Source organism: Lepisosteus platostomus, chromosome 4, assembly GCF_059453375.1.
Source record: "Lepisosteus platostomus isolate fLepPlt1 chromosome 4, fLepPlt1.hap1, whole genome shotgun sequence".
Classification (NCBI taxonomy): domain Eukaryota; kingdom Metazoa; phylum Chordata; class Actinopteri; order Semionotiformes; family Lepisosteidae; genus Lepisosteus; species Lepisosteus platostomus.
Genome location: NC_142614.1, coordinates 74,595,461 through 74,667,549, shown reverse-complemented (window position 1 = coordinate 74,667,549; position 72,089 = coordinate 74,595,461). Strand labels below are relative to the sequence as shown.

At 39.1% G+C, this 72,089-nt stretch overlaps 1 long non-coding RNA gene across 1 annotated transcript; it reads right to left on the bottom strand.

The window, feature by feature from the left end:
• Nucleotides 1-29,663: 29,663 nt before the first annotated feature.
• On the bottom strand, nt 29,664-65,057 carry LOC148673819 (uncharacterized). Its single transcript, XR_015936222.1, has 3 exons — nt 64,887-65,057; nt 64,410-64,510; nt 29,664-30,649 (listed from the first exon to the last, which is right to left on the bottom strand). It is a non-coding gene; the product is annotated as an uncharacterized LOC148673819 (long non-coding RNA).
• Between the last annotated feature and the right edge of the window lie 7,032 nt (nt 65,058-72,089).

The following is a 72,089-nucleotide window of genomic DNA, read 5'->3' as shown; positions in this document are numbered from 1 at the left end:
TCCAAGAACCTCGTCCATTGAAAGTCTATGGAACATGAATTTGTTCATAGTTTCTGCATTGCTCATAACTGACCACAACAGAATGGCAGGCTAAGTGCGCCCTGATTTTCACAGAAAAACATGGTCTGAATTACTGCATACTTCGCATAAATGGTTGATAAATCTGACCCTTAATACTGATTGTCTTTATCCAATGATTTCTACATTCCATGTGGAAGGATGACCTGCCCTGACGGTTTGTTTCTGTCAGGATGACAGAAAATCGAGGCTGCGGTTCACAGAATCCTTTTGTGTATTGGGGCCTGTGTTTCTCAACTCTGGGTCAGACGTCACCCACCTGAAACATGCCAGAAGACTGTACTTAAACACTCTCAGAAGCTAAAACGTTATTTTCTATTCATGTCGATTTTATGATGTCACAGAAAAATTGTTAGAATGAGAGAAGAATGGGTTAAAAAAATTAAAGAAATCTGAGGGTGGTCCACACTTGGAAAAGGCTTGCTATTGATTTATTTGTAGACTTTTTTTTCTGAACATTGTTTGAAGCAATCAGGTCACCGTGCAGGTAATTTGAAATTTATAAAAGCATGACGGAAAATCTTAAAAAGTATTTCTTGCCATCGTGGGTTTTACAGCTTGACAAAAGGGGAATTGTCAAGTTTGTACAATAATTTTTGATTTTTGATTTTTCTCTCAGTCAATTTAACAAAATGTGATTTGTGATAAAAAAAACTATAGTATAAATAGTAGTTTGGAATGAAATCTCCACAATTAGCTAGAGATATAATAATTACAATAAAAAAGTGTAAAAATTGTTATAATACTTAATATTGGATTTTGTCTGAGGTACTGTAGGTACGTGCTTTAGATGTACTGGTGAAAAAGTGTGCAGGGAATGTAATTTAATTGGTTATAAGCAATGATGAGTGTGAAGTACATCTCCAGACTAGTACTCTATTTGGCTGCCCAATATTTATCTTTGCCATTTTTGCTTGCTCACTTATCAATATTTTGTTCTTATGATGAAGTGGAGCTTTCAAAAATCATCGCATGAAGCAAAATCATTGTCTGACAAATATTGTAACAAACCTTCTAATTTTGCATGACATTACGCAATACTGCTAATAAAATGTGTTCCTGCTGCCTAGATTTAGTTAATCTGCCATACTGTGAACAGGGCTCGGAATTGAAAGAGACACGTTCATCAATAGAGAAAATAAAATACCCCCTTGTACACAGAATCGCACACCTCAGGGATACATACAGTAAATGCTATTTGTGCATGCAAGTCACAGATAAAAAAAAAGTCTGGTTCACTTATATATAATAAGAGTAGAATTCTGTCAGATGACCTGATTTACAAAGCATACTTTGAAACCATTAGAACATTTAATAAGTAATATATTGGAGTGGCAGGCTGCAACGGTCTAGCGTCATAACTCTGAAGCAGAAAGTCAAAATGACTGCAGTACAGAGCTAACAGCAGTGCCTCAAAGAAACACAATGCACTGCATCATCCGCGTATTAATAAAGAGGATGAAGGGTTTTGAACATAAGGAAAGTTATGGAAAATATTTCTCACCCAAGGACATAGTACCAGATGTGCTAAGACTTATGGGAGCAATCATTGGTGGCCAAGGCTCTACTGCGGGCCTTATTAAGTTAGGCTGTGATCCAGCACCTTCAACTTATTAAGCTGTCAAGAGTTTCAATGATTAAAACCAAAGAAAGGTCAGCGGCGGACCTTCAGCATTCTGCTGGCCTGATATTTTCTTTTAGGCCTCAGACCTAATGAAGACGTTTTACTTGATACATGTAGGTGGGATTTTATGAAATAGGCCTTTAGAGATGGTTTTCTGAAGGGCTTGAGAAAATCTTTGCTATTTTTCCCCCTTCCTTCTTCTCCCTTTGCAGCATTCTAAGGAATACATTTATTTCAGGAGGAAAAAAAAAAATCAAACCGGCGTCCTGATACTAGGCCTCTTTTAGTTGGCTTTGCATATCATCAGCTGCAGAGATCAAAGGAAACAGGTTAATGGGAATATGTAGCAGTGTAATTATGGCTAGGTATGGATAGAGGAACAGTGGGCGAAGGCGTGGCGCTCCTGTAATAAGCATCCATTGTGCTGACAGCTAAATTTCAGCATTCATCAGAGCAATAACAATGTGGGCAATTGTGATAAAAAATAAATGACACGCTTATGTAGACCCGACGCAGTCAGGCCTCGAAAGTTCTGCGAGGCTCCACTGCGATATCGATGGATTAATTCACCTCTCATGTGAGATGATATCATACCCATAGAGGACAGAAATTAAAGGAGGTTAAAGTGCTGTCTACCTGGCAGGGTTCATGTTTTATTGCTTTGAGTCTTGCATCTATCACCACAGCATATAATATTTCACACACAATGTTTTTCTTAATTTATTCCTTAGGCATTAAAAGGCAGTGACAGTCTTTCAACAGAAACATCTGTGGATGTCTTCAAAGCCTACTGTATATTAATTTGCCCCTTGGTCCTGACAGATGTCCAGCCCACTGCATTGTATATGGTATACTGAAACAATTAAGAACTGTGACATGCATTTCCAGTCCAACGTCTGAGTAATTTAGCAATGCCATCAGATTGACATTGTGAGGGTGACAACACAGTCTTGGAAAAAAAATGTTTGGAATTGTGGTTAGGGCTCACAACCGGAAGTTTGTGGGTTCACATTCCTGAAGTTTACATGTAAAAACCACACAGATGAGCCTGGATTAATTACACTCAGTAAATAAAAGTGGGAATGAGCTCTGGGGCTTTTTCTGGATGGAATGTAAACACCTAAGCTACTATGGCATCTGTTGTCCAACAGAAGCACCCAGGATCAACACAGACATGCTTGTCAGCTGTATTTTGCAAGGCAATAACTGGACGAGTATCAGATTCAGAGAGACCATCTGTGTCCTCGTACCCACTCAGCAACAACTAGGGTTATTAAATACAACCTGGAAGAGACAAGATGATGAAAGGTCTTGTAACAGTTTAGGCTTGCTGATAGCTATTATAAAGTTTTCATGGGGAAAAAAAAATTTGCAGTATGCCAATCACAAGACATTAAGAACTAGTTTGCAGTAATAACCAATTTTACTTTCTAATAAGATTTGGTAGGAGTAACACATGAACCTTGTGCTGCTGTACTCCAGTTTGACAGCAGCCTTAATGCTTTGTGGCCTGATGCTTTCACATGTCAGATGCTGAGGTAGGCAGGGATGCCAGGTTGCTGCTGTAAGTGGTGTTGGTGGACCAGCGAGTGGCGCTCTTACTTGACCCCCCAGAGGTTTCAGTCCAGTGCTTCAGTGTGGAAGCCATGGACACTGCACTGTAGGAGGTGCCAATCCTCAGATCTGCATTTAAACTGAGGTTCTGACTTCTTAGTCATTACAAATCCCACAACAGTTTGGAAGAGTAGGGGTGTTAATCCTGGGTAAACTCCACTCTGGGTCTGTTCAATCAGGCCTCCATAAAGTTGTAATTGCTGCTGCTCGGTAGCCAGGCAAGCGCTCCCACATCAAAAGCAATATACAAATCTGAGGAATTATTAGCTTTATCATTATTATTCTTATCACAACCAAATTCCCTTTCTTCTCTTCTTATATATAGCCAAGCCAACACTTCTGATGCCTGTTCAGTAATTTCCAACTGATTGGCTTTGTTAAGCTAGCCTGCATCTAGTTTTTTGGGTCACAGGTGATTTGTAAGAAGACTGTAAATTACGATAACAGCATTTCTATAGGTTTTTTAAAGAAGGTCACATTAGTCCTATAGCTAAACCTAGAATTCTTAAACTGAAGGAAAGTAAAGGTGTACGAGCTCCCTGCATGCACCCTACAACAGGTGGAAATGTGTCTGCACAACTAAGTATTCACATCCTCGAAAGCTTAATGAGGCCACTTGTTGAGGTCATCTTTTTTATATTAATTTAAGGATACTAAGATTTCATATATTAAGTATATTAATATGCTCAATATACATTAGATATGTATTCCATGTATTAATATAGCTTTCATATATTAATGGCAGCAAGCTCCAGTTTCATTTAAGATCTTTCGATTTCAGTGTTTCTCATCATCGTTGTGGACTTCACATCCCCTACACACCATCATCCCCCATGACATTTGTAGTGCTGCAGGCCGAAAACCCACACCCTTTTACAACTAACTGAATTAAGTCTCAATCTAAAGGCATTTTCTTTCCAAAAATACTTCTACCACCAGGTTGGCACACTTGTAGAGTCTTAGACGGATACCAGGAGGGGACCAAGCAATGCTAACAGACTATGTGTGCTGGCTGGGTAGAACAGTTCTCCCCCTCCTGTACTGTCTGTCACGGACGTCCAAAGGGACTAACCGTGGGGAGCAGGAGAGCGGAAAAAGACCCATATGCGTAGCGGCGAGACGGAAAAAAGGCCCGGGCTCATTAGTGCAAAGAGTTCAGGAATGCCGTATAGAAACCAATGCCCTCAGGGAGCGGACGTGGGGCACCCTGGTGCTAGGCGGGTCTCAGGACATCTGAATGTCAATGCTGAGCGAGGACAGAGAGCAAGACCCAGAAATATATAGCCCAAGGGAAAGAGAGGGACCGGAAGGACAGCAGACTGGAAACTAGGGACAGGACAGAGAAGGAGCACCCTCTGGCTGCAGAGGGCGTGACACTGTCTTCTCCCCTTTTCTCTACAAGTGATACATCGACGACTGTGTTGTCGCCACCACCTATAGTACATTAACAAACAATGAAGTCACTAAAATAACAATTTCTATATCACTTCTCTCCTATCAAATCCCTACAGATAATGTTGATGACTTGCCCACACATCATCCATAAAGTGTCTTTTTGAACTAGAGTGCAAACCTCTATGTATCGCAAAACACAATAGCTGTGAGAGTGGCTTCTGAATACAGCCCCTAAAATGTGGTCTCAGTTCATTGACAGGAGATATCCTTCAGACTGCTCTCACAGGGCCCTCATCCAAGCCCAAAACAGCCCTTGGAACATCACCCCCCTCCTTCCATTCCTTCCTTGTCCTTCCATTCCACTCTAATGTCCTTTCTATTCCCAGCTTCATCAATCAAAATGTCTTCATCTTACAGTACGACCGTTCGGTATCTCCACCTGAACCCCACAGTATGGCCCTTCAACCGGTATGTCTTCTCCACCTCCACCAACACAACCCAACAAACACAGCTCAGTCCTTCAGCAGATCGTTCTGTTGCCCTGGGGATTTCTCAACAGCACCAGTACACCAGTGCTCTCCCAACCATGTGGTGCCCTCACTGAGGATCTGCTCTCTGGTGCCAGCAGCAGAGTCTGCCAAGAGGACATGCACTTCCTCTTTTCTCTGCTCACTGGAATTCCTTGTCTTCCACCTCATATCCCCTGTCAAGCTGGTAAAGGCTGCCCTGTGGTGTCTAGTAAATCCTGAATGGATGCACACAATTTGGTGAGCTGATGCACTTAAATGTCCGACGAGGAAGTCTGTATTGTAAATGTGTGTCCCAGTGCATTGTTATCAAATGGGAGAAACAACACTAAAATGCTACCCCTGAGAGCATATGACTTCAGTGACACCAAATGTTGATGTGGTCAATCTATACACAGGTTTGTTCACGCCTGTAGAGACTTGGCTGGAGACTTTAGGTGATTTTTCACTAAACTCTACAACTGGTAACTCAGTCAGTGAATGTCCAGAACAAGGGTCTCTCACTAATTTCCTTGGCTTTGATACGGAGCTCTTTTATGGCTGATATGATAAGATATTCACTTCATGAAAAGGACATATTACACATAAAACACCTCAGAGCCTGATTACACTTGTATCCAGTTACACTGCTGAGCAAACAATTGGACCAACAATGTAACCGACAGCCCAGGTGTAGTAGTAAGACTAAGACAGATTTTATGAAACTCAAAGCACAAAAAATGAACTGAGTTTAAGATCCCGGATCCCTAAAGCAGCTATGTGGAAGAGTGAAGAGAGCTCTTTTGGTTGTGGTCTCACACAAGGTGAAATGATGCTGTTGCTCCAGTAAAACAAACAGTTGTAGAAGTGGATGCCCATGAAGTTCCTATAATAAACTATGTCAGCCACACAATAATGAAAGCAGACGGACAGGCAGTGGGTGGTTGTGAGAGTAGAAAAGGCACTTCATATTACAAGAGAGTTTTCTTAAGTGAAATCCAGTAATATCCACTAACAACATTCACAAAACAAGTATCACAAATCTATCAACAGGGCAGCTCTATTTTGTGGAGAATATAGTGGCCTTGCCCTCCACTGCAACCTCATCGCTTTTCTGAGAAATGCTGACACCAGCTGCTGTGATCACATGGTAGATCCCACTGCTGGAGACCTTTAGATGAGAAGCTTGGAAACGACTGTTGTTAAAGAAAGTGTAAGAAAAGGAGCCTCAGAAAATATTTTCTTTTGCCAATAATGGAAACGGGATAACGGTAAAAAGTGTATCTCGATGATCTAGCTGTTGGCACTCTTGTGATACACTTGACAAAATACACTGTATACTGTATACCTAATTCTTAGCTTACTGATAGTTCCACAAAATAGATAAGACATGTTAAAAACTAAGGTATATGATATAAAGAGTAATCAAAAATGACTGTTTAGCACACTTATCTGGGATATTGATTTTTATCACAAAGTACTGTTACCTAACCCAGATCCTAAAAGACTCATGTGCTTCATTTATTAGTATAAGAGCTCTCTTAATAGGACAAGGATGTTACTGTGACTCCCCAGATGTTGAAATCTCCTTTGTTGTTTGGCTTTTGGAGTTTGATTTAGTGCACTCTTCTGCCTCTGGGTGTGTTGTCTGGGTACTGGGTGGTTGTCTGGGGTACCTTGGAGCTCATGATCGAAACTTGGATATGCCACATTGGAGAGGTGACTTGGAGCCACACGAGGAAGCTGCTAATGTTTTTCTCCACTGATTCGGTCTGGTGTGAGACAAGTTGGTAAATGGTTTCAAGACAAAAGAGGCAAGATGGTAGCCATGACCACTGTTTCAATGACAAAACTATGATCCAATGGAAAGAAAGTTCCTGTAAACAATGAAGATAGCAGGACACTTTTGTGATTGTTTTTAAAATCACTCAGAACATAAAGGTATACAGTAGTACTGAAAACTACTGGACAGGAATAATGCATTATTCCAACAGTATTCCTACTATTAAATAATAAGCAAATACATTCTACTTTTTCTAAATAGATTTACTGCACAATATAGAAGTGACAAATGCCTTTCTCACCTTGCACATTTTCCTTCTAAGCTGACTCTGTCCTGAACAGAGAATACTACAGGGGAACTTTAGTATTCCATCTCCCCAAAGATAATGACTAAACCAACCAAGTGGACTTCTTCAGAAACAGAGTTCTTCAGAGTTCAAACACCAGCCAGGGAACACAAGGAAAACGACCGTGAAGTGTGTTTAAAACTGAGAAAAGGAGGTTGCTCTGTGCACAAAATGTGGGAGTGTGGAACTGTGGAAACCACTATACTGGCTTCTTTCAAAGAAATGGCCTGATGAGATTCTCAGATCGCTCAGCTCCAAGCAACCTCACAAGAGAGGTAGGTCAAATTGCATCCTATCGTTTATGACCTTACCGTTCTTACAGTAAGTTTACAGATCAAAGCCTCTTTCTTTTGTAAAGACTAGCTCATAACTTTCAACAGATTATTCACTATTTCAAAATCTGGACGTTTTAAAGCGACTCCCCTGTGACCTTTCGGGTCACAACCTCTGTAAGGAATCTTGTCTTAGTACAGCTTAGCTGACGATGGCCATAAGAATATCTGCGTTCATTTCTCCACACCGCAGACACCTCTAGGAGCCTCGGCGGCTCGTGCTCGTATAGGACCTCCCAGCTCCCCCTGACATCAGAAGATACCCCCATGCCTCCGAGTAGACTAATTAGCAGCAGAGCAAAGTAATGTAGACCGAGGCCTACAAGACTTGTGGCAAAATTAAATGTTTTCAACTCATCAGTCACACTCCGTCTACATTTTCCCCTCTTCTGTGGCCCTCCATGGATTCCATGGCCTAAATACAAATGTTTTACCTGAGGCCCCTTTTTTTTCTTTATTCCTTCTTCTTTTCCCTACAGAAAAAAAAGTAGTAACACAGCCTGAGAAAACTGAGGCAAAACACAAGATGCGTTCTTACAAAATAAGGAGGAAAAGTTGTCAGCATCTTGACAATTAAAATCCCCAGCAGAATAAATACAGAAACAGAAGACGCATAGTACTTCAGTCAAGTCTTCCTATAAGACTCAAGGGACTAACAGGAAAATGGTCTTTACAGGCTGGTGATATTTTACATAAATGGTTCTTTAGACGTTATACAAGAATAAACCTCATTACATTTGCACTTAATAACATCACCTTGTAGAATCTGTCTTATTCTTTCTGTGAATTCTCAACAGGAGTGTAATAAAACAGAAATGAAAGGAAATTGCAGTAACTAAACAGCAGATCCTGGATAATATCCTGCTTTTCTTTCTTTTTGTTTTATTTTTCTTTTCTTCAGCTCTAGCCTCATCTCTGCATGATCAGTTACATCAACTTTTTGAAAAGCTCAAACACCATTTTTCTAATAGCTCCCAGGACACTTTCGTCTGGTGAAAAAAATCCTTTTACTTTTAAGCTCTAGTTACCTGAAACAAATTGCCTGAAGAAATTCGAACTGTGTCTTGTCTGGAAGTTTTTAAGAGACGCGCTGCTTCTCACATTAAAGCACAATGCTCTTGTGTTTCAGCTTTTAAATAAGTCTGCTTAAAAAAAGAAACTTTGTACTAGAGCATGTTCTGCTGTGGGCAAAACATGCCTCTTACCACATTGCCTTGAATAAAAGATTCTAAACTAAATGAGTAGATGTGGTGTCACAGCATGTTTAATTGAACATAAATTGCTAATTTAACATAAGATATTATCAATGTGGTTTTGTTACAAAAGAACTTCAGGTTCTACATTGAATGGTATAAGCAACAAAGAAAACTTAAATGCATTGTATTGCTTTTTAACATTAGTTTATATTCCTGTTATTTTTTTCGATTAAATGATTGTGGTTTGAATGTTGGCCAGTAGCCCTTTTTTTAAGGAATCTGATTCAGCTGGTTATAGAATAATGTTTTTAGTTTTAGAAAATAGTTTTTCCTTTTAGAACATTGCTTATTTTCAATCAGAATATACAGCAGCCAACATCAGGAAAACATATTTGTGAGGGTTTTGTTAATGTATAAATTGAAAGAAATATATTTTGATTATCACAGGAAGAGGAAATACAGCTTCCCATAATTTTTGCTTGCAGAACAAAAAGATCTATGAGACAACAAATGAAAATCTCCAAGAAGTATTTGATTTTGATATGCGACAAACTTCAGCTTCTCTGACTCCCAGCTTCATCAATCACTTCCTGCCCGTTGTTGTAGTGGGGGGTGTTGTTTTCTGATTTGGGAAACAGCTTTGCTCTGTGCTGGTGAGAGTCCTCACTTTCACAGAAGCCCGTTCCCCTCTTACCCTTTTCCGTCCACCTCATCAGAGAGCTCATCAGAATACCGCCTGCTTCTTGGAGGCTTCCCCTCCACTCTCTGGCAGCAGGTGTGCGAGAAGTTGACCGAGCGAAATCACAGATGTGGCCCAACAGGACGAGACAGACCTGGACCTGGTTAGATCATTTTAGCAGCGACTGAATTCATTAAACGATCACATGTAAACTGATCCATGCACTGGAAGATCACCTCCATAATAAAGGTTTTGCGGTGTAGCATGCATGCTGTACACTGCAGGAATTCCTCACACTGAAGTTTGTATGAACATAAGAAAGGTGACAGATGAGAAGAGACCATTTGACACGTCTAGCCTGTTGAGTAGTTGGTAGTTAATCGATACAAGGATCCCATCCACATATTTCCATTCCTCTGTCCTCTGCGTTTTTACTGTTAATCATTTTCAAAGCAACATACAGTACTCATAGAAATAGAAACTGAAATGCTAGGGTTTCCCTACAGCAGAATAATCCTCAATACCTTGGCGTATTGCAATAAAAATCCCACAGAAAGCATTCTGTCAATTTGTACTCAGGTCAGATGTTAAGTAATTCAATGTTTGTTAATTGGCAGTAACAGATTGTTCCTACAGTATGTTATATTTCTATGGCTTATGCGAACCTGATCCTTAGATTGTAAATAGTGGCTATATGATCCTTTGATTGAATTCAGTTAGGACATGGGAGACAATGATAACCTGCTGGTCAACGCTTTCTGCCACTCAGTTTGGTCACCACACAGTTACGCATCAGCAGTGTGTGGGGAAAAGAAACTGATATCAGAAGAAAAACAATGTGGAGATAAACAAAGGAATATTGTGACCCCTGGAAACACCAGACAACAAACATCATTTCATGCACTTTATGGCCTCCGTGTGTTCAATGGACAGGAGCAGCTAGCTGGGACCCTGACATGTTTCATTTCACTTTCACAGAAAACACTGACATTCTGAGTTGCCTGGTGTATTTTTAGAAGTGATGAATCTCTGTTTCCGAACAGTAGGATTTGATTATTTTTTTGTAGCTCCAGCATCTTCTACACACTATTACTAAAATGATTAAGTGTCAGCTCTCCCAGCAATTTGTCTCCTGCTAAACCTCCTCTGAAATGATCACACCTATCAAGGGAATTATGCAACCAATAATGCGGGTCTCACCTGACAGTGTAACCCATTACACTTCCCGGAGCTGGAAACCATGTGATAATACAGCTGGCCCGGACCAGTTCAAAGCTGATTTGTATGGGTTTGATTGCTGGTGGCTAATCGCTTTAGCAACACCTATAAGCATGGCAGTTCAATTTTTTCTCCTTTTTTTCCTGTGCTACCGTTGCGTTCAATGAACTTAAGGTGAACTCTGGATTTTCTTTCCTTGAAGTTGTGAAGGAATATCTAGTTTTCTTTCACATTGATGATGTCCCTGTTGGTTTTACAGCGACCTTCACAGAAAAGTCTGAGTCCTTGCAGTTTAGTCATTATACACATAATTTCAGGGTAGAGGAGGCTGTTACTTGTTCCCAGCAAACCTTTGCACTTATTTTTTGGGAAAGCTTAATTTCTGATGCAGCTCTTGTTAAAATTGGGCAGTTTTTGCATTTTTATTGTGCTTTTTAAATATAGTGACTGCACAACTTGTAAAAAAAGACATAATTGAAAAGCTTTTCAGCCTTGTGAATGAAACACTGCTTATATCTGAAAGGAAAAAAATTATCCTTTAAATATCAATCATTATTTTGGTGAATTGCATGTCTTTATATTCAGTGCTTGAAAGTTGCAGTACTTTAGGTCAGCTGCAAATTAAGCTGTCTAGTAAAAGGAACTGATCTCTAGAGCTGAACTGGAGAGAGGCTATGATTGTGGAGTTCAGTGAAGATAGTGAGCAGGGCTTCTCTCTGTACAATAACTAGAGTAAAGAAGCAGACAGGCTAGTGATAAAAAGCTCTACCTTTGTGCAAAACCTGTTTGCTTTAAAGATGTATAGAGCCGTTTTGCTTTGCATTCAAATGGCCTTTTGATATACTGAGTCTGATTATCACTATTATGATTTTCCCTTGAGCAGTTAGGATATCTATTTTTCTCTTAAAATACATAATACATCAAGGGAGAAATCTCTTTATTAACATTAAAAAAATGGTGGAAATGCATCCTAATCAATGTTAATTGGACACAAGGAGAAGCTACATACTGTACAAGCGCTTTTAAAACTGTGTACAGGAGCTCTTTCAAGAAACAGCTGGGTGATATCCTTGGGTGAATTAAATTTTAAATATCATCCAAGCTAGATGGATAGAAGGGTCTCCTATCATAAGAGACCTCTTCTCATCTCCTTGATACACTTAAAGTTGAGGTTACACCATGGTGGCTTCGGCTAAAGCATTTTTTTTTATTTGAAGATTTTCTTCTATGTGTCATTAATACACAGTTGTATTTTTTCTGTGGTGAAGTGAGCCTTCACAGGCATAAATTAAATAAAGTCAATTTTAAAGTTACTGTTCAATCATCATGACTGAACAATATTTTTAGCCCACCAGTTGTAAGAATGTAGATTATCACATTACAGTTCTTGAAAAAGTTAATTGTCACTGCTCACACCCCTGTACGTGTCATATGTATACTAAGAAAACCAGAAATGTAATTCTAATAAGTTCTCATTTGATCTGATTTTCATTTGCAATATATTTGTATTGTAATTAGGCATCAGGGACTCTGCACCACAATTGGGGATTTCTCTTTTATTTTTTTCAAATAATAAATGTCATATTTATTATTTATGACATATAATTTATATGTCATGAATAAATCATTTTTAGTTGTTCAATTGCAGTTAATACATATATTCACTTTTTTATACAGTATATTGATTAAAAAGAAAAATTGAACTGTATCTTTAAACATGCTGAAAAAAAGTCAATCAAAAATTTCATAAGTCTCAACAATTAGTAGCATGTGTGCAAAACCAGCCTTAACAACGATGTGCAAATGAAGTGCAAAGATTTCATGTTAAATGCAATTTGAGAGGTTTATATATTTCAGAAGGTGTAAGTAGGTTTTATGTGATGTCAGAGGGAATCACCTCGGTGCTGTGCAAATCTGTACTGGCAATCCCAATTGTGAAAGCCTTGGTCTGCAGAAGCCCCAGGGCTTGAAATGAGGAAGTCCTCTGCCTGGTGTATCACTGCAGTCTGGCATCATGTCAGCTGCAGAACAATCATTCTGTCACAGCAGCTCTCAGCAAGAGCGACACGAGAGACTGACAGCCGTCATAACTCAGTGGTGGTCTACAGTCCAAGGAGCTGCTCAAAACATTGAATAAGTGGATATTGAATAAGGGAGTAGAATAACATGGCCTTCCACACCAGGTTAGCTTGCATTCCAGGCCTCAGAGTTTAGTTCAGAGTTTCAGGTTTTTTAGATTTTCAACCTGTGTCGTGCGTGAATTTCCTCTTTCATGTCATTCAGAGATGCAGCTTCTAGTAACCATACTCTGCTATTCTGTAGTCACATTCTGTAGGGATTCTGGGAGCCAGCTGAAATGTGCTTGACTAAACAATATCCACACTTCATCACTTATGAGAAATACTGCCAAGGATTCAAATAATGTAAAATTCCTTTTATATAAAAGACTGAGATTTTTGCAGGCATAAAAAAAAATGGCATTTGAAATGTCCTTCAGAAGTGAAACTGGCACCATGTCTTTAATTATGGTGCAGAATAACTTAACTTGTTGAAAAAGAAACCATCCAGCTCTCAATATTATCGAGCATTATCTAATACGGCAATAAAAGAAACAGCACTTATCTCCCAAAATCCAATTCAGAAAAAGTTTAAACCAAAACTCAATTACAACTAAGGAAATAACGAAATATTGCAGAATATTGAAGAATATTAAAAATTCACAATAGAAAACAATCTTCTCTTCTTAAAAAAAACAAAAAAACGAACATTAAAACTGCATTCTGTCTAAAGTTGAACACGCATAAAAATGTAATTTTTATGATGTAACAAAATATAGTGAAGAGATGTTGTTCTTATGCTGTTCAATGAAGTACAGTATTTTAGTATGTTCCCAAAAATCTATGTAGTAGGCCAAAATATATTTTACTAAAAACTGTGAGAGCAGTGTCACATGTTTAATTTAAGATGATTTTTATAGGTGCATTAAACCTTCTAATTGTGTAGTATATCATTTATGTTTTCACATAAAATGTGATTTAATGTACAACATGGTGCTCATGGCTCAAAATTAAATTGTATGTCTTATTTTTAAAAAATTATCCAGTCCCATCAAAGGAACACCCCTGAATGGATGCTTAAAGGTTATGAAGATGAGACACACCCCCTTAAATAGTCGTGAAAACAAAGGAAAAAGCTGGGATATAATGAAAATGACATACTGTATTTAAATAAATTATTAGCCTGTGTATAAAAATAAAATGTTGCAGAATGTAAAGCATTTTATTTGCATCTTACAATGTGGAAGTGCAATTCAAACTGAGAACAGGAGGCACAGGAGTTGGAGTTTGGAGCAAACTTCAGCCCCGTAATGTTGTTGAATCCCTGGCTTCTGTCAAGAAACAGCTGGATGAGATTCTCAGATCAATCGACTACTAACTATCAAAAGGGATTGATGGGCTGACTGACCTCTCATTTCCGATCTTCCTTGAGCCCCTCGTTGTCATTGAAAAGCGCCACATCACTTCGAGGCCGAGTTAAGTATGAGCAATGTTACCAAGCGAGAGGCTTGCGTACACTATGTGGTGATCTCCTGTGGCAGGTCCTGGGAAGAACACCAGGAGTGAGATAAGTGAGATCCGAAATGACATTTTTAGCTAATAAAGCACAGCTTCATTCGCCACACCGCAGATGGACTTCACACTTTCACTCTCTGCTGACTCTAGGGGGGCTTGTGAAATCCATACAGCAGCTCGATAGAAAAGGAAAACCCAGACTCTCCGAAAGCGACATTGTCATCCTTGTAGCACTTTCTCTGCGTGACCCACAATGATCCAGGAGAGGCCTTGCTGCCAGTGACCCGGTGATAACGTGCCTTCGAGAGCGCTTAGACCCACAGCCGCACAGCGTGGCCTCAGTGGGCGTGGAGCTCCTCGGAGAGGCCGACGGAAACCCCTCGCGCAAAAGGCGCCCCCGGAATTATTTTCCGAGAATGCGGAAGGCCTCACTGACAGACCGCCGGACTGGCGGACCGTTCCGCAGCACATTCAAAAGCCTCCCGCGCATGCCTCAGGATTGGCGTAAGGCTCTCTCCAGTACGATTTAATGAAGCAAGAAAAAAAACGTTTTTTTTTTTTTTTTTTTTAGTGGAACTAAAAAAAGAATGAGCGAAAAAAACAGAAGCCACATCTCGTTACAGCCAGCCTCTTGGTATTTACACTCGTGCAGCCCGGCGCTGCGGTTTCCCCGCTGCCACCTTCCCTGCTGCAACACCTCCTTCCATTTGAGAAGCCCGTTCTGCAGTTTACAAGTGTTCCACCCCATTTAACATGCAATGCGGGCACAGTGCCATCGTGACTTTTAACCCTGGTGGGGAAAACACGCAAGTTGACTGTGAACCCCGGGGGAATGGAGAGCTCTAATGGCAATTTGAGTGTAAAATCTGGTCTCTGGAAGAAAGGTCACCATATCTGCATAAGCCCCTTGAGCCAGGCTTAGAGCCCTGTCTGCCTTCAACTAAAGAGGCATTTTCCCTTGTCTTAAGGCTGCTTTAGTGCGAGGTACAAGGAACTCATGACAGAATCAGGGGAGCTGAATGATGTTTGTGCATGTTTGACTGCATTCTGCATCCTAAGAGGGGGACTTGGGAGAAGGGCGATCGATACGGCAACCATGTCTCTTACACAGCAACAACGTTGTTTCATTCTGTTGAAATAATGAATTGCAGTTCTGCAGTGGCAGATGGAATAAGTGTTACTGAACCCTTAAATGTCATTCATCTGTAGCCCTAACTATTAGAGGGGAACCATAGTTTGAATCATATGTGTATAGCATATGTTGTTTTTTTTTTTTGTTTTAAATTCATTTATTTCCCTGAGATTCTTTAACTTGTGCCTTTCTTTCACCGACAAAAGGGTAAGTAACTGTGCTCAGCCAGCCGGCTTTCTGTAAAAGCCACCTACAGTACCATACAGCGTTAAATCTCTCTTTAAAATGAGATAATCCTAACACTCCCCCTCTGCAAAATAACTATTCATTTCCCTCAGATCACAGCATTACTCAATCATTCATACTTGAAGAGCAGTGCTGTATAACAAGAGCCTGGTTAATTACAGAGGAACATATGTGCTCCTATTTGGCAAGAGCCACTTAAAAAATTTCCTAGATACACATAGTTTGCGTTTAACAATGCCACAGATTTAAGGAGCTCTGGTAATCGGAGGGGCAGGGCAGATCTAAACTGTGTTTTTATAATAAAAATAGTGTCAGGCTTAATTTCCCCCTCCAAAGCCTTTTAACAATGAAATGTTTTGAAGTTGCACAGGGTTTCCATGAAATACGATCTCCTGAGTATTAGCAATATTTTTAAACATGTGGGAATGTTTTCGCTCAAACATAAAAGAGATCCTATCCCCAGTGGGAAACAGGGCTGCCTCAAAATAATGTTAATTTTGACAACTCTTCTTGCTTTTCTGTACAGCATTAACCTTGAGACCACTTGCTTTCCTCACTGCTTTCACTACACAGCTTTTTTTTCTGCAAAATTGTCCAGCAAAGGTCAACAGCACAGTTAATTACAGATTTACAAATGAAAAGAAGGCTGTGTGCTCTATTTTTTTCAGATATTTTATTTGGTTCTAAAAACTACTATCGTTAGCATTGATTTGTGACTTTCAAAGGCTGTTTCATGTGGATTTCCAGCACACCCAAGGTTTTGTAACTACACCATTGTTACAATGTGCTTTCTATTGTGGAATGTGATGAAATATTACAAGTTATTGTTGTTTTTTGCACACTCTGAATACTCCTAACCTATGGTATGCTTCACTTTCAGAATACAAAGCTGTGCATATATAAAATATTTATTCTTTTTTAAAGCTTTTTCAGGAATTTTGGCAGTCTGTAATGATATCGCTTAAAAATTGCGGGTGTCTCACAAATGCTCAGATATTCGAAACCTTTTTTTTTCTCTTAAAAAGGTATGGTGATATGGCAATGCAGGTATCAAACTGCGGACTGTAAAGAACTGCAGATTCTGCGACTGGTGCCATACCAGAAATGATCAATTCGAGCTAATAAAACAAAAAGGCAAACCAAACCAGCATTCACACTTGCATGACGCAAAGTATCACCTACACGTCACAGATTAAAAAACAAGACTGCACATTTTTATGTTCAGCATGACGTGATCTAAGTGCTGATCCGCTTAGATTTGCTACAGACATGGCACTGACCAGGCACCTGCAGAAGGAAGATTGGGATTGCTAACGCTGAGCCCAATCCCTGGTTTTCCAGCATCTTGCAATGATTAAGGTGAGTGGCAGGAAAGAGGATCTGAAGGGAAGGGGACTTTGCAGCACACCCAGCTAACTGCACTGGGCTTTGCTCAAATGTGGAATGCATTAGTGACATACAAATAGACTTGGGCACCCTGGATAAGGGAAATCTAATACGCTGAATGTAAGGCATCTTGAATAAGAACCTCTTTAGAAAACAGGGGTGAAGGTGGTAAAGAGCATGACTGTGATCTTGGAGGATCACAAAACAGGAACCAACAATCACTCTCCCACTTCAGTCTTCCACTCATGATCTTGTGCTGCTCATGTGGGGCCAAAAGCCAATAAGTTGTCCTTGTTATTCACCATCTAAATAACCACAGTATGTACTGTACTGAGAGCACTTTGACTACTAGGACATCTATCATCAAGACTATGATCAACCTAAGATAGTGAGAAGCAACTGCACGGATGCAGATCTGGTTTATCGAAGGCCTGGAATACAACCATTAAGGTGGAAAATCGGTTGAAAATGCACAAGTGGCTGAAATTACACTGAAATAGCACTTTCAGCTGTAGCACTCACTTGCTTATCTAGGTGTTTTTTTCCTTTCTTGCCTATTCTCTCTATTATCAGAATCTCAGTTTAATTATTTATTGTGCTCTTATTTTAAGTACACATGTGGCCGAGAGATTTTAATAGATAAAATGAATTGGAGCAAGAGTCCACATACTGTACCTTATGTCAGTATGAGGGCTCAATATTACATGTTTTGGAATAAATAATCTGAGCCCCGTCTTTGTATTTTGGTAAAAAGTGGTGAACTTAGTCTGTGTACAGACGTATAAATAATGGAGGGTGATTCTGTTTCACACTGTGATAGTAATGTCAAGCCAGTATGGCACAGTATTGAGAAAAATTGGAAAACCCAAATGTCTACTAATTTATGACCCTGTTAGATTAAACCATCGCTGGAAGAACATGACATTGCAAGCAGACGTAGGAAAAATAAATAAGTAGTGATACATTAAACCAAACAAGCCCAAGTGAAAAATTCCTCAGAACATCGATGTGCAGAAGATCAATACGACACTTTTAATGGATGGCAATGGATTGCTGGTTTAATATTATACCACTCGCCAGAGGATCACAATATCTACACTGAATAAATGTTAACCTATAATCCCTTTACTAAGAACACTGGCATTGTTTGTCCTCCCTTACAGGGGGCTGAATTGATTTTCTTTTATTGAATGCTCAAACGCTGCAGATCCAGATTGATCACCTCCAATTAAATGTGCATAGAATGTTTCCTGTTCTGCCCGAAATGGAGATCCTTAATATTTAATAGATCCGGCCCCAGTTCAAAAACATAGGCAATTCCAATTTAATTTGGGCTTCGGCTTGGTTTTCCCATTTCACTTCAGAGCTGCTGTTCAGGTGACCTCTGATCTGGCCCTCTGACCCTTGGCCCTGGGACATCTGACCAGTCGTGACTCTGGGGGCAGCAAATTAATAGAAGCGCTGCTTGTTAATTGCATAAGAGAACAGCTAAAGAATTCATCACCTCAGTCATGGCCATGGTTTCCCTTTGACCCTCTTCTCCCACAAGGCTCTTCCTGGTGGTCACATCTGTGGTTTTCCTATATCCAGCCATGTTTGCGATATAATTATTCAGCATCAAACCTTATTAATCAAGTCGATGCCACGTTTTAAATGGAAATTGCAGGATTAATACAAGCATTCATTTTGTCCTGGAAATCTTGATGGCTTTAGCACACTAATCGAATTGGGATGTAAAAGAAGGCGATGGGGGGACCTGATTGAATTAAGAGAGGCATGCTGCACATTAAATTACATCTGCCAGCAGGGTCCAGCTCTTTAATGCTAATATGCAGGTTTTTGTACATTGCCTATGATGGAGTTTTGATGATGAGTGTACCTGTAACAGAAGTATATAAGATTTTATATACTCTAAATATCAGTAAACATAGTGCTTCTTCAGATCCAGAAAGCATTGCTTGATCTTTATTCATTTATAACTGCAAAAAAAAAGGAAAAACTATATAATTTCCTGAAAGCCCGTCTTCCAGGCTTTCACTGGGCTCTTTTAATCCAGTTTTCATTTTCTCATTTTCCGGGAAATTTCTCTAAGGTCGCTGGCAACTGTATGTTTAAGACCTTTCAATTATTCACCAACATGACTTATGACTACATGACACCAGGCTGGAAAAGAGCTTGCACAAGTGCAAAGTGGCTTCGCCTATTCTTAAAACACCCAAGTCAGCACCTATTTTCACCTTATTGTGTTTTTATTTCCTTACCGCAATACTACTGTAAGAAGTTATAATAATAATAATCAAATATCGGGAGAAGAGAACTTGTGCAAAAATTCAAACATATCAGCTGAAAATTTACAGCCAGAAGACGCTGCACATTTAGATAGATGTGATTCACTGCCACGTGTGTAAAAAAGAGGCCAGAAAAAAGAATCCTAGATACTTTGCAATGCTTTTTATTTCAATAGCAGAAGATAGTCCCATGCAGATTGACAGACAGATTAAATTGGACACAGCTGACAGCAAGTGAAGGCAATTGTGTCTGCTATTCAGAGGTGTTGTTTGTTTTAAATGACAATGTACAAGTCTGCCTTTAAATAGTTGCCTCAAGTGCTCATATATACAAGGCTGCCACAGGCACAATCTCCCAAAGTGATTACAATCACTCAGGGCTAAGGTGTTCCTTCGCGATCCTGTCATCTCCTGTCATTTTGTTTGTCAAGTGACAACACGTCGAATCAGCGTGCGAGCATGCACAGGAGAATTTACCATCATTCCTGTTTTTAGAGGCTTCCTTGGGTAACACTGTTTCCTTAAATTTGATCTGACACTGATGCACGCAAACAAGTAAATAGGTATTCAATAGATCGGAAATCAAAACACATTTCATTTAAAAAAAAAAATTATATGAGTATGTGTTACTGAGTTTCCAAAACATGTCTACAAAGTTATTAACAGGAAAATGACTAAATTGTATTGTAGCAGGTGCCCTGACATTTTTTTCAAGCAAACATGACATTGAAAAATTCATTCTAATGACGAATAGGACTAACAGGACTGATCAAGCACTGATCTGCTGTGAGAGTCACATGCTTGTAGCTTGTGTTGCCACCCGTTCGAATGGGTACATGTGCAACACATTCTTTACAGCGGGTTCTGGATGCAGCCATTCTTCTCACACAGCCTGGACAAGCTTGTTCGTTGGTCTCTGGGTTCGAGATGCCATAGTTATCTACTGTAAGCTCATCCCACACTTGTGCAGTGGGGCCAGGTCTGGCGATGAGGCCACAAGACAGCGGCTGTGCCATAGGCTGCAGGAGGCTGTGTCCTGTCCTGCTGGAATGTTGCCCCATCAGGATGAGCCCACAAGAAGGGCAGCAGGTGAAGTTCCCAGGACTTCATGAATATTGTGCACTGCAGTCAGACTGCCATCAATCCTGACAGCTCCTGTCCAGACCTTCCCATTGACTGGTCTGTTATGCACAGCTATTAGCATATCATTCTGCAATACATCCCTTGAGTGATCTACACAAAATCAAGTCTTTGTTACTTTTGGTGTGTTTCTGTCTTGATTTTCAACAGCCTGGACTTCCAACAGTTTAAATCACCTCATCACCTGCGCTCAATACTTTCACTTAGGTAGTTTAGTGATTCTGCAACAGCCAAAGTCACTCGAGTGTTTAATCAACACCCTAAACTCATATAACTTTTAATTTCTCAAAAAACGGCACACTGAAACTCCATTTGTTTTGCTGTATTCGCATGATGTAGAACCATCCTAAGATTGTAGTGTATTATGTGTGCTCTTCTACCTGTTCAAATGCTCTCTTAAATAAAACTGTATTATCATCATCAACATCATTCTATACACTTATATTTTATGTATGAGATATATCAACTATGAACTACAGTGTATACAGGTATTACCTACGTGCAATTATGTATCCCATTCAATAACTGCTAAGATTACAAAATATAAATAAAAGGGAAGATCTTGGTTATCAAACTCCAAAAGCCAAGCACCCCCTGACCAAGATGTTCTTGTGTATGTGTGGACATCTTTATTCTAATTCATCTCATTCTCTTGGGCACAAGTTAAGCGATGTACATTTGGCCTAGATATTACATTTGGTAAACTAATGATTGCTATTTTCTTTATGTTCCACTCACTTTCCAAAGCATAATCAATGCTATAATCATTTACAAAGTGTGAATATGACATTAATCCATTGTTTACTGTTACTGTCTCTCTGACCTTCATCAGCGAGTGGAAATGGAGTCATGATTCAATAAACAGACAGCTCTATGTTACTCATTACGTGTAATGATTAAAAGAACAAAACAAAAAGAATTCTAATTCAATTCACATAACTAGCAGAGAATATTTTAAACAGCCGATGAGTCTGTGATATAATAAAGCTACAGTAGAACTGACATTCTGGAGACTTTCGCCATTAATTTTACTGGTGATCAAAAACATTAATATTATTAATTTACTTAGGTGTTTCAATATTCATTTACTTGGCTGAAGCTTTTATCAAAGACTTCTTAGATCTGTACTGCTGGGTATTTGACTCCTGCAATCTGAGTGAAGTGCTTTGCTCAAGGGTACAAGAGCAGGGACCCCCTGGGATCTGAACTTACCAGCTGTGAGTCCAGAGAGCTGACCACTGTTCCACACACTGTTGTCCCTTGCCCATCGTTTTGTATATCCCAGTGCTTCCACATTCTGCAAAGCCAAAACCTCATTTATTTCAGACAAATTTCTCTAATAAAAGTGCACGACAAATAGAGGACAATTTAGCTTTGTTCCAGAGACCACCAGGTTTGCAAACAAACGTGTCAAGAAAGATAAAGCCCCTTCTGCAAATGTGCATGTACTTCAATATTTTCTTAAATATATAATGATTATAATTTTATTTTGTGGTACAGGACAGACTCATTACTATGCACAGGCAGTATGTTACTCTTGTAATCATGTTGTGGATCATTTGCTGATTTTGCTTATATTTAATTTTAGTTTTCTTAGAAATGGTGCGATACCGTGTTTTTTTCACCAGTTTTGTTCGGAATGTGTGTTGAACTGATTGCTGCTTAAATCGCCCACTTGCAGATGAGTAAAGTATTTTGAATTGAATTATTATCATATATGCTTAGGAGTGACCCTTATCCAGGGAAAAGTTACAGTAGTGGAAAATCACTGTGAGACATGTGGACGCTGGATGCCTTATCTCTGTTTTGTCCATTCTGGATAAAAGTTTATCCACCACATGTGATCAAGCCAGAGACTAAACTCTAAGAAACAAACAAACCCCTCTCGTGTGAAACAGTGGAGCTGTACAAATGACATCGATCATCTTTTACAAATGAAGGAGCAAACAGCAGGCATGCTGATCTCGTCCTGGCATTTCCTAGTATTATAGTTTCTATATACAGTAGCTATGATCCCAGATATATCTGAAGCTACCTCTAGCAGCAATGGAGTAATTGCATACTGTAACATACCCCTGTGTGTCTTGCAACAGGGGTTCTCAACCTTTCCCAGCTGGGAGGACTCCAATATCACGAAATTGCAACTACTGCGATAGGAGGATCTCTTGTCTGAGAGCTGATGACTCTACACACAGCTAAAACATTGGGGGAAATATTTTCCTTTGTTTCTATAGAACCTCCCGACATTCCCTGGATCCCTGTTTGAGAAAAAACAACACCCGCTAAGAGCAGTCAGTCAACAGAGAGTAGTCCAGGTGTCATTTGCTGTCTTCTAAACCTCAAATACACGACCAGAGAACCTTAAGCCCAGAGTCTAAACCTCACATGCGCAGTCAGGCCCAGTGAACCCCAAAGTCTAGATCTCTGATTCGCAATCCAGCCCAGCACAAATCTTAGATATATTAGATAATATATCATATTAGATTCTGGCTTAACATTCGACCCACATGTGCAGCATATTGTCAAAACATCTTTTTTTCACCTCAGAAATATCGCTAGACTATGCCCTATGTTATCACTAACTGTGGCTGATAAACTGATCAACACATTTGTGTTCTCCTGAATTGACTTCTGTAATGCTCTACTCGTTGGTATCTAAATCTTCATTGAACAAACTGCATTATGTCCAAAATTCAGCAGCCAGAATCCTGTGCAAGTGAATGTGCAAGTGATCACATTACTCCTATCCTGGAGTCCTTGCACTGGCTTCCTGTCAAACTCCGTGTGGACTTTAAAATCCTCATGCTCACCTATAAGGTTCTGCATGGCTTGTCACCTCAGTATCTGCCTGAACTATTATCGCCCTACTCCCCACCTCGCAACCTTCGCTCTTCTAACTCTGGTCTCCTGTCTGTCCTTCAAGCCCATCTACACTCTAGGGGTGACAGGGCCTTCTCCTGTTCTGCTCCCAAGCTCAGGAACTCTCTCCCCAAGGACATCAGAGAGTCACCTTCTCTAGACTCCTTCAAATCCAGACTCAAAACCTTCTTCTTTAGAAGAGCCTTTACTTAACTGGTTCCATTCTTTACCCCTCAGCTCCTACTATACTTACTACCACCATCCATGGTCTCCTCTGTGTATTATAATTGAGTTTTATCTTGTGTATTTTTTTATTGTTGTTGTCATTCTATAAAGCACTTTGAGAAGCCACCTTTAAAGGCACTATATAAAATAAAGTTTATTATTTTTATAAAATATCAAATTAGAGGGTTAATTCAGCTGTGATATGTTCTGCATAAAAATGATAGACCAACAAAAATATTCACATTTTATATATTTGAATTAATTTCCTGTGCCTTTGGTGCTCAGTTTGTTAATGTTTAAAATCAATATAAGCTAGACTGCAGGTTTATTAGATGACTGATCTGACAATAAATATGACTCAAACACGTCAAAGAGATATCAGCAAATGTTTGGTCTAGGAAGTTTTTCAACATCACTAATTGCACTTTTCTTATGCATTTCATGACATTCCTTAATATTGGATAATTTATTGACCATTTGAGTTTGGTTACCTCAGAATGAATCCAGTTCACTGGATTTCTTATCCTGTAAAACTGATTACAGGATAAGAATTTCATTTCAGTGAGGCTAGTGTCACTTAATAGTGGGAATAATGTACGAGCTAAAACATTCATGAAGGGTTTCTGTGTCAAATCTATACATTTTAGCTGCATGCTTAGGGTAGGAACAATGGTTTTTGTACAAGCACCTGAGAAAAACAATACTCAGAATACAAAAATGCATTTTACTGGCATTCCAAGATGTTTTGTACCATGTTTTTCTTGCTTGTGATTTTGTGTTTTGCTGCATCCTGTTTCAGCAAGGCTGCTGTGATCTTGCATTCCCTTAAGCATCAGACATCTTAAACACTTGAAATGCTACCAAACCCAAACCAGCCACTTCACATGATTTATGATGTCATTAATGTCAAGCTATCAGTGGACAAGAGCAAAGAGACAACAGCAAAGCTGACTAAAAACAAATAGTTTTGATTAAACTCAAGGACGTTCAGTACAGCTTTCTGCAGAAGGACATTTATCATTTCAGAAGTTGACCCAATCTTTCTATCCCAAATGCAAAAAGCTGCCTGAGTTAATACAGATATATAGCGCTTACAGAGAACCAGCAGGTTCAAAGTTTTAAGGAATTAATTTCATTCCGGACAGATTAGACAATGACATCGCTCGATAAATGATGTTGACATACAGGAGATTAACACATACTGGTCCAACCTACACCTGACAAACTGCTAATAACCTACAAACAGAATACAGGACCATGTGCTTCTCTTTTTCCACTTTCATATTCCATAATAAGGCAGTTTTGTAATAATTATTATTAACAAGAGATCAAATGTTGTGTGGAATATCTTTTCTATGTATCAAACAGGACTACTGTATATCAAACTTTTTCAAGTCGGGTATTTCGTTTTATTTGTAAACATGACCTACAGCAATGGACTTGTTATTCTCTGTGGGGAAAAAAAAATAGTTCAGATGGGTGTCTCTGCTTTTCAGCCTTACAGAACATACCACAGAAAGCAGTTTTCCCTGAACAATAGGTTGAAATTATTACCAAAGCTGCTATTGTTCCATTAGCTATACACAGATAAGGGCAATTGTGAAGCCTTGCACACAGCCTGAATGCAATTGTTTTCTCTTCACAAAGGTCTACACTCTCCACATTTGTTTCGTCCCCTGAAAGTTTAGCCAAAAATGAAAAGTATGCTGCTCAGTGGAGTATCACTAGTGCTCTACAACAACAAGTGTAGTTTAACATCCTCTAATAATTAGTGTATATGCTCTGTACATACTCTCTGCTGCCATTATTTTATTTGGTAGCCTCACAGACAGTCAAGCAGTCACTTACTGTAGCACTTACAGACCTGTTTTGCCCTAATTTGGGGTTGCAAGCAAAGTAGAGTCAGGTCCTGACTATTCTCCTTACAGTTTTGTCCTTCTTATAAACTTGCAGGTCCAACTTGAATACAAAAGGCTTCACTCCATCTAAGCATCAGCAGGACCTTTTAAGCAGACATAAATTTGAAAATTAATCAGTTACAATTATTTCATCAGTTCTGATCACTTGTTGTCATATGCACATATATTTTTATAGGATGTCTAATTATTTTCTGGTGAAGGCTAGAGAGCAACTGAGTGTAGGATTTTTTTTGTCTCCTTTTCTCAATGCTCCCTTTGCCCAAGAAATCTATCAGTACAAGACTGAATAAATTAATAAATGCAAGAAAGACTGAGCTTGAAATCCTTTTGACAATACGGCTGAAATGAGCAAAGCAGCCCCTAAAAATACACAGTATTGGCCAGCAGAGGCACTGCAGAGCTGTGACAACTAAAATTAACTCCCTTAGAAGAATATGGATGTGACCAGCTTTCCCATTATACCGCTGAAACATTGATTGCTCCCATGGTGCTAAAATCAGGCTTCTGTACCTTTATGCATGATGCTCCGCACAATGCACATCCCCTCAGAATGTGTTTGAGTACACTCTGCTTGTTTTCCAGGAGTTTTGTCACTTTCCTTACCTCTGCGGGACCGCTGTTCATTTTAATTTGAGAGTGCTCTGTCCAGTGGCCCAGAGCAGCCGGGACTGAGAAGGGAAGAATCAGGTTTTGTGGGAGGCTTTGTGTAGTGTCACAGCATTGACTCCATCTGGTGGGTGAAAAACGCTGCTTGCTTGGCGGAGAGGTGGCCCAGTGGCTGAGGATCTGTGCCTGTGGCTGGAAGGTTGCTGGTTTGTATCCCGCGGCCAGCAGAGTAATCCTGCTCCATTGGTCCCCTGAGCAAGGCCCTTAACCCCAGCTGCTCCAGGGGTGCCGTATAAATGGCTGACCCTGCGCTCTGACCCCCAGCTTCTCTCCTTGTTTTTGTGTCTAATGGAGAGCAGGTTGGGGTATGAGAAAAGACAAATTCCTAATGCAAGAAATTGTATATGGCCAATAAAGTGATCTGATCTTGCTAGGAAGCTCTGTGCTCGTGCTGGCCCTAATGCCCCTCTGCTGCTGCCCCTGATCTCTGGGAGCTGGAGGGCTGTGAAAGTGCTGGAAGAAGGTGTGGCTTTTGCCTAGAGCATGAGTGGGTTAAACTGTAGCTGCTGTTGAAAACTGAAATACCTTACAACCTTTATATCTCATAGTCAAATAATACGTCAAGAACGTATCACACCTGAAGAAGGCTCCACGGCCGAAACGTTGTGTTCTCTTTCTTCTTTTTTTCAGCATGGAATAAACCTATTACTGTACTTGTTCCTTTGCAGCCTACGCATGCTGATGCAGCTCCCCACCTGAACTACTACCGTCAAGAACGTAGAAGCACAAGAGCTTAAGAAAGGTTGCAAACGAGAAGAGGCCATTCAGCCCAATCCAGTCTGTCTGGTAGGTAAAAAATACCTCTAAAAATTAAATAGTAGTCTTTTCTAGTGTCAAAACAGTTATTTAGCTAATGCACTTAATAAAATCAGAACAATCAAATATCCAGCTTTTGGAGTGAATTGTATGTGATGGTTTGTGTAACTGTTTTGGTGAAATTTTAAGACGTTCTACTTTTTCCTTCCTGAAAACATAGTGTATAGTCCCTTGGTTTGAAGTTTGGACACACTATAAACATCACTCCTGCTCTTACTGACAATGCAGTCCACAGGGACAGTGACATGTGGCGTACTGGGGGACAGACTGGAGACCTGAATAGAAGAGCGAAGGAGGCGAGGTGGGGAGCAGGATGATAGGAGCTCAGACAGGTACCGAGGTGCCCAGCCAAGCAGAGCCTTGTAGGTGAGCAGGAGGATTTTGAAGTCAACACCTACAGTACATTCCAGTTTGTAGGAGACTGCCTTCATTGAACACAGCTGCTTAGTGTACCATGGGGCAGAGCGAGAAAAGGAAATAGCTCAAGTTTTAAGAACAATTCTGTTTACTCTACACAACCAATTTGGAACAGTCAGTTGCATGTTTTTTTATATCATGACTCTACGTACCCTGCACCTGCACACAGGAAAAAAGACTTTGATCTTAAGATTCAAAGCAAACTTTTCAAACACTGCTGGAGACATGAACACTAACCGGGGAAAAAAAAGAGATGAAAAATTGTGAGCAATTCTTTTCAGTTAATGGGTGCTTAAACTTCTGTCTGTAATCCAGTCCTGAATCTACATAACTTGAAAGAACTGTGTGAAATATCACTGTAAAACTGTGGGCTCCCGACCAGAGTGTCAGAAGTTCAAAAGTTCTGGCAGGGGCATTACTGTTCTGTCCATCAGCAAGATACTTCACGACATACTTCAGTCTACCCAGGTTGTGGCTGTAAAAGAGAACTAGGTCCCCATTTGACTTTGACTCTGGTCAAGAAAGGAATATAAAAGTGTGAAAAACTATCAGGATCTTAATAATGAATGAAAGATTATGGGTGCTTGAAAGCAGCTTTTAAAAAGCAACTTCTGCCCACGAGAACACTTATTAGCATCAATTAACAGTATGTTCAGTTTAAATGTTCCTTCTTTTGGAAAACTTTACCTTATTCTTTACTATAATTATAATAAGTGCTTTTAAAAAACTGTATATTTCTACACACCTGTCTTAAAAATAAAGAGAAAAGCAGGTCTTTAAGTTTTAAGTGTCGACAGTGCAGAATCACAAATTTATTTGGGCAATTTGTTCCACCTGCCTGACGATGACAAAAAGGAAGCTGGGTCCATTCTAAATTCCTCAGGCAGCCAGCGCGATTTACAGAGGACAGGAGTCATGAGCTGATGTAGAGCAGTTTTAGTTAGCACACGTGACACAGAATAAAGGAATACTGTAGCCTATCTTTTATCTTGGTAAAGTACCCCAGTATGGAATGACAGTAGTGTAGAAATAAAGCAAGTATGAATATTTCAGCATCCAACAGCCTGATCAAGCAATGTTACCTTTAGAAAAGTCTTTGTGACTTTTCTATCATGCAATTCAAATTACAACACAGGGGCCAAAAAGTAACACTGAGTTTTGTAACTTATTTCAAGTGTTCGGTTTCAGTACCCTCAACAACAGCACTGAGATCAGCAGCTATGTGAAGCTGATATTGGGCGGCTTTGAACAAAACCTCAGTCTTGTCACAGATTATAAAGAAAGGTCCATTGCCTCCATACCTTATCAGCACCAGTAATCTACTGAACCTGCAGCTGTAGAATTTGATTTGGTCTGCAAGTAGATCTGACTGGCTTCAGCACTGCACCGAAACGCAGCTCCATGATGGTGAATGTTCCAACAAAGAGGCAATACCTACACTTTATGTTAAGTAGTAAAGGTCCCAATACAGAACCCTATGGAACGCCCCAATTTAGAACAGCCAATACTTACAGGTATGAATTGATCCCTATTAGTCAAAGGGGAAAGCAACCAATGAACTGAAGTGCCAGGGATCCCTAGATACATTGCCTCAAGCCCCCGTAAAATGCTGAGGTTGACATTATTAAGAGCTGCACTTGTATCCAGAAGGAGGAGAATATTAAATGGCCCAGAGTCAAAAGCCATCAGCAAATCTTTAACTACCTTAACAAGGGTTTAAAAGACAGCACAGTGCCTGTCTAAATCCCAGATGAAAAGGTTCAAAGGGCTCATTCGATGCAAGATGAGATAGTAATTGAGCTGCCACTGCCATTCCAGGGTTTTTGCAAGAAAAGACAAATTGGAAATAGAATGGTAGTGGTTAAGTACTTGTGGCCAGTTCAGCTGGCCAATTTTTTAACACAGGTGGGAGCAGCAAAACATTATATGCCTATAAGAACAAGAGGAGATTTTGAAGGGCTCAACAAATGGTCAAAGAGAAGAAAAGCTAGGTTTCATTAGGAATAAAGTCTTAGAATAGAGTTTTAAATAGGTAATAGGTCTTTTCTTACAAAAGAAGCATGAACAGTGGTAAAATAAAAGAAACTCAAATCGTGAGTGAGAGATGGTGTAGTTTCTATGACTGCCTAAGGTGAGGTCAGCAGCTGGTAGCTAACATTATTTGTTCGGTTTTGTAAGAATTGCATGAATGTGTTACATTGTTTAGTAAAGGGAGGAAAAGCAAACTTTTTATCTGGTTTAAGCACTTTATTGATGGAGGAAGAAAATTACCTGTAGAAATACTGTGACAACTTTCAGTAAGGCTGAGACCAGTTAAGGACTGGTCAGGGACTCATAGACTCACAGATCAAATGCTTTGTTAGAAACCCCAATCACAACACAACTGAATAGACCTAATATATGTCTACAGTCACGTGTTTAGACATTGAAATGCTGAGTATAGCCAAAGCAAAGGGAACTGAGCATTCAGTAGTAGCTGAGCAGCAGAATGAACACACATACTGCACAAGACAATGGCAGAAATAGGGTTGCTCATAATGTTTGTTTTAGAGGATCAATATTCTAATATAATTAATTAATTGCTTATACTTATATAGAGCTTTTCTGGACACTCCACTCAAAGCGCTTTACAGGTAATGGGGATCCCCTCCACCACCACCAGTGTGCAGCCCCACATGGATGATGTGACGGCAGCCATGGTGCACCAGAACGCTCACCACTCATCAGCTATTAGTGGGGAGGAGAGCAGAGTGATGAAGCCAATTCACAGATGGGGATTATTAGGAGGCCATGAAGGGCCAATGGGAAATTGGGCCAGGACGCCGGGGTTACACCCCTACTCTTTTCGAGAAACACCCTGGGATTTTTAATGACCACAGAGAGTCAGGACCTCAGTTTTACATCTCATCCGAAGGACGACATCTGTTTACAGTATAGTGTCCCCATCATTATTCTGGAGCATTAGGACCCACATAGACCGTAGGGTGAGCACCCCCTGCTGGTCCCACTAACGGCGCTTCCAGCAGCAGCCTTAGTTTTTCCCAGGAGGTCTGCCATCCAGGTACTGGCCAGGCTCACACCTGCTGAGCTTCAGTGGGCTGCCAGCTGTGAGCTGCAGGGTGATATGGCACTGAGATAGATGGACAGGCTCCCCGTCCAGGGTGTACCCCATCTGGCGTCTCTGGGTTACTCCAGGTCCTCCCACTACAGCCCTGTATTGGATAAACCAGTTAGGAAATGGATGGATGTTTTCATGTACGGTACCATAATAACAAGGGAGAACTTCAGAGTTCTCTTGCTTTATTAAAGGTCCAGTCCAAGTGCTTCTTGGACAAGCCAATACAATGACATTTACTCAGCAGACAAGTTGACTTATTGTAATGGTCATGTGTGAAGAGGGAGAGCACATGTGGTTCTCCCTGCTCTCACTGCTAACATCAACAATAATGTCACAATCTGTGATGAAACGCTTTACAGATAAGACTATTCTTTATTTCTAGTACTTAAAATGGTGGTGGTTGCTAAACTTGAGTAATATGGGAAACTACTGCATGTAAATATAAAAAAGCAATATCTTAACATGAAAACACTTGTAATGTCACCCTTGGAGAATAATAAACAGATAGCAGAGATTTAAATTCTGACATAGTTTACAGAACAGTAATCCAAACATCTGTTATAATGACAAGGGATTTGAAGAGGACAGAGAATATATGGGAAAACCAGGGACTTCAGTGCTGTTAGCAAATTCTATAAGAGAGCTAAGGCTTGCAGCTAATGTAAACAGTTTTGTGCTTTTTTCCATTCGATTCTTTCTCAGCATGGAGCCAGTTCATTCAAATCCATGGCAAGCACTGGGGTCACAGCGGAAACAAAGACATGAAATTATACGAATTGAAAGTGAAAACAAATAACCACAAAAGCAAAATAAATTACCATGAGGTCCCGCATACCTAAGCAGCTAAACAAGAATCTAAGCTTACATAAAACCTCAAAGCTGCTTTCGCGCAGCTCTGAAACTTATGTAATAAGAGATTGTAGTGCTGTTATTTTAATGTGCTTGTTATTTTAAGGCAAGCTATTTAAAAGCCATTTAGATGTGGATTGGGAAAAGGTGTGATTTTAATTGTTCAAGGATTTTTTTTCTACAGATTTGCACATCATGCTAACCAGATGTGGTTCTTTCCTTGGTCACTACGTTTTCCCTCTTTTTTCGTGCTGTCCCTAATATAGGGAGATATGTAGGTGGAGTTTTGAGCTTCTATATCAAACACTGTTACTAGTATGGAGAGAAGAAGTCCGGACATTGTTTAACTGATTGTGTCAGATGTAACACCAGTGGGAGTTTTACTAATGACACTGCAAAAGCAGGTCTACCCTAATCAGAACTGACTTGGATACACAGGTAGATGAACAGATAAGATACTGTAGATGAACAGACAGAGAACAGAGACGAAATGATGACATTCAGAGACACCAAACTTCTTCATCAACTTGTGTCTGAGTTCCTCTGAAGATGCATCTTATGCATCAGGGGTAGAAATCAAAGAATCAAAGAGTTTTCAGGGATTAATGTCAATTGTACAGATAAAGCAGAGAAGGGATATGCACATTTAAATCTTTATATGAGTGCTTTAAAGAAAATTCACCCCACATATGTACTGGTTTACATAAAAGAACCTCATTCTAAGAATCAAACTGTTAGAAGCCAAGTTTCATTTCCACAAGATGTATTAAATGTTATAAATATAATGAGATGTATCAGAATTTTGGGATATATATAATTTAGCAAAAATCACTTGTTATAGGACATTTTTGGATGCAGAAAAAAAGTAAATACTACATGAAACTTGTACAGTTCAGTTCAAACTCCTCTGAAAAGAATGATATACATGACAATTTGTTTGTCTCGCATACTTGAAATGGTTGAAAGACATACAGTACAATGTCATGCAACTTGACAAACACCACTGGAGGAAGGAATGTGGCCAGTGCAAGAGCAAAACAGTAACACATGTGTGTTGTTTAGACAGGAACACACAGCTTACGCCTGCCGGGAACGACATTTAAAAATGCGTTTGGGCATTGCATGTAGAAAATATGGAAGGGGGGAAAGAAAAATAAAGAAAACAATTGAAAAATGAAGGATCATTCAAAAATTCCGTTTTCCTTTAATAAATCATTCTGAGTGTCGGTGAAAAGACCAAAGTCTATGCAGAGACTGTGAAATCAGAACCCCTGTGGTTGGCAGCACCCGCTTGTGCTATTCCTACTATAATAAAAGACATTTACAAGAGCTACAAACTGGCGTCCCTGCGATTTGGAGGTAGAGGAGCTGGGGGGGATGATTAGAAGCACTTTGAAACGTCTTAGAAATCAAAATACGAATTCTCAGAAATGTTGCACTTCCTCCATTCACATGACAGAAGGCCCTTAATAATTGGAATATACAAACAAAGGCTACAGATTCTAGATGGTGCGAATTAGTTCTTTGGTCCTGAAAACAGCTCAGCTCTAGTAAAAATCTCTGAAACTGTGGACCTGATGAGTTCTACAGTTGCCTGACATTGATTGACATAGTATAAGTGCTGTATTTACGCTGCCTTAAGTTTTACAAGCACAATTTTGAACTAAAGAATGAGAAAATAGGGGCTTATAAACGGACAAGAGAGAGCCAGCTGCCCCATGACTATAACAAAAAAAGATTTATAAGAATCAACAAGATCCTTTTGGTAATTTTCATTATCCCGAATTTTAATTCTGCGGATTTAAAGCTTGTGTGAATGATCAGGAACAAGTGGGATAGGGAGGGAGAATGGGGTATGTTACTTCTTTCTTTTGTAAATGTAAAATGTCTAGAAAAGGAACACTCCAAAAAAGCAAGTTAAAGACTTTTTTCAAAACGTTTGAAACACTTTTTTTTTTGTGGGAAGTGCTTCTGGGATTTATATATTAATCTCATATTTGCATTTGTTTTCCAAGTAAACTACAGTACCAAGTAGTCTCATCCTTTTAGGTGTTCTTCAAAGTATTAAATATACCTATAAGAGAATAAAAATACTAACACAGCAGGAATGGAAAAGGTGTACGGAATTTGCAATGTCTAGTCTTTGCGCAACAAATCCTGCGTATAAGACCTGACAGAACTGTTAAGCAAAAAATAAAGCAATTGTTAATAAACACAGAATCCAGTGGGCTTCCACATGGGAGAAAAACAATAATTCTCTCATCTAACTGGTTAGTAGTCACCGCTTAGAGCAATACAGCCAGTGAAGACATTAAATTCATTATCAGATCTCAGAATATTGATATGGAGTTCGCCACAGATTTGGAAACGCGTGTGTGTATCCAGTCCTTTGACAAGGACTAATTGTGTCGGCTCCTGAAATAATAGAGTTGTCTTTAAATGCTCAGATACCATTTATTACAGAAAGAGAATACAATGGAAACTGGGTTATGTGGTGAAAGCAAACCATTCCATTTCTTTTATGTGAGAGGCTATTTCTGCGTTCAAGCATCTTAACTTCCTGCAAAATGCACATTAACATACAGTAGTTATATAGAGATACCTGAGAGAACACTAGCTAAAATTGTTTTTACATTACAAGTTTTGCCTCTAATTCCTATAAAATCTAAGTATCATTATAATTTCACAATAACAGTCCAGGGAGAAAGGAAATCAACCTTTTACAACAGTGACAGAAAGGACCTTCCCTTTAGTCGAGGTCGGTCAGTATTACGGAATTTTGGAAATAAACTATGAATTAATAAAAAAAATTCAATGCCTTTCCATGGAAAAACCCTTCATAAAGAATGGAAACAAAGAAACCTTAAAATACAAGAACAAAGTACAGAAAGTAAACCAAACACACTGTGCACTAAAAGCAGAATGCCATGTTGTGTATTTATTGAAACCATTCGGAAACATTTCCATACTATCATACTTTCATACATCATCAGCAATCACCACTGATCATTTAAAGCTGTTGTAGATTTTCATTGCCGCGTAATGTTATGTATGTTATTTCTTTCTAAAGAAATCAAATGGAACCAAAAGAAGAAAAAACTGGAGTCAAAGGGACTCACCAATTAATTTTGGTGTATGTGCTTTGCCCCATTTCTTGGCATGTTGTTAACATAGATTATAATTCACAAAAAAGTGAATGTGATGTCTATACAGTAGCTTACATTGCATTCTCTTGACTTAAGCCTGATGCACTTCATTAACCAAAATCAACTGAACTTCAAAATTAGTTTTTAAAATATTTACCTGCTAAGGTAAACACTAGGTGTCCATGACTTAATCTCAAACACATAAGAAATAAATTCGATAAAGCGGATTAAAACTTTTACACAAATATAAAAAATATTTACATTGCTCACACTGGACACGTGACTCCCAAGGAATTATTTTTTTAATATTGATTATACATCTATTTATATTATATTTAATATATGTATTTATATAGATAGTGCTTTTTTTAGATATATCTACAGTGCCTTGCGAAAGTATTCGGCCCCCTTGAACTTTTCAACCTTTTGCCACATTTCAGGCTTCAAACATAAAGATATAAATTTTTTATTTTATGTGAAGAATCACCAACAAGTGGGACACAATTGTGAAGTGGAACGAAATCTATTGGATTTTTGAAACTTTTTTAACTAATAAAAAAATGAAAAGTGGGGCGTGCAAAATTATTCGGCCCCCTTGCGTTAATACTTTGTAGAGCCACCTTTTGCTGCGATTACAGCTGCAAGTCGCTTGGGGTATGTCTCTATCAGTTTTGCACATCGAGAGACTGAAATTCTTGCCCATTCTTCCTTGCAAAACAGCTCGAGCTCAGTGAGGTTGGATGGAGAGCGTTTGTGAACAGCAGTTTTCAGCTCTTTCCACAGATTCTCGATTGGATTCAGGTCTGGACTTTGACTTGGCCATTCAAACACCTGGATACGTTTATTTGTGAACCATTCCTTTGTAGATTTTGCTGTATGTTTGGGATCATTGTCTTGTTGGAAGATAAATCTCCGTCCCAGTTTCAGGTCTTTTGCAGACTCCAACAGGTTTTCATCCAGAATGGTCCTGTATTTGGCTGCATCCATCTTCCCCTCAATTTTAACCATCTTCCCTGTCCCTGCTGAAGAAAAGCAGGCCCAAACCATGATGCTGCCACCACCATGTTTGACAGTGGGGATGGTGTGTTGAGGGTGATGAGCTGTGTTGCTTTTACGCCAAACATATCGTTTTGCATTGTGGCCAAAAAGTTCGATTTTGGTTTCATCTGACCAGAGCACCTTCTTCCACATGTTTGGGGTGTCTCCCAGGTGGCTTGTGGCAAACTTTAGACGAGACTTTTTATGGATATCTTTGAGAAATGGCTTTCTTCTTGCCACTCTTCCATAAAGGCCAGATTTGTGCAGTGTAAGACTGATTGTTGTCCTATGGACAGACTCTCCCACCTCAGCTGTAGTTCTCTGCAGTTCACCCAGAGTGATCATGGGCCTCTTGGCTGCATCTCTGATCAGTCTTCTCCTTGTCTGAGCTGAAAGTTTAGAGGGACGGCCAGGTCTTGGTAGATTTGCAGTGGTCTGATACTCCTTCCATTTCAAGATGATCGCTTGCACAGTGCTCCTTGGGATGTTTGAAGCTTGGGAAATCTTTTTGTATCCAAATCCGGCTTTAAACTTCTCCACAACAGTACTACGGACCTGCCTGGTGTGTTCCTTGGTCTTCATGATGCTCTCTGTGCTTTCAACAGAACCTTGAGACTATCACAGAGCAGGTGCATTTATACAGAGACTTGATTACACACAGGTGGATTCTATTTATCACCATCAGTCATTTAGGACAACATTGGATCATTCAGAGATCCTCGCTGAACTTCTGGAGTGAGTTTGCTGCACTGAAAGTAAAGGGGCCGAATAATTTTGCACGCCCCACTTTTCATTTTTTTATTAGTTAAAAAAGTTTCAAAAATCCAATAGATTTCGTTCCACTTCACAATTGTGTCCCACTTGTTGGTGATTCTTCACATAAAATAAAAAAATTATATCTTTATGTTTGAAGCCTGAAATGTGGCAAAAGGTTGAAAAGTTCAAGGGGGCCGAATACTTTCGCAAGGCACTGTATACAGTATGTATTTATATATTATACGTACACACAAGATGCATAATGTTCTTTCTAAGGCATTCCAGAATTATAAATATAGCATTTTCAGTTCTGTGGAACAATCTTATAAATCACCTCATACGTGGAACATGTGCTCATGGCAGGAGGATTTCATCACAATGAAATGTGGCTCTTTCTTCTGGTAAAAGGCACAGCCAGTAATAATGGAAACAATCAGCCCTAATAGATTGTGGACTGTATGCAGGCTTTGAAGGCGCTGAGCGTGAGTTATCAGTGCTCTGCGCTGGCCTTTGTGTCCTGCCCTTTTACAGTTGTTTCCACTCCACCAGTGAAATGTCTAGGATTTAAGACTTCATTAGTTCATTCAAGGGCTGTGATATGGTCTTGCTGCTTCTTTTTTTAATAGGAAAGAAATTTAATTTTGCACATTCGCTGTCACCATTTTTATTATTACTAATATCGATGGGCGTTGTCATGGTTGTTGTACTGTAGCTGTGTCTTAGTTGTCTCTTGTTTGTTCCACCGTCTTCTGTTGATTTGCAGATCCTGACTCATCTCTGGTTTAACTGGACTCGTATCTGTATATCAAGAGGCTCCGGAGTGGAGCTTTTGGAGTTTGACCTGGCACTCATGTTGCATGTTGCTGTCTCTCTCTTGGTTAGCGGCAACTTGGCTATTTTTTCAGAAGGCCATTGGTCCTGTTTAGTAGTTACTGTAGCATTCCAAGAATCTCATCCAGCTGTATTGGGTATTGGCTTTAATAACATAGCTGGGTGGTTTTATATGTCCATCCAGTAGTTCCTTCACTTGTGCCCACTGATTAGCGATGCTCTGCTCATTCTAAAAGAGCCCACTTGACTCTGTCAGGCTATAAAGATAGTTTCCACCATACAGTATATCGAGTTCACAGGTCTGAATTCTTATGAGGTCAACAAATTTAGTTGTTTTCTCTTTCTTTTTAGTTTTTGCTAAAAAAAAAAGAAAATTTTTACTGTAACCCGTCTTTCTGAAGTCGTCAGTATGAGCATTCGGGTTTTGAATAAAATAATTCATTAAAAAAATGTTTTTTCATCATTTTGAAATTTTGCCATGGGAAGAGTCTGAATATTTATTTGAAGCACTGTAAATGCAATTTTCAACTTAATTGCATATGCAATAAATTCAGTAAAAAGTCCTTCTACAAATACAAGCTCCATACTGTAAATAGCTATACTCTATTGTACTGTATTGTACTGTATATAACTGTAATACATATACAGACGTAATACATTACATATACATACAGTACATATACATACTGTAATACAGATTATGTATATATTTATCATTTAATAATAATAATTAGAATTAGATTTTATTTATAGGTACTTTACAAACTCAGAATACTAATTAGATGTTCTGTACTACTTAAAACACCAAAGACAAATTGGAATATTGTTTCTGTTTTCCATGGTAAAGAGATCAAGTCTGCCTCTAAGTGTAGTTTGAGTTATAATGTACACATAAGTGCTTCCTGTCACATCAGCTGGCCATGTTTTTAAAGGCACAGTGATTCGAAGAACAGTTTCGCTTTATCAAATGCTGTATAACTGTTGAATCCTCATTGAGTCGGGATACAAAAAGCTGTCATTGTTAAAGTTTTACAGTTCTATCCCTGATATGATCGAGTGTGCAAGACAAGGATATAATTATGATGTTATCTCATATTTGATCTTACCCTGCTTTTGAGTGCTACAGTGATTGAATTATTAAATCAAGCTGGGCTTTTTAATTCACTTCCTTTATCCAATATAATATCTTGTCAGGGTTTAACGGAACACTATTAATAATTTCACTGGCATCTAAAATGAATGTTTCATTTTTAATTTTATTACTTCACTAACAAAAATCTCAGTGCAGTTTGGAATAAGACAGAAGTCAAGTCAATACTGTTTAAGACCTTTACATTTGAGTCCTGTAAATCACTTGAGCTACTGTATTTTAGAGTTCAGATATAAGAATTTATAGAAATTATGAAGAGAGTGAAAATGAATAAAGTGAATAGCAGATTCAGATGTGAATTTTTCCGTTGCTTATTTATACTGTATATGCATACTGTATGCATTGTAGTCTAATAACATTTAAACAAGAAAGCATGATGTTCTCATAATAAAAAGCAAAACAATCTAAACCCAGTGGTAGTAAATTAATTACTAAATATGGCAGAACTTCTTTAAAATTAATCTTTCACACTTGCCAAAACTGAAAGAATTGTCAATGTTTAACATACAGTGGTATACAGTGTGATCTAGGTGGCTCCAAAGTGATCAGTGCAATTCAGTTTGTAGCTCAGGAATAGTCAAGACAAAGAGGAACTTACACACAAGCTAGAAACGTTTCGAGACATTGCTCAACAAGACCGAGATGTCTTTCTGTCTTTTTGAAGATGTATTTCTGTTTCTGTCTTCTTCTGCTTCTAAAGATGGCTGCTTTTCTTCCTTCTCCAGTATTTTTTTATGAAGGAAACTTATTTACAAAAAGGAACCTGAACAGAAGTAAAGAAACTGCATATCATAAAAAAAAAATCTCAAAAGCAACAAAACTCCTTCTACGAGCCATGGCTAAATCCCAGGTTTGTTTTATAAAAAAAAAATTCCCTCTTAATGTCAAGTCCACCTGCAACTTCAAGTGAGCCTTTTAACAAATAAAGCAGATCAAAACTGTTAATCCCCTTGATCTTGTAATCAACTATCAGCTACTATTTCTTCCTTCTGCCTCTGTTAGTGTGAGTTGATTCAGCCCTGCTGGGTTTCATGAGAGTTTTACTGCCCTTCTGCAGTTATGGTGTTCAAATAGGGAGCATTGAGAATGCTAATCCAGGTAAGTCTTTCATTTCATTTGATGTTCTTTGGTGTACTTACATTATCATGAGAAAAACTTGTGCATTTCTGACATCCTTTCCAGGTATTTAAATCAACACTTTACAGCCTATTAGCAAGAGCTTTAGAGGACAATAGCTTTCAAAGACAACCCTTGTATGTCATGCTCAGAGGTAAATTTTGATGTTTTATGAAGAAAAGAAAAAATAAACAGGAATTCTGACTTCTGACAGTTTATAATTCTTTTAGACTTACAGTACAGTGACATGGTGAGCTTTGAAAATGTACTAGTGGATTTGTATTTTTTGTAAATATGTGAATTTATAAGTATAGATTATATGCATTTAGACTATTTATAAATAAAAGTATTTTGCTTTTAAAATATAACAAATGTTGGTGACATCTGGAATAATGTTATTTCATTTTAACCAGAAACAAGAAAACGATATCAGCTGTGCTTTTTCTAGCTTTGCCCTAAGATATTTTCAAAACCAAATGTTTTTCAGCAGGCTATTAGTTTCAGCCAATTGCAAATTGAATTATTTGTTCAAATGCGTTTATCACTGGTTAATTTACTATCAGTGACCACATAGGCTGTAAAATGCAGACTATTAGGAAGCCTATCTGAAACACATTCATCCTGGTTACCAATACACAGAGTCCCACAACACACAGCCCCATAGCCTCAGTTAAAGTACATTTCAAGAAGTCAATGACTGAATAAGAATGATTGAGGAATGAACAACGCTTTCAAAACCCTATAGGAATAGTCTATCATGAAATGATTTCAGGAAATGGACTAAGGTGCTGCAAATGTTCTTCAGAGAACACTACCGGCATTAATAAAAAAACACCTGCTTCCTAGAGAAGTAGCTGGCCAATGTAATTTCATTAAGAAATGTTAAAATGCTGACTAACAACAAACAAGAACAAGGCATGCCATGTTTCTGTAAAGTAAGTTTCTTAATGTTGCTGTTACAAATACCTGGTTAACAACCTTGACTTTGGCTGTATTTATTATGCCTCACTAAGGCTGTCTCAAAAGTAAACAAGTAGAAACAAAAGAATAAACAAGAAAATTTGAAACAAAGAGTAACTAATTTCAGTTCAGGCAAAGAATTTAAAAGGGGCGTAAAAGAACATTTTACACAAGCAGTGTGCATTAAAAAAAACAAACAGAAACGATCATTTATAGAAAAGATGCTTTTCATGTTACACATAGTGGCTTGCCCATGCTGGTTATGAGAGAGCTCTGAAATGGACAGTGTTTGATGACAGAGAGGTGTCATCCTGAAGATAAAATAAATCCAACATAAAATAAAATTAGGGAATACAAGGTAAATAGTTTTATTCATTGCTCTTTAAAAAAACAAGAAATCAATAACAGGCAGTAATAGTCCTGAACGTATCTAAAGATAAGATCGCTTTATTGGCCATATACAATTTCTTGCATTAGGAATTCATCTTTTCGCATACCCCAACTTGCTCTCCATGAGACACACAGACAGGGGGAGAAGCTTGGGGTCAGAGCGCAGGGTCAGCCATTGTACAGCGCCTCTGGAGCAGTTGGGGTTAAGGGCCTTGCTCAGGGGCCCAACAGAGTAGGATTCCTCTGCAGGCTGCGGGAAATGAACCAGTAACCTTACAGCCACTGGCGCAGATCCTGAGCCACAGAGCCACCACCCTGCCCCCACTTTTTTATAAAGATTTTTTTAAGGAACTTCAGTTCTTTCCCATTATACGCCCAACTCAGTTAAGATCGACTCCAGTTTTCCTTTCTCGGGTGACTTGGGTTGTGATGACCATACCAACAGAAGTAAGGCAGGAGAAGAGCAAAAACGCGTTTGTAAATGGGGAAGAAGGAGAGGCAGGAATTGTAAATCAAGCTATGACTACGATCTGATCACCAGCACTCGACAGGTTCTGGTACGAGAGCAGTGTGCCTTAACAATATCTTTTTTCCATTCAATAGTAGATTAAAAAGAAAGGCCAGGGCAGAAGAGGTTTGCATCTGTTGTGTATTTTACCAGGCAAGCTGCATGTCGGGCGCTGTTTACTGCCATTAAAGCATCTTGTTTTATAAAGCCCAATCCTACAGAGAGCACCCCGGAGTCATGAAAGACAAAGACACTGTAAGAAGTGCGCAGAGGAACCAGTGTTTGAGTGGCCCTGGAGGGGAACGTGCAGTTTAAAAGGGAAAGGCCAGGCTCATCTGAAGAGGTTTACACATTTTGAGTGCATTGTCTTAAGTCTTCAAAAAGGCTCCAGAAACGATGGGAGGGAGTCACCGTAGTGAGGTTCCAGTATTCCTCACCGGCTTTCAACTCTCTCCTGATGTGTTCAATAACTGAAAAGCATTTGATATTCCTTTGCTACTTTGTACCGTTCAAGACAATGGCTTATTGAAACAAACGAGAAAACAACTTTCAAAAAAGACACCGCTGGCAGCCTCCTTTCCTTTTTATATTCTTGATGTATCACTGTGCTGCCAGTGATTCTGTATTACCTTCCAGACAGGACAGACCGCCTTCTGACAGCCTGCATTTTAATGCTCTGATGCTCTAATCCATGCCAACAAGAGGTGATGAAAAAGGGAAAAGGCTCTTCTTAATCGCCAGCTAATGATTATGACAAATACCTGTCTCTGTCACAAAACAGGAAGAAAACAGCATGCCAGCATGGAAATGGCTCCAATAAATTGTTAAAAAAATAAACACTGGCATGAGTAAATACAGTAAAAGTTTCATTTTCAAATTACGACCCGTTTAATCAAGAAAGGTGCAGCACAATGCAAAGCACCCCCCAAAAGCACAATAAGTTGTCAGAGAGCTGCTATCCAGAAAGAATCAAAGTTGATCAAAATCCAGCACACATGAACATATTGGATTGTTTAAGTCATTCATCGTTTATCTGTATTGGAACATGAGATTCATGCTTGAGGATGAAATATGAATGACTCAAGAGGCCTTTAATACTGATCAGCAATCACTACTTGACTTGAAAGACATGGGATCTCCTCCCCGGAGATAAACAACATCCACTCCAGTTCCAGGGGAGGTGGTAATGTACAATATTGACCAGACATTGCTGGGACTGTGTGTTGCACAGTGAGCTGAGGCATTGGATTGTGTCTGATGATGGGGTCAGCCATAGCAGCCAGATCACCCTGCAGCTCACAACTGGCAACCCACTGAAACTCAGCAGGTGTGAGCCTGGTCAGTACCTGGATGGGAGACTCCTGGGAAAGCTAAGGTTGCTGCTGGAAGAGGTGTTAGTGGGGCCAGTAGGGGGCGCTCACCCTGCGGTCTGTGTGGGTCCTAATGCCCCAGTGTAGTGACGGGGACACTATACTGTAAACAGGCTCCGTCCTTTGGATGAGATGTTAAACCGAGGTCCTGACTCTCTGTGGTCATTAAAAATCCCAGGGCGTTTCTTGAAAAGAGTAGGGGTGTAACCCCGGCCAAATTTCCCATTGGCCTTTACCAATCATGGCCTCCTAATAATCCCCAACTCTGAACTGACTTCATCACTCTGCTTTCCTCCCCACTGAGAGCTGGTGTGTGGGGAGCGTTCTGGTACTCTATGGCTGCCGTTGCATCATCCAGGTGGGGCTGCACACTGGTGGTGGTGGAGGGGATCCTCAAGCGCTTTGAGTGGAGTGTCCAGAAAAGTGCTATATAAGTGTAAGCAATTATTCTTATTCTCAGTTGGAGTGCAGAGCCATGTCTGAGTTTGCACTGTGGAGTAAAGAGGAAATCTACCGTACTTTACAAAAATAAATGAAAGCTAAATTGAAGGGGTGTGTGTGTAAAAAGTTGTAATTTCTTCACACATGCAGGTTACCATTGCATTATGAAATTTGCTGAGTTACCATAAATCATGCTCCATGCAAATCAGTCAAATATACTATAATGTTGGAAGACAAATAGGAAATGTCGAAAGAGAATACCATTACCATAACATTTTTTGTCATACAATAACTATGAGGAAGACAGCATCATATATTTCTCTGGTGGATACTGCAATGGATTTTAGACTATGAAAGTAGCAGAACAAGATCAATACTGCTGTCATGCCCTCCAAGATTAAGCCGAGCCAAACAAAGTGTTTGTAGTCTTTCAGAATACAAACTGTTGACTCATAATTTGACCTCATATCTCAAAGACTCAAAGCTTTTATAAGGGGTAGTTTTGGACAGTTTTGATTACAGGTGAACTATGCAAAACTGAATGATGATGTAGTGTAGCCATGTTCTGTTGCTTCTCGTTAGTAGCAAAATTCAGAAATGGGTGTGTAATAATTGGTAAATTAGTAAGCCCACAGTATCTTTCTCCTTCCCCTCTAAGCATTCAGCTACTGCATACTTTCCCAACATGTGTTTTGGACATCAAAAACACATAGACTGAAACAGTTGATTTCTGAGAAAATAAATGTCAGAGTACATTCTTCTCCTCTAATGTTATGCATGTGCTCTATGAGTCCACAAATGCAAGCTCCTATACAGCTCACATAAACATTCCTTTACAAGCATACTGGGCATCGGATTTTGAAATGTTCCCAAAACCAAAAGGTATGAGTAGGGAACAGTCAAGACCGTTGATCAAAGCTCTTGCCAATGAAATTCAATAATCCTTGGTGACAACCCTTGAATCGACCGACTCAGTTTCGGGATACAACTATCGAACGGTGCACCACGCCACACAGGTCCCAGATAGTTTCTGAAAAAAAAAAATTAAGATTGGTCTCCTAAACCACCCGTTCTAAACCTGACCTGGGCCCCAAAATCCAGCGCTGATCTTAAAAATTGTCTAAGCAGTGTGTGAATGCAAACCCTTACTCTACCTGGGGTGTCAAGTGAGAATATCGCTATCTATATCTGAGACTCTCTGGGCATCGGATTTTGACATTTCCCCCAAACCTAAAGTTATGAGTGGGAAAAAATCAAGACCATTGATCCAAGCTCTTGCAAATAAATGAGATTCATTAATGCTTGGTAACAGCTCTTGATCCGACTGACTCAGTTTCGGGATACAACTATCGAACGGTGCACCGCGCCACACAGGCCCCAGAGACTTTCTGAAAAAATCGGATGTTCCCCAAACCTAAAGGTATGAGTGGGAAAAAATCAAGACCGTTGATCAAAGCTCTTGCAATTAAATGAGATTATATAATGCTTGGTGACATCTACTGATCCAACCGACTCAGTTTGGGGATACAACTATCGCGCAATGCACCGCGCCACAGGTCCCAGAGAGTTTGTGAAAAAAGAATTTCAGATTGGACTCCAAAACAACCTGTCCTAAACGTGACTTGGGCCAGAAAATACAGCACTGAGCTAAGCACAGCAAGGAGCACAGAGAGCTTCTGAAAAGAATAATTTCAGATCGGAGTAAAAAATGAATGTAGTATAAATTTGGAAAACTCCAAGATAAAGTGAAAAACTTTTTTCCCGTTGATATTTTTTGTATATATTTTATGTTAACGCTAATTATTTATATGTGAATGGATTTTCACTTAACAATTACAAAATACTCTTGTTTATTGTAGGCTACAACACCTTGTGCAGCCTGAATAATAAAGCATGATTTATCCACAGCACTGTTTTTGTATGATGTCTAAAGTCTATTGCATTTAGACATGCAGGAGCCTGTATTTATAGGAAAATGTTTACACTTGCAAGATGAACATTTTTGCTCCCTCCCCTTTGTAAACAAGTGAGGTTAAGTTTAAATGTTTGTGTTTAAGTTCCTTGATTGCTTGTACTTTCCCCTTGACTCCTTATAAAAGTCTGAAATATTAGATTCCAACAAGCACAGTCATATCTGAAAGTGCTCGGGGAGTCATCTCATCTCAAGATCATGCCAGTCTTCTAAGAACACAATAAGCAATTCAAACCTGACCTTGGAACCAAAATACATCCTCAATAAATGGTCCTTTAAAGAATTAAACTCAGTACAAGAATGTGTTCTAAATCCTAAAGTCATTAATTAGACCAAGATAATGCTTCAGTAACTACTTTACGTTTTGGACAGATTTATTTTTTACATTAATGTACACATACAAACTCACTGGTTAACAAATACTTGTGTTTCTGAACTGCTTTTTTCAAATGGTACCTGTGACCACAACCTGAAACCAAATTCTTCTAGAACAATCTCTCAGTTCCATTATTTGATTAATAATAATTTAAAAAATATATATATTTGCAATGTACTGTATATTTGAAATATGTAAGTACATATTTGTTACATTTTGTAACTCAAAAGCCTTGTTTTGCATTTTTTTGCTGGATCCAAATTGGATGAATTGCAATAATGATCCATTTTGCATAATTTAACATGTTTATATTGAGTTTTATTCACAGGTATGGAGTCCTTTGTTTTAGTTACACTAAAGATTGCTTCCTAATGTAATGTTGCAATGTATGTAGAATAAAATGAATTGGAATTTGGTTGCTGTGAATGAATGTTTGCTTGTAAAAAAATAATTAACCTGCAGATTTGCTTTGTAATTGTTGTGATAAATTCATATTCTGGCCATGTTAATATGGAATATTTCAGCTGTGATTGGACCACATGGTGATAAAGGAAATAGAATTACAAATATTTACAATTCAAAAAAAGTATAAGGAAAATTTGAATTGTTTAAAGTTTCTTTTACCTTTCATGTCCGTGCAAAAAAAAGTGAACAGATGAATGACACTCAGGAGCTCAGAGGGTTATTTAGCAATGACACTGGAATAGGTGTGAATATGGAGAATAGCATATTCACCATAGAATTCTTTCTTGATTTTATACCATAAAGAATCAAAACAAGACCTACAAGTTCATATCTTTCACGCAGGCCTTTGTAGATCCGGGGAAACGTGTCTGACTAAATGAGTTAACACAACCAAGGTCAGTGTGGTATCTGCATGTAAAAAATGACCTTCTAATGAACCAGTGTGTCAATGGAGAGAAAGTTTCCTGTAAAAGTTCATTTGGAATTACAGAAGATTAATGAGTATGTTTTTATTGGACTCTGTTCCACATCCAACATTTTTAAGAGCGATAAGATCAGAATATTTATTGTGCTTTTTTCAGATAATTTGCTATGTTAATTCTTGAGCTTGATGCTGCTTTTGTCTGTTTCTTGCATGTTATTCTTATGAAAACCCAGGGGAAGAAAAGGGATTTATATACTTTGCATACACTTCCCTCAGATTAGGTATTCAGGCATAATTATATTTGGCGTGCAATAGTGCATTGGAACATCTAATTTAACTTGCAATCTGTGAAATTAAACCTATTATTTAACCATTAGATCAGCCGCTGTCTTATATACCTTAGCTCATTTGTTTTGTGATAATACATTTTTATATGTATCAAATTTCTTGTGTGTATCCACCTCAAGGCAGGAAAATGTTTTCTCTCCAGTGAGAAGCATGTAACACTCCAGTACTCAGATAAACTATTTCTACAGGATTTCTGTTTAGAAGCAGGCTGGTGGTGCTCAGATCTATGTATCTAACAGAAGGTGGAGCAGTTGTTTGTTGATCATTGTTTAAAACGTTTTAGTTTTGTGTTATTCTAAATTTCAATTACAAATAAATTGCTCCAGAAACGTGTTTCTTGAAATTCTAACCAGATTTCTTTTACTGTTCTTTTTCACATGCAAAAAAAAGATTTCTTCAATAACTTCTTTTTCGAATTCTTCACATAGATTATTATGCATTTTATCATTTTAAATTATGCACAAAACACTAAATTATCTCTTATTTTGTAACCTTGATATTTCACTTGTTAAAATATCTCTCTTGTATTAATAATAGTTTCTCTAGAACAGAGAAACAGGTTCCTTTCCATTTGGGGGGCATTATTTTAGAGAGGGAAATTAAGTTTTAGGTAAGCTGCATTGTGGTTTCTAAGAACACAGGTTCCATCTGTGTTTTGTAAGGTGTTCTGTATAAGAAGAATACAGGTACAGAATTCTGGGAATTTTTGTCTGTAGAAGGTAGAGCTCTGCAACTCACAGACCTGAAAATAACTCTTTGTGTGTTGTTTTGTTTTATATATTGTGAATGAATACATCTTATAGTTTTCCGCCTGGTCATTACTCTTATTAGGGTTTAGAATGAGAAAGAAGCAGACAATGAGGGAATGATGCAGAACTGACTCTGAATTCGAAACCGATGGGTTCAGAGTCAATAGAAGAAAGATGGTTCCTCTTTAAAAACATCATTTTAATTGCAGAAAAGGAACTCATTCCTACAGCAATTAAGTCCAAGGCAAACATGACCTGAGATGGTTAAATAAAAAAATTAAGGAAGAAAAATCAAAAGGAAGAGAGCTCACTACAGAGTCCTCAAGATGAAAGATAGAAAGAGTACACTAAGATACTTTATCTCTCACTGAGGATGGCAGGGGTACCCACAGAGTGCAGATTTGCAAATGCAGCACTGAATCATTAAATTCAGGACAAACATGAACCAGAAAACTATCGACCAATCTGTCTTACTTCTGCTTACTTGTAAAGTTATGGAAGCAGTAGTTAGAACTAAACCAGAAGCAGAAGTTTTAGAATAAGCAGCACAGAGAGTAGATATGCAGTATATATACATACTGTATATATATAAACATATATATAGCATAACATGTCATTTTTAAAATCTCATAAAAAACAAATTCTCATTATTAAAAGCTATAGGAACGTAAAAGTGTAAACTGTAAGTATGGAAAAAATATTTAACAAATAAGAGAGTGTGCATTATTTTGAGCGGTGCAACCTCTGATCAGGCAGATGTTAGCAGAGGTGAACCACATGGACCCATTTTAGTCTCTCCTTGATCTGCATCAATCATTTGTGAGGTAAATGTCCTCATGTTCTGAAAAAGACAGAGGATGCCTGGAAAGCCAAGTATTCTAGGCAGTTATCTAGAACGGTCTTTAAGATGACACAGATGAAATGTGGTTAAATCAGTGCTCTTTCATTTGCACTGGAACCCCAAGTTCTGTTGTTGAAAAGGCCTGTTGATCTGAATTATAAAAACATATGAAAGACTACAAACGAGATCAAAATGTTTGTTTGCCAGTAGCTACTGTAATTGATCTAAGAATCTCATTCAGCTGGTTCCCAATGGAAGCCTCCATGTCAATGACATGGAGGGGTAGCCTGTTCTATACTCCAACAGTACTTTTTCACGAACAGTTCCGTCCTGTTCTCAGTATTAAAAGTACTTCCACTTTAGTTTTCAGTTGTGTCCCCTAAAAGTTTCACTGTTAATTCCAAAGGATTTTGCTGTGTTGACCTTAACAATGACTTTAACAAGTTTGCAGTAATTCAATCAGGTCCTGTTGTAGTCTTGTACTCTGTACAATTATGATACTGTAGCTTCTTTCAAGAAACACAGAGATGAAGCCCTCAGATCAATTAACTTTTGATAACCACACCATCTAGGTGGGTTAAATGTCCTTATGTTCCAAGGAAAAGGCAGCCCAGCAAGTCATAATGACATTACAAGTCCTGGAAAGAAAGAAGAAAGATATTATTAAAATATGTGAGACACTGTGTGTCCCTTTGTTGCTCTAGTGTGGAAAAGAGAAAGGAAAATTACCTGTGAGGAGTTCATGATTGCGGAAAACAGGAGAAGAGGAATGTCATATCCCTTGGGATTTTGTGAATCTGTCTACTAAATGCCAGGTAGTAATTAAGCAAGTAATTATAGGACCAAAATACAATATACTGTGTCTAAGGGGAACATTGGTAAAAATTAAATCCTGAAGTCTACTTGGAGGGACCAGACTCCCCTTGCATGGATGTACAGGTCAGCATTAAATCAAACAGTCTGTGATTTCAGAAGAAAGACACAGAAATACAAGTCGAACATTGTGGTTTGATGATTAAGATGAAAACCAGTTGTCATATACTGTACAACATCCTGGATATCCATACACACAGCAAACTGAATGAAGTACTCTGCGCATGGGTACAACAGCAGCTACTGAACCAGGAATTGAACTTGCATCTCTCCAGGCTAGAATCAAGAGCCCCTGCCTCTATGCTGGAGCGTTTGGCAGCATTAGTCCGGTTGTATCTCACGCTACAAATTCAGAAACTCTAGCCCAGTATCCCAAGAAGGAAGAGGGAGGGATCATACAACCAAAGAAGTTTAAGCAAGTAAGGGCAGTCATTTTCACATGAGCTTGAAGAGAAGGGGCATACATTTGTTTAAATTGTGGAAAATATCATATAAGGTTTGCTAAATTTACATCCTGTCCATTTATTGTGGATTTATTCATTTATTTCTCAAAAAATGCCACAAGTTCCAGTTGTTTCTAAACTGCAAAGCCAATCGTGTTTAACTGTGCAGGGGTCTGCATTCATAAATCTGAATGGCTGTTGTGTATCTCCCAGGAATTTCTGTGGAATTATATATAATCCTTATTAGTGGATGTGGAGTATTATTATTATTATTCATCACACAGTTGATATAACTTCTTCAATTCTCCTTCAAGATACAGTACAACCTTCTTGATCAGGCAATATCAATTGACTGTCTTTTAAAGCACTAACGATCCAGTGTCTTCATAGATATCTCATGAAAATAATTCTCTATTTGTGACTGTTACTGTTGCCAAGACCATGCAATTGAGGTTTGCAGATTCCATTACACTTTCATTCCGGATCAAATTTTTAGGGGGAAATTGTGCTTGCCAAAATTGTTAATCCCTTGCGTCAGCACGCCCAAACCTACAGTATATCTAAACCCACATATTCTCCACTGGAGGGTTTTCAGAACTTTGCTGGACACATTAAGGACTGAAAGTCAATGTCGTTCTCTATTCTCAGTAATTTTGCCTTGAAAGGGTTACACTTGGGGGTTTCTCCTTTTTTTTCATCTTGAGTCAAGTTCATTAGGTGATTGAACCAGCAGTGGAGAAAGCGATAATCCACTCAATCTGATTTATTTATAAGGAAAAAGGAAACCTGGTATTGGCAACAGAAAACACAAAATGTCTGTAGGTTGTGCAACAGTTTCCCTTCAGTTTTCCTGACACTAGAAAATAAATAAATAAAGCAGGAGGCAAATGTCCTGGGAGTGCCTGTTCAGGCAAACCTGAGGCTGACTGCGAATGCTGTCATGCTGGAGAGCTCATGGATTATTCATGTGTAATTACAGAAGGTTTTTGAGCATGTTTAAATCACCCCCCGCCTCATTACAGCCCATAACAACTGAAACAGCAATTGTCATAGGAAGGTTTAAGTGCAGCTGTGATCAATAATGATAAATGTTAAAAAATCCAGTATCAAGGAGGAGGCCCATAAATCTGAATACTATACATAAAGAAGAGCAGCTGGAGGGTTTCTAAATCTAAGTCTCTCTTTTCTGTCCGCGCCCAGTGAAGAAAAGGAGAAGAGGACGATCATTTCTAATCAACCACCATGCGGACAAGATGGCTTGATTTACATCTTGATTTCCAGGAGCAACGGTTCCTTTCAAGGTCAACTCCAGGTGAACGCAGGGTCAGCCAGGGGTCAGGCGGGCTCCCAGGCGGGTCAATAACGCCTCCTGACTGGGAGCGAGGGGCAAGCGGGTCACTCCGAGTCAACGCACACGCCCGACCACACCGGCGCTGCTGGGCTCGGGATGCATCTGGGTTTGTGAGTTTTTAAAAGTACGTTGCCTTTCGTTTTTCCTTTAAAAGGCTCTGCCAGTCACTTCCTGCAATCCCACCACCTTCCCCTCTTTCTTTCTCTCTCTGTGTGCTGGTAGCAAACTGTGGTAAGAAAACAAGTCAGAAATCAAGCTCTCATTGGGGTTGACAAAAGGTCACAGTTGACAGGCACTGAGGTTAAACTGCCGACTTAAAATACTGTTCATTACCCTTCACAGCCTTTTACTAAATTCACTTCTTTGTGTTACAGTCAGAGCTGAGCATCAATATTCCAGACCTTCTAATTTATTAGCGATTGCTGAATTGTATGGGGAACCTTTTGTACAAAGGTATCATTGATCTTATGGTTATTTCAAATGTGCTGCCAGTACAACCGTGGGGACTCCAATTGCCTTCTTTGTAGGAAAAGGAAAAATAAAAGATTTTTTCCACCAATTTCCAGAGTTTGCTGTTTTTTTTTCGCAGTGGCATTTAAAGTATTATACTGTACAAGCGAAGACTTTTAAAAATTTAAATGTATGACGATTAATTTCAGTATGTCTACAACAGGAATAATATTATGACAAAGTTTTTAAATAATACATACGTATCCTAGAGATAAATAAGAAAAGGTCTGTTTCCATATTGCCTATTATTTCAACATTTTTGAGTAACAGTATAAGAAATCTTTGATTCTTTTATGCTTGTTTTTTACAACAAAATTAAAATAGTAACGAAACAGTACTGAGTTCCATTTCCTGTACAAGCTTTTTCGTTCTAGTTAATACAAATGGTTCAAATGATAGATCAGATCAGTCTGTGCAGAATAAAACACGATTACAGTATGTTAAAAACTGTATTATTAAAACAAATGTTGACAAAATTATTGTTAGTCTGTTGCTTTCTTTCTGTTAGTAAAAAATCACCTCTAGCTAATTTTCCTGACAATATTTGAAATGATTAACAATAAAGATTCCAGTAAATATTAAATATTAACCTGGAACACCTTTCATTTCCACCATTTGAACTGCTCATCCATTTTCATTTCAGCAAAGCTGAATCATAATTAAAGACTTGACACTTGACACAGATTTACATGTAAAACACTCAACTTCTGTTATTTAATAAAGGGAGTCAGAAATGCAGGTTTAAATGTAATATGTCAAAGAGAGGAGCAGAACATCATTCAGGCCAAAAGAAAGTTCAGAAAAACAAAGAAGCTTTGTGCACAAGCAAAACACAATAATGTTATTAATTATCTCGCTGGAAACAGCAAATGCTTGTAACTTTTACAAAACATATTATTTTCCTCCTTGGCCCTTCCTCCCTAAGGGGGACTGGAAATAAATGCTGTGACTTAAATAACAAGAGACTAACATCATTTTCGCAACAAGGTCTGCATAATTTCATGACCATGAGTGAGCAGCTGACTTAAACTAAAATGTTTCAGTTCTGTGCGCATATAGGGGCATAAATAATTCAGAATTAATCCCTGCAGTGGGGACAATGTGAATCGTAAATTATCCATGCACCATCCTTAACATTAGAAGCAAAGAACCCGTAGTAACAAACTATGAGTGTTGCTCATTACGTACATTTCATAGACACCTTAACCTTTGAATATTAATTTCTCAGCACTACTTGTAGATAGGTGGTGGAGCGCTTCAGAGTTTGCTTGCAGAGGCGTAATGCACAAGATATATTTGCAAGAAGTTGCCACGCAGCATGCACTTCATCTAAATGTGTCACTTGTACTGTATTTCTAAATACTATAATCCCAGCATGGGAACTTGTTTTCTACTAACATGTATTAAAGATGAATGGATGTGTTTGACTAAGTAAACCTTTTGATATGTAAAGCAACGGAGTATAAATCTTTATACAGTACCTGTGTAAGAAAAGTCAAATCCTACAGAAGAATGTATACATATTTATAAATATAGTATGTTCTTATTCTAGATAAAATGTATATGAACATATCTAAACCTATGTTGTATATATAAGTACTGCATGTACTGTATATTTCTTTCCTTAACACTTTTCCTTAAAAGTTGGCAAAAGAAAGGCGGTCATTTGGTTGTTTGGCTGTTTGGTTGCTAAAAGCTGAATGGCTCAAGGATGTCGCCCAGGGATTTCGTGAACGACGGCCGAGTATTGGCTCTGACACATATCTGGATAGCTTGTCCCAGGCTCCCACGACCCAGTTCCATACTGAAAATGACAGAAATTAAAGCATGCATCTGAAATGTAGTTCCGTTCTATACATCAGCAATTTCGTCCACGTGAATTTTCTTGAATCAATAACCGACGGAGAGTATCAATATTATTTTTATAGTGTGCTTTTAATAATGATAATAGCGCTGTGACTTTATCGACCTACTGTACTGGAGCTGGAGTCCCCAGCAGTGACACTGAATCAGATGGCATGCAATCACTGGGTGTTGCTTTTGTCAGAAAATGTGGTTCCTTTCAAGACTGGGAAACACAATCAACATGACACCTATAAGAGACAATGTGCAGGAGAATGACAGCTTTGGTGGGACACTTACTACAAGACAATTCCAAACTAGGAGCTAAAGTGGGATTGGGATGCCAAGCACACGTTCTGGAAGACATCACTCACTAATCAAGGGAAATTGTTGCATTATCAAAAACTGAAGTTAAAAATACTGATTTAATAGAACCTTAATTCTATTAATTCTGAACAAAATGCTGCAAATATCTTCGCGGCTGTGATGGACATTCTTACTCCCTTGAGATGTGGCACAAACGTGATCAAAAACAATTAAGCGTCAGTCAAAATTCTTCATCAGGTTAATTTTCTGCCTGTAAATCGGCATATTGATGTAATTGCTCCCCAAAATTCTCTAGCAATTTTATCTCCAGATTTTATCGATCCAAGGGCTACCCAAAATTCTCTCTTGAACTTTGATTTTCAGCTGCTCTCGTGTCCACGGCTCCCAGAGACTTGGTCTCACAGGAGGTTTTCTCAGTTGCCCTTTTACCTCTCTGCACAGATCAGTTTTACTTTGGTCCATCGATGATCCTTTAGGTATCCTGTCTATTACCAGTGTACTGTCTTTATTTTCAAAGTACTGTGCATTTCCCATTTAAACAACTGGTCAAACTCCAGTTGAGTGAAACTTATTTGTTTTCATAGATTTATTCCATCCATGTACACAGTGTAATGTGGACATCTGTACTGTATGTACTGTAAACGTTTTGCTCTTTAGTGTCTTGTGGTTGAGATGATGGAGACCAATATGGCTAACGTGAAGGTGCAAGTTGCTGCATTGTTAGCAAGCCAGGCTTTTGTGCAATGGGGCAGAAGCTGGTTCTTTGATTCTCCAGCTCAGACAGTGCAACTACTGTATCTAGCACAACACTAGTGTCAGCAAAATGAGAGTTTCCAGTCCGTTTCACTAATCAGTGGAGCTGAGAACAGGCTGAGGTGTCACGTGGACGTCAGGGCACATTATAAGGTACATTGTCTCAGATGGGGAGGATCCGCTTGTCGACAGACAAGTTCCTGTTTCATGGTGCAAGAAGTCCACATGAGACTGTGTCTATCAAACATGTGGGCGACATTGTGGACGGGATACAAATGTTGCTGACGTGAAACCCATGGGGTTTAAACAGTATTTCCATAAGGAGATGTACTTTTGTACTGATGGTGGAGAAATCAGAAGAACGGAGGCTGCCGTAACATCTGAAATGTGTATCGAAATTAAAGACTGGAATAAGTCTAAAAGCCGCTGTATAAAACAGATATGATTGAAAAGTCCTACAGTACAAAAGCTGGACATGAAAATACCATTGATTCCAGATAAAAGGAGTTGAGAGGGATAAAGCAAGCTCAGGATTTTATTTCAAACTGTACATGCTAAAAAATATCCGATTTAAGAAGAAATTTGAAATATACATATCAAAGGGAATACATGGAGATTTTCTTTCCGTGTGTTTGTAAGTTCATACTTTCGCTCCCCAAGCAGTGACAGAGCCGCGTTCAGCTTCTCGTAGAGGTGTTTTTAAAAATCCATCCATCCGCTTTGCCAGGGTAAATCAGAAAACCCATTTGTTAAATCCTGCAGTGTAAATGTATTTATCCGTTAGTTATTTCACAGAATCCAACAAATACCCCTCCTGGAAAAAGAATGGGCATAAGCATGCAAAATGAGCAGAGGGAAAGTGAGTGGTTACTGTAGGAGCCGGTGATCAGAAACCCCAAAAGATGAAGAAAAAGAAATGATTACTAAGTCTATATCCAGACTCAGAAAATGTGTGGAACTGAAATGGTATGTCACAGAGGTAAAATTGTTTTTCGGCAACATACAGTATGAGTTACTGGGTTGTTTATAAAGTCTTATCCTCGCTCAAAATGTTATTTTTGTCTTAAGTCATCAGTGCCATCGTGAATATATCATTTTGATTTTTTTTCTGTTGACCTTGTCATCTGTAGAAATATAGCTCACTGGTAGCTGTGCCGGCAAAATTCAACATTTCCTTTGCTGTCCTGAACTAAACTAAAACTAAACTAAAAAAAAAAAACATTAAATGAAAACGTGCTCTTCAAATCATGTAATAATGAGGCAATGGGAACAAGAGAAGATAATCAGAATATTCCAGAATTTGTTCATGTGCCTGTGTTTGCATTTTGTAACTGATTTTGTTTAATACCAGACCAGGAACCGTGTTTTTGGAACTGTTGTTTGAAAGCACTGGAGAGTTTCCTTCGTCAGAAGCGTCAGACATTTTTATTATATTATGTTTTTTAGGAGGCAATGAAGTTCAGTCTAACAGCATAAAAGGTAAGGTGACTGACAGTCTAACTACCAACCTGTAGAGATCCATGTGTAGATTATGCAGTACTTGCCTAGTTTATCCTTGTAATTTGTGAGCTGCTATCCTGAGAATATTATTTGTCATTTGTTTATTAATTAAGATCAGTCTTATTTTGGAACCTAGACCAAGTAAACCCAATTATATGCTCTGTAGGGTGAAAATACACATTTCTAAATAAATGCCAAATGCTCCCAGTCAATATGGAACAGTACTATGCAGTTTAATTTGTAATCTGTAATGCTAAAAATACTCCAAGTCACACTTGATTACCACTGGATGAAACTATTACAGACTGATAAATCCAGAAATAAACAAGGAGACGAGTAGGAAAATGGTTTTCAAATTCAACATACTGCAAATTACATTCATTATTGGCTCCTGCCTTATCTTAAAAGTACTGTCATTTGGTGAAGAGAAGTATTGTATTACATCTGGCGAACAGGTGAATGTGTAAAAAAGAAATAGAACAGATTGTGTGTTTAATCCTTCCTCTGTAATTATGTCAACATTTAATTTCTGATTTCAATTAAAGCAGAATCTGATTTCATGAGGCAGATCTGAACAATCAACAATAGATTCAACAAGGCTGGGTGTTTTGTTGTTTTCGTTGCATTTTATTTTAATAATATTTATTATAGTGTGTTGCAAAAATATCCATTTGTAAAGAATTACAAATTACACATTAAGCGATTTGTTTCATTTTTTATATTTTTATGATGGTACTTTACTTTTATGAAGTTAAACTGTCTGCTCTCCTGAGGGCTTCTCTCCCACCCCTCTTATACTGCCTGGACAGGCCTGTGCCTGATCACTGGTCTCTGAGTCCAAGATGCCACATGTCATCTCAGCTCAGCACACAGCTATTCCATCACACATCCGTGACGTAACGTTTACAGTCTCATCATGCAAGAAAAAGTATTGCTGATGGAGTAGCATGAGGTCAAGCTTTATCCTTTGTCCCACATTTTGTCCAACATTTGTTTGGAACGTTGCTGGCCCTTACTAATCATGGCCTCCTAATAATCCCCCTCTATGAATTGGCTACATTACTCTGCTCTCCTCCCCACTGATAGCTGATGTGTGGTGAGCGTTCTGGCGCACTATGGCTGCCGTCGCATCATCCAGGTGGATGCTGCACATTGGTGGTGGTGGAGGGGAGTCCCCATTACCTGTAAAGCGCTTTGAGTGGAGTGTCCAGAAAAGCGCTATATAAGTGTAAGCAATTATTATTATTATTATCAGGACGAGCCCCCTGATGAAAGAGCATCAAGTGAGGTAAGAACTTTATAACAACATTCGTAAAAAGGTTTACACACTGACACGCTACTAAAACCACTAAAAAGATGTACAGTATGGGTTTGTTTCAAATTTGTGAAAGGCTAACATCTGTTCTTATTAACAGATACTCTATCAACATTTTTTTTCTTTATGTCATTAAAAGGCTTGTAAATGCTCTGTTAGTATAAAAATGCAGACAGGCCATGCAGTCAGGTCACTATCGAACAATAGAAATGAAGCTCTGTAGTGGTGAGACACTCCTGGCTAGAGCATCACACTTAGACCTCCCCATTCATCTGGGTGAGGTATCATCACTGTGGCCCACACAATGACAGATTGCGTCTGTAAAACCTTAACATCTGTACCACATCAGTGGCATGAGGGCCCTATTCTCTTCATAGATGGAACATCATGTTTCCCTTCTGTATTTTTCTTTTGCAATTTTCACCAGACTTTCAACAGCTTAAATCACGTGACTAATGCTCGATTCATTAACAAATCATTCTGAAGTCAGCCTTGTCAAAACACCTTGTTTGCATTTAACAATAAAGGGTGCTTAGTACGCTTGGCTGAAATTAAAATAAAAGTGCACAAAAAGTAAACTGAAGTGTTCTGGGAATCTAAACAGAAACTACATAAAGTTGGAAATACTGAATGTGAAACTAACATGAAGAGATAAGCACACCTGTACAGAAATGTAAAGCAGACAGACATTAAATTACTCGAAACATTCCTGTACTTCATATAGTAGCAGTACCTCTTAAATTCAGACAAAGCCTTTCATTTACATTTCTTGACATAGATCAAGTTAACTGGAGTTTCACCGCAGCTTTTCCTGGAAAACCTTCCCTTTCTATTATTTCCCAAATTCCCCTTTACAATAATTGATGATAATAAGTATTGCTTTAAACAAACAGAAAGATATGAAAATCTGTTAAATTCTAAAAAGAAATATTAATTTTTCAATAAGATGTTTTTTTTTTAAATTGGCATTCAAAGCCATAAGTAACAATAAACCCTGTTAAGGCAATTTGAATGAAATCACATCTGTGTTTATTTTACTGATTTTCTCTGTGCAGTGCTAAACCAATTGCATATGACAGATTAGATATGTTTTACTACAGGCTTTAACTTACATTATCACATAGGCCTATTTTCATATACTGTATATGAATTTCATTTCTCTTTGTAAAGGGAATTTTGTAACCATTAGTATAGGAACCACTAAATGGACATAATATGTATTGCATATAACTGCTTTAATGTATATTGCTTTAGTATGCACAATTGATGATCAAATAAAATCTGGGAGACAACTACCACACATATGCAATAAAATAAATATTACATTCTGTGACTTTCCAGAAAAATTTGATAAAAGTGCACATTGATGCACTGATCAACCAGGCACTGACAGTCAGAGGATGAGACATACCGATAACCTCACAAGACAACCTCCATTCTTTAACAAGCATTCAATTCATTTGTTCCAACCACCTCTATTGGTAAGTGAAAGCCAATTTTAAATTTAATTCTACTTGATAGATTATAGTGTAATATTAATATCTCAGACTATGCGTTTCAGTTATTAAATTTAAAAACTACACAATGTATAAATCGATGTGTTAAGAATTTTGCAAATCCCTTCTAATTCTTGTTATTTTGTTAAAGACTGTTGCATTAATTGCATTATTTTAAAAAAAAGATGTTGAGCTCGTCAGCTGAAGATAAGGATATTCAATGGGGAGGATGTCAGATTTAAATCTTCTGCTCCTACCGTAGCTCTGTGTACATCTATAATATTTTAGCCCTCAGAGTTTCGGTCTTGTCTGAAACAAATGTTTCTCACACTTGGAGTTGCTAATACTGTACCTTTATCATTTTCACCAGGGCAGGAGTCTCTGTCTGATACGATTTTGATAGTGAAAATGGGTGTTATTGCTGCAGTATTTGCATGTTGCTCCTTTCATTAGGTTTTGCTTACCAGATTTTTGTCTGCGACTGGTGCTGTTGAAACAGTGTTTGTTGCTCTAACAATGTTGAAGAGCTGATTCTACATCACTGATACAAACCAGAAAGAGTGGTGATTCCAATACTGATCCTTGTGGTACTTCATTCCAGTCTAAGCTAAGTTTCCTCATCAATACCTGCTGTTGTCTGCACATTGACATATGTGCTTATATTGCCTTTGCTTTTTACTGCTTTATGTTTTATATTTATTCCCTGATGATGCAAAGAACACCTAATAGGCTAGACAAGATCAGGCAGCTCTAAATGTCCCATGTCAAGCATCACCTGCTACAGTATATTGTTTCCAGTTAATGGATTGTATATATTTTATTAGGTCCTTCATTTAAAATGACTATTTTCTACAATGATTAAATCTTCACAATCCCAAACTACATACAAACAAACTACAACCTTTGCAATATTTACTAAATGAGTGCCTCATTTCGCTCAAAGGAAATTTATTTGCATATTGTTTCTTTTTTTAATGAATAAGAATGTACAATATTCTGCAGTATTTTGGTATATTATCACTAACCTATGTGGAATCTATACAGCTAATATAGAAGATATAATGAAATATAAGAAGTTCAAATTAAATATACACACTGAAAGGAAAGTATATACATAGAACACATATATAGAACACAAAGCTGGACATTGTGTACATTAAAACTTGGATTATAATTAAATATTATGCAGAAAATCCTATTAAATGCCAAATTAAAAAAATCACTGTGAAGAAGTATTTTACTTTCTCTTCCTCGTGTTTGAAATCACCTTGTTCGGGCTACTGGATAAAACATGAAAAAACCTGAAGCAAACAATCACTGAAAGAAATGAGCTGAAATGCAGTTCAAGTCTCTCTGGCAGAAGGTTCCTGAAAGCATCTGCCTATCAAGGCCAACAGGAAGAGTGCGTTTGGATACAGCAGACAAGGAGGATGAAATTACTCCACTGGGCAGCACTCTGACAAGACTGGATACACAGAGGCTATCTGGGAAGAGGGCTTACATATCGAACATAGTGGTCAGTGGTCCTTGAATTTTATTTTGAGAAAGACGTGATTGAATTTTTTTTTTCTTTTATGCCAAACCACTTACATTACATAAGACAAGCAGGTACTTATATCTGCATTGGTTTAGAAATCTGCATACTGTATATTTTGTACAAATGGAAAAATCTATAAAATTACTGCTTAATAATGTGAAGTGCAGTGATGGCGTCAATAATTTAGAAATAAAAATCAGATTACTTTCAAATTACATTAACTAAAGGATTATTGTTGGCCATGTTCGCACTGTTTCTAAAGATGAAAAGGTTCACAGATTATTGTAGTTTACAGTTTTAAAGGGGGGAGTGTCCTACCTGCCTACTAAAAAAGTAAAGAAACAAAAAATGAAGCGATTTCCATAAAATGTGGAACAAATAAGCCCTTCTGAATACAGAGAGATGGATTTCCATATATTAAGCTGCTCTATGTCTTTGGGTTATTTAACATTCTTATGTATGTGAGGAACAGAATTAAAACTATAAATGTGACCCCTGCCCCTCCGACAGAACCATGCGCAGTTAAAAGCAGACATGCCTGTAAAACTTTCAAAGAAAGCTGAAGAAAAAACTGACATTAAAAGCTGGCTTGGAATTGATTGATGCACTCTAATATTTGAAGTTCACTTGCTGCCCTATGCTACAAAGCCCGGGGGTTAGTACGAGTGGCTCTCTAATGAGAGCCTGTGTGAACACTTACTGCTTTATAGGACTGACTTTCATCGCTGAGCGGGAACGCTCTCATGGCTGCTAGACTCCAAAATCAGATCTACACAGAAAGCAACACGCTCCATTTGGCCTCTGAAAGGTGGGTTGAACAAATCTTTGTGAAGTACTGAAGCGTTGGCAGAGCGGTGCGGGCGCTGGGTGTGCGGCCCTCTCTTCTGTCGGCAAAACCCGATTTGTTTTCACTCAGCCGGCGCGCAATCAGCGTCCGCCGGCGGAATAAACAAAATCCCGGAATCTCGGCGGCCCGTAGCGGCTCAGTGTGTCGGGAGCCTAACGATTTGGACCTCTCCTGCTTCGTCTCTGTCGGGGAGATCGACTCGGAGAGCACTAAGGCTTTTCACTCAAACAAACAACATCTAAAATTCCAAAACAGATTGCACTACCATGAATCATTGCCTTTCCTATTACAACAGGGCTGAGAGAAAGTCAGGCCACAGGACCCTTCAACCTTTCATTCCGCCTCGTATCCTGGCATTTGCTGGGAAATGCAGAAAATGCAGGTGTGATTAATTTCCTCTTTTTCAAGGGAAAAGAGTGAAAAGAGAGAATCGTCGGCGTGCACCGCAAGGAACAACTTCAGCAGAAGGGGAATAATCAGATGTGGTGAGTGTGGTAACATTGCACTCTGCAGGATCCGTTGCTATTTTCTGTCCTTTTTCGAAGCAAAGTCCGCAAAAAGTTTTCTTTTTAGCTGTGGCTGTTCTAATATAGTTATGCAAAGCATGGCCAAAATTTACAGATTGCCTCTTTGTACGATGTTTCCCTCAGAAATGCCCTCTAGTTAACACTAAAAGATACGATGTTCAGGGATCACAAAAGAAGAAAAAAATAAGCTTCTATAATTCAATTTAAATATCTTCCGCCCACACTAAAGGAGTACTGCAAATGTGAAAACTGGCCAATATCTTTATAGTTTAACATACAAATTGCACCAGTGATGTCTAAATGAGATGCAGTTCTGTGTTCTTTCTTTTCTGGGGTTGTCCATTATATTGAATTACAAATGATGTATACATATGTTTTTAAATGAATGTTTTCAATCAAAATTGAATGTTCCAAACATTTTTAAAAATGTGTAACAGCCAGAAATAAGTTTAGTGTCAGCAACAACTACAAGCAGAAATCAAAAACTAAAATATGTTTATTGCGTAAGTATTCATACCCTTTACTGTGCCAAACCTAAATTAATTCAAGTGGATAGAATTACCTTGATGAGCCACACAGTTAGTTGAGTTGCTTCTTTCTGTGTGCAGTAATAGTGGTGCACATAATTTCAGATCAATATGGCTGCTCCCTCAAGGTCCCTCAGAATAAAATATATTCTGGAGAATATATCTGAAGAAAGGGTTTGAATAATTATTAAAGATTTCAAGCATATATCCCTTTAAGCACAGTGAAGTCAATCAATGAGAGGTGGAATGTGTGTCATACCACCCAAAAATGGCCTAAACAGAACAGCCGGGCAAGAAGGACCCAAGAAGTCAGGAATGCCATAGCGATCCCACCAGGCACCATGACAGGAAAAACCTACAGAGGATAATGAGCTGAGAGAAAATGACCACGAATCAAAGATATTCCAGCCACTCTACAAAACTGGCCTGCATGACTGAGTGGTAAACCCACCTCAAATCCTGCATGGAATCCGTCATAAAACATTTTAAGTGATACTACAAATATGTGGTAAAAGGTTTTGTGGTTAGGCACAATGAAATGTAAACATTTTGGTCTAAACATTTCGGTCTAAGCCAGCAGCCGCATCACCCTGCAACTCACAACTGGCAACCCACTGAAGCTCAGCAGGTGTGAGCCTGGTCAGTACCTGGATGGGAGACTCCTGGGAAAAACTAAGGCTGCTGCTGGAAGAGGTGTGAGTGGGGCCAGCAGGGGGTGCTCACCCTGCGGTCTATGTGGGTCCTAATACCCCAGTATAGTGACGGGGACACTATACTGTAAACAGGTGCTGTCCTTTGGATGAGACGTAAAAATGGGGTCCTGACTCTCTGTGGTCATAAAAATCCCAGGGCTTTTCTTGGGGTGTAACCCTGGTGTCCTGGCCAAATTTCCCATTGTTCTTTACCAGTCATGGCCTCCTAATAATCCCCATCTCTGAACTGGCTTCATCACTCTGTCCTCCTCCCCATTGAGAGATGGTGTGTGGGGAGTGTACTGGCGCACTATAGCTGCTGATGCATCATCCAGGTGGGGCTGCACACTGGTGGTGGTGGAGGGGATCCTCATTACCTGTAAAGTGCTTTGAGTGGAGTGTCCAGAAAAGTGCTATATAAGTATAAGCAATTATTAAAAAATGTCACATAATCTATTTGGTGCAAGCAACACAGTGCATCAGCCACTCAACATGATCCCTGCTGTCAAGCATGTTGAGGGCAGCGTTACATTATGGGGCTGCTTCTGATCAGCAGGGACCAGGGAGTGTGTCAGAGACTGAGGGAGAAAGGAATGGAGCAAAGCACAGGGAGATCTCACTGGAAAACCTGCTACAGTCTGCTAAAGACTTAAACTGGGACAGAAGGTTCAGCAGGACAGTGACCCAGCGGCAGCACGAGGCCAAAGTTACACTGGAGTGGTTTCTAACAAGAAGGAAGAGAATGTCCTTGACCGGCCCCGTTGAGGTCCTGAATTGAATCTGATGGAACGTCTGTGCCAAGACTTGAAAACTGCTGTCCAGTTACAATCCCTAACCTGCCTGGCAGGAGCTTGTGCCGTGTGTCTGGAAGAAAGATTGAAAACACACACCCTCCTGGTGTGTCATGCCGTTAGAGTCTTGTCCAGTAAGACTCACAGCTGTAATTGATGCCAAAGCCGCTTCCCTCAAGAACTGATTCAAGAAGAGGAAGGACTGTGCCATGAATTTGTACTTAATTATTTTAGCCGAGGGTTTTCAATTTGAGCATTCAGGTTTTGATTAAAAATATTCACTTTAAAAAAAAAGGATGAACGTCGTTCGGCATTCAGCTAAACAAGACAGCAGTGGCATACTTTTTGCCAGGCACTGAACGTAATTCATCTAATTGATTATACTAATTATACAATAAAAGCAAATCCAACACACATTTTCAGTACTGTGTCGCAATACTGTTGCGCCTTAATGGCGGAGAATAGCAGGAGGCTGAAAACTACACGAATGTGGTGGTGTTGAAGGAAAGGAGACGAACTGGAGACAGAGCCTCTGTTGATTAGAAAGCACTAGAAAGCACTAGACAGCACATTAGACAGCACTAATTCAGGTCCTCAAATGATCCCCCTGCATTTCCCCTTTGGCAACACTGTTTTTCACCGAAACGTGAGGAAACAGTTACACCGGAGCCAGCTCCTAAACTGCGCTTTCGGCAAGGAGCAATGAAGCCCAGGCAATATTTACACTGGCCACGCACTGAGGAAAATGAAAAGGGTTCAAGCAACGTGTTTGTGCACGAAGAGGGATGGGCACCTGACTCTAGGAACTGCAAGTGTGAGCTCCGTCTCTGCAGGAAGGTCTTTGGATGGCAGTTAAGGTTACCACTGTCCTCTTGCTGCTCATTTGTTCCCCAACTGCAGAAAAAAAAAGCAAAAGGTCTAACCGCCACATAAACTAATTTCAAATGTCATGTCTTATTAGGAGAAAATGGAAGGAAAGTCTTGCTCGCTCCCTGGCCGAGTCAATGAATTTGTCAAAATTTTATGATAATTCATTCAATTATTCCTCAGACATTTAAATGACAGAACAGGCCCTTGGAAAGGCGGAAAAAAATCCCCAATAATCCCGTGCTTGATATTAAACTGCCTCCAGAGAGGTTTTAACTGCACCGCATCTCAGCACGGAGGCAGCGAAAAGTTCTCTGCCTCCCCCTCCCCTCGCGGTCTGCCCGCCCCTGCCTTTCAGGAGCACCACAATAAATGGGCTCTCCGCTGTTGCCAGCCTCCTGACCTTTGAACTGCAGCTGTCTGAGGCCTCTGCTCTGGCTCGTTCAGGCCGGCAGCAGCAGGGTCGCTGTCACTCCCGGGTGCCTCCCGAGCTCCGTGCTCCTGCACAGCTCAGCTCCCCCTCTAGCGTTCAGAGCCCTCCATGGAAGAGAGAGCTAACCGCGGAGGGAAATTCCAGCCGCCTTATTAAATCTGGGGGAGTCTGTGGGAGTGCGAGTGTGGCTGTGGGTGTGTTTATCTGTGCGGCTCTTTCTCATACTGGCTTATTGCGGTCCTTAGGCGGGATGTGGACGGGGTGGAGCTCAGGGTGTGTGTTTGTGCTGGGGGGGGGGGGGCGTTCTTTCTCTTCACTGCACATGTGAAATTTTGGCACAAAGTCGGAAGTTTTTCGATTTTTTATTAATTTAATATTATATCGTGTTTTCTGTGCTTGCTTCTGTATCAATAAAGCACTTTGCTCGTTCATTTACCATTGATTTCAGTCTTCTGCACATAGGGGAAGACACCTCTCAGTGGTCTGTTTGCTGCCTCTTTGATGCTGATGAATTTACTCATGATGAAATAAACACTTTCATTAAATACCGGTTTTTTACCATGAGATGTCTTCATACAAAGACTTTCCTGTATTTCAAAAAACGGTTTGTTCAGTGCTCTGTGACCTCTGCTACAACCAAATATGCAGATATTTGGTCAGCAGAAACAAAGGCCCCTTTAAAGCCTTAAGCCTCCTGAAAAAGAAGAAAATAAGCATTTTAATTTTCAGAAGCCATAATATACAGTATAAAGCTACTTTTTATGAATAGCTTTGAAACAGTTAAAGATGTCTTTTTTCCTTCTGTTGTGGAAGGATTTCTTGCAAAAAATGTTGGGGAATGTTGTAGGAAAGTGTGACTATTTTATTTAAACAAATCTGACAGGATACCAGAAATCTGCCTAAGGCCTCAATGCCGTCATTCCTATACAAAATATATTCAATGATAATCTATAATGTAGCTGGTTAGAGTGTTACGCCAGTATGAGGAAGTCTGCATTAAATAAGACTGTGGGCACTACTCTGCCTCTGTGTAATGTCTTATTTTTTTAAACTTGTCAGTGAAAAAGCATATCGTCATCTCTAAAGTAGGCCAAATTTTCAAAAAGAAAGAAATAATCTTTGTAGAAATGAAGAATATGTGGTGCCAAAAGTAGGAATGAAATTCTTCAGAATTTATACGGTATATTTTAAAAAGCCCCTTTACAACTCAAAATGCCGCAAACTGAAGAAAATAACGTCTGCCTGAATGAAAAGTAGTTCAAACTGAACGATATAATTCAAACAGTAATGCTCGTCAGTATCTGTAATTTCACCAGATTTTGATTAAAAAAACAGAAGGAATAAGATTACAATTGCCTCGATCGTTTTTACGATCGAAGTCAAAGTCAGTAGAAAGATTTCAGCCTGGTAATATAATGCCTGAAGTCAAAGTTATTCTAATCCAGAACCTTCAAAAACAAAATTTAGGGTGTACATAAAAGATTTACAAAAATACAGGGATAAATTGATGGCTGGAACCAAACACAATAAACTACATGGGATGAAATAAGTACAACTGCACTTTTAACTGGGAGGTTATATACCTGTTTAATGGCTTTTTTTATAGTCATTTATTGCACGCAACTGGGTTCTCTTAAACAAATGTGGTCTGGCTCACACAGGGAAAGGCCTGAATCACAGAGCTTGAATGGACACTAATTGCTTTTTTCTTTTTCCCAAATTAGCAGCTACTTTCACTAGAATTTAATCTCTCTATTGGCTGCTTTCTGTAGGTGCGAGGGCAGAAAAAAACTAGAAACAAACCAATAATCTTCCACTTTGCCCCTTAAATGAGAGCCACTCTATAGCTCTAATGTAGACAAGTCATTTTGTACAAGCCACTAGACCCACAGAGGATAGGGGCCTACAATGTAGGCTGCTCAATTCAAAGATCTTTTGCAATCAGTTACACAATGGAGCCCCTCATTTTATGCTGCTACATCATAAAAGTGCTTCTTTTGTTACATTTCCATCCTTAAAAGGGTCTTAATCCTTTTCTTTTCAGGCGAGTCTATGGCAAATTCCACAGGGACATCCCATTCGCTGTGAGGATTGAAGTGACCCACTCAGAAATCAGCATGCGAAGCTTTGAGCCTTTCTTCCCCCTGCCACTCTCCTGAGAACATTAAATCGTACTTTTCATTCCCTTCACCATAGGGGGAAACCCCTTAATGATGACAGAGAAAGAAAAATTCCTCCACTCTGTCCTATGATACCATTCTGCTGTCAAGCAGGCGTCTCACTGGACAGAGAATCAAACATGTCTTCCAGCAGGTGGAGTGTTGCTGAAGGTCACACACAGAAACACAACGGCAGCACATCAGAGGAAGCACAGATTCCCACAGCAAATTAAGTCATCTGTGAAAACTTTTCATTTAACGGTTAGGGACTAAATTTCTTGGGGGAGCTTTTCATGTTGGCCAACATGTACACTACTTGCATATCTACAGCAAACATGTTCCACACGGAGAAAAAAGATCCAGAGTGATTCACTCTCACTGACTCAGTCTCGAGATGTGTCTTTTCCCAACTTCCCTATTCTCTCTTTCTATGTGCATGAATCTCTCTCTCAAATGCTTGTGAATCAAGTTAAAACCGATCCACGTTGCTGAAACAGCTGGTCCCTACAGATTGCATACAGTGCTGTACCTGTATATGCTGGGCACTGGGTGCTTCAAACAGAGGTGAAAAGAAACATCATATTTATACGAAACATATGTCAATCAAGAGTTAAATAGTCTGATCTATTCAGTCATTGGTATACTTTGAGAACTTTTCCAAAAGTAGAATGAGTTAATGGAGATTTTCATCATGTGTTTTTTTTCATGATTTTAAACACTCAAAAACAAATGCCCCAGTAATGCTAAGAACTCTCAAAAAGAAGGGTCTCAAGAAACCCCAGATGATTTCTGGGTGGTTGTATGCACAATTCTCAAGTTGGCTATACTTTTTCAATTGGTTGTAACCAATTAATATATCACCATATTTATTAGCATATTTATAGTTGTAGATAGCAATAACAAAACAAGAAACACAAGCAGACCCAAAAGTGATGTCCAATTAGCATACACTCTGCGGAGGTACAAGCTTAACGTACTGGGAATGTAAAACTGTCAATTTTTCCAGGAGTTACTTTTGCTTCTGAAGTGTGACATATTATTTGTGATTGGTATTATAATAACAACTAATGACGTGTTTAAAAATGAATGTAGCAGACAGTCAAAAAGACTGTGACTTATAAATTTATCATTGTCGCAGAAATAAATTTACACAGTGATCGTATTTATGTCATAGATGTGTCTTGTCATAAAATGTATGTAAGGGAGATTTTGTGAAATATATCTAGTCCGTAAATAAAACAGTGGTTGGTTGGTATGTTTTTTGTTTGTTTAAAGAACACTTTGACCTTTAAAAAGGCTGACTTTATCTAATGAGCTAGACTGTGATTTGATTCAGTGGTGTCGATACTTCTGTTGCACTTTTAAGATGTCTACAGGAGCAGCCCACTATGAACAACACCGGGTAGGAAAAAATCTTTGGATTTACGTTCAGAATATGAGCTACTGGCAAGGTGACCAAAGAATAAATTCTTGTATGGAGACATAAACCATTAGCATATTATAAAGCTATATTCAGCTTTGACTCGATTAAGACCAATTATCACTAATAACAACTGATATATGCGCTACGTCCATTAATTTAGCTTGAGTTATGGTTCCTAGTGCAGTATCACACAAAATGGCCAGTCTGTAGCAATGAAACGCTTCTTCAGAACAACTAGAACCCCCGGCTCCTCTCCACACTGGGTGCATCAAGGAACTTTACTCATTTCACAGCTTTGTATGAGTGATGCACATCACCAGGCAATGAATCTGGAAGAAGTCAAGCAGTGTTCTTTCCCACGTGTGTGCAGATAGCACGCGCGCGTGAAATACGGGGGCCCCCAGTGACCTTGAAGGAATGTCAGCTGCTAACTTATGCAGGTCAGGCGTGTAACGCGGACAACCTGAAGCTTCCTGGGACAATACCTGGGATTGCGAGAGATGGAGGTGCGGGAGGTGTTTCGAACATCCTGTACAGTATCAAGAGATCTCACGAATACACAACCACTTTGCTACCCCTTTTAAAATGGTCAGACAAACTTTTGAACCTTTTGGATTTTTTAAAGTTTAGGTTGGTGATGAAGGAGAGCAAGCAAAAGGCACACAGTCCGTCTGTTAAGAGAACATACTGTATTACATAACAAACATTAAACAATAAGGTATTGAGCAAACACTCTAATGCATTCTCTGCGATTTCAAAACTTAATCAAGAATATGTTCCAATTTCATCATTTTTACACAGCCTTGGAGACTTAAAACAGTAAGCAAAATAAAGAACAGAATTCTTCAAGATACAACAAGATACAAATATTTCCAGTGCACTACTTCAGAATATTTAGCTCCTCAATTATTTAATCAAGTCAAATGAACATCAATGAATCAGTGTCGTTACCCCAAAAAAATAGATCTACAATAAAAACGGTGAAATGGAAAGCACGTTGAAGAGATATTAAGAAATCCAAATTAAATAAATGAACAGTAAAAACATTAGATTAAATGTTTATATCTCTAGTTTCATGACCTCCCTTTATTGCAACACGGACAGATAAGCTCTCATATGGTTAATGATTCAGACCAAACGGTGAGTAAGGTGCCAACGATGAATTCATAGGTCATTTAAGGAATGCATGTGAAATTAATTCACACAGCGGTGTCTGCGATCTGACTCTCCAGAAGGGTGCCTGTGTGCAGGTCAAAAGAACCGTATTTGGGGCAGGCCGGTCTCAGCTCTCGCTCACTTGTGAGGCCTGTGACACAGAGGACGCTGAAATGCCAGAGGTGGCAGGAGAGAAAAGGCCAGAGGCTCTGACAGTCCTCCGCCCTCGGCTATCGGAGTCTGCGGAGGTGAACCGCGGGAAAGGCCGTGCCTGAGTGAGGAACCGGCTGGACACAAGACGGACAAGGCGAGGAAAAAAGGAAATAAAGGCTTAATAATCCTCTCAACCTTTGACTTCGGTGGCCCCTGCGTGGCAACATCCTTTCAACCATAAAACTGCTTTAACCTTCAACGCTGCTAAATCTCCTCAAATTGCCTGCAAAGCTCCCGACGTGCATAACAAAGATTTACTTGATTCCTATCTTATTTTTATGTTATTTTATATCCCAGCCAATGCTTAAAGATGGTGTATCCCTTTGTTTTGTTTTATTTTCCTGTGTTTTTTTCCCCAACAATTTATTAAGCAATTAAAATCCCCGCAGATCCTTATTTTATGCTGCAACATTTGGTTACATCATTTTACAAGCAAGGAATTAGTATACTGAATTATATCATAATTATCATAACATTACACTAATTCATGGAGAAGTATTGAAATTATATGGTTGGTTGATTCCATGATGAATTAAATAACCATTTTTAAGTAACACTTTGAGCAGTGCTATCCCTATTGAAGCTGAGATAAGCCTAAAACACAAGAGAAATTATGAGCAGAATTGCCTGAAACAGCCAAATGTGCATGATAGCTCCTAATTGGTACCTTCATTTCCAAAATATTATGCATAATTTCAGTTAGCTCGCTGGCCCCATTGTGATTTAAAGATCTTGATATTCATTTACATTACTCCTATGAACACGTCTGGGCGAAATAACTAAACATTCAATCACACAAGAGGACGGTGCTGTGCACCCTCCTTGCAAGGCATAAACGGGCTTCAGTCGAGACAGATTTAATATATGAACGCGATTTAGGAAAAAAACAATAGGAGACTTGGATTAATTGACTGTTTAAACTCTTTTAATCCAATACATGCAACACTTCTAGTGCACTGCCTGCAAGAAAGGGGCACTTCAACATGCAGATTCACAGAAGAGTCGCAGTGAGCTGTGCCGCTGAACTGAAGGCGGCCATGATCAGATGCCTACTGGCTGGAAAGCTTGCCTGTCACTTCCAGCATGTTGTCATCCCTGAGAGGCCGTGGCCTGTTTCAGACGAGGACCCGCCTCCACCACAGCGCGGAAAACAGCCCGCCAGATATGACATTGGGCGTTGGGCGGAGTGGTGGCTCTGTGGCTACGGATCTGCGCCTGTGGCTGGAAGGTTGCCGGTTCAAATCCTGCGGCCGGCAGAGGAATCAACTCTGTTGGGCCCCTGAGCAAGGCCTTTAACCCCCAACTGCTCCAGGAGCGCCGTATAAATGGCTGACCCTGTGCTCTGACCCCAAGCTTTTCTCTACCTGTCTGTGTGTCTGTGTCTCATACTGAGCAAGCTGGGGTATGCGAAAAGATGAATTCCTAATGCAAGAAATTGTATAGGGCTAATAAAGTGATGTTATGTGTTGTTATGTGTGAAAGCAAGTCAACTTCCCAGGGCGCAGCCCAGCCACTGTAGAGCATGCCGGCCACCTTCCATGAAACCATACTGAACTAAAGAGTCCTTGAGCCAGCAAAAATTTGGGATCAAAGCAGTCCAGTTTCTTGGATGCACCTAATTAGGACAGTTAGAAAGCATGAAAACTGAAAAAAAGCAAGATAGAGGCCAAGTTTCCATACCTAAATTTGACTGTAAATTTTAAAACAATGGAGCGCTACAAGCTTTTGCAAAACTTATCTAACTATAGGCTCAGTTAAGGCTGCTCTGTATGGCGACGCCTTCTTCTTCCTGAATAATAAAAAACGAGACTTTAAAAATCGCACAATAAGACACTTTCAGTACTCACCGAAAGCCCCTAATGCAGGTAATCTAGCCTCTACTTATTTTGTCTTATTGCCACTGGATTAGCAAAGCAACTAGTCGAGCCTCACTACAAAAGAAAATGGTCTCTGAATTCAAAACTCAAGGCTATTTTTGTAGTCACCGAAACATCAGAAAAAGTTAGTTTGACCTGAAGATGTTTTGACATGAAGCATACTACAGTATAACTTTGTCACAGCAGCACAATTTCTGAGAGATGTTTTGCAAAAGCATGGCATATTTCATTCCTTAATGGTATACTGTAAGAGGGGTGTCCATTAGCCCGGTTCTCATACAGTATATAGAGACTCTGGGTCTGCATTTCAGTCTTTGCAGAGGGTTATTTCATCTGCAAGATTAAA